The 72,089-nt window shown below is 35.3% G+C and overlaps 2 protein-coding genes across 2 annotated transcripts; both read right to left on the bottom strand.

Annotated features, from left to right (window-relative positions):
• Window positions 1-47,733: 47,733 nt before the first annotated feature.
• LOC145581236 (uncharacterized) lies at window positions 47,734-48,680 on the bottom strand. The gene is made up of 2 exons (XM_081638280.1): window positions 48,188-48,680; window positions 47,734-48,077 (listed from the first exon to the last, which is right to left on the bottom strand). Exons 1-2 carry the CDS (start codon window positions 48,678-48,680, stop codon window positions 47,734-47,736), a joined length of 837 nt encoding a protein of 278 aa, XP_081494406.1.
• Window positions 48,681-49,772: 1,092 nt separating this feature from the next.
• On the bottom strand, window positions 49,773-50,627 carry LOC145581234 (uncharacterized). Its single transcript, XM_081638279.1, has one exon. The coding sequence runs from the start codon at window positions 50,625-50,627 to the stop codon at window positions 49,773-49,775; it is 855 nt and encodes a 284-aa protein (XP_081494405.1).
• Window positions 50,628-72,089: the final 21,462 nt, after the last annotated feature.

Here is a 72,089-nt window from a genome sequence, read left to right as displayed (position 1 = left end):
AACGTCACGGCTTAAGGTAAAGGTGGGGAAAAATTTTGAAAATTTTGGTGGTATTTCCTAAGTGAAGCAAAAGAGCGGCCGTCTCTCAAAAACAAACTTAAAAAGTCACCAAAACATCAAACCAAAAATGCCAAAATATCATTTCCCACAAGCTTATCCAACAAACACTCTAAACACAAACTAAGAACCACTCCCCCAAGCTTGAACGGAGCATTGTCCTCAATGCTCAAGCTAAGGAGAAACGATCACAACTAAAAAAAGGTTTTATTGCTTTTTTTTTTTCAAATCTTTTTTTTAATGCACTTTTCTCATCTTTTCTTTTTTGTGCTTTTTTTTTTTTTTTTTTTTTTTTTTTTGTCTTTTCTTGTAGCATTTTCTAATCAACAAAATACACAAAATCTCCATCTTGTCATACACTTTGAACTTAAACCAACATGTAGTCACTTTCATCATCAAAACCAACATTCAACCAAAATTTGCTTCACAAAACTAAGGGTGAAGGTCGTAAGGCTTGTAATGAGGCTAGTAACAAAGAAAGGAAATAAGCTCAAAGGGGTAGCAAGAGGGTGAATGCAAATGAAAACAAGAATGTAAAAAAATAAAAGGAACATAAAAGAAAATGAAAAGGTGCCTTTTTCCTCCCCTAAAGTGGCTCGATCACGGTCTTGGGAAGTTAGAAGTCAAACCAAAAGTCAAGACATGCATAGCCAAGGATCCATGGGTGCCGCTCAACAAAAATGATGAAGGCTTGAACAAAAGTACCTCACACGGAATGTGTATAACAAATACCAACTTAAGGGCTTCAAATCCACTATAGAAAGCAACACCATCTTACCACATTCAATGAAATTAGGCTTCATGGACCCTAAAGTTCTTAAACCCGGCTACCTTAGCATATGGTATCCTAGAATCAACCAATGACACTCTCAAATCGTGCAAACATATACCACTTAGGAAGGTACACATTCAAGAGCACAAATCCAACCAAGAAATGTCCAAATAAGAACAAACAAAACACATTTTTGCTAAACTTTCCTTGAAGTAAACAAAAATATTTTTGGATTTTCCAAAGGCATTAAAAACATGGAAATGCATATACTTATGAGAATGACATATATGAATCAACATCCCACCAAACATGGAAATGCATATACTTATGAGAATGGCGCCAATTTGACAAGGGAATAAACGTGTTGTCAAGTTTCCTATCCCTAGATCAAATACAATTTATGCAACCTAAACAAACCTAATACGAGTATAAGGCAAGCATAGGGGTTGAACCACAGGGAACGATTAAAACACTACCAAATTTTATCGACAACTAAGCTAGTCCGGAATAAGAGATAAGTAAACTAAAGTCTAAATATGCTAAAACAAGAAATAGAACACTAAGGGAAACGATTTAGGAATAGCATCCACTCAAGCATAGAAAAGGCATAGAAGTTGAATTAATCATGAAATAAACATGCTTGAATATTGAAGTAAGATCCAATCTAGCCACTTATCGGGGTCAATTGGATTCTCCTAACATAGCCTCTATGTTGTCACATTAGAACCATATACTAGGAGGTGCAATCAAATAACAATTGATACAAATGAATCTTGCTAGGTCCGCTATCGCATCATCAAGCAATAATTCACCCTCAATCAACTAACAACATGCATTTTGCAAGTAAATTGAAGAACATCAAGCATATAAAGACTTTAATCACAAACAAATCAACTCCAAACCCTAAAACATGCTCAACATCCAACTACACCACAACCATCCACTTAATGGGGAAATTACTCACTAATCATGCTAACAACAAGATTAATTAACAAATAACCAAGCATCAACATGATTAACAAGCAATAGTAACAACTAAAACCAATAATCAAAAGAAAGCAAATAAAGTAGAGGAGATAAAGTAAGAAATTCTCATTGATTGAAGGTGAAAGTCTACAAGCAAGATGATCAATCTTCCTCTTTAAGATCCAAGCTCAATAATGGTGAAACTCTCACATTCTCTCTCTAAACTACTCTAATTCTAAGCTAAACCTAGAGAGAGAAGCTCTCCTAAAACTAGAGAAAGATATCTAAAACTATCTAATTGATGCCCGTACAAAACAAGCCTCATAAATTTATAACGTCGTGAAATAAGTTGAACAGGGGCTCGTTGTGCGCCCGCACACAAAACTGTGCGCCGGCGCACTGTAGCTGCACGCTCGCGCCTTTGTGGGTTGTGTGGATTGTGCTTGGGTTGCGCGCCCGCGCACAGGTCGCGCAAAACTCTCTTCCTCGGTTCTGCAATTCTCCTTCTTTTGTGCGGGTTCTCATAGTGCTGCGCTCCAGCGTACATGGTGCGCACCCTCGCACCTTGCTTTCTTCGAGTCTTTTCTCGTGCTTCCTTGGCTTCTTCTTTGCAATCCTTAAATTCAAATACCTAAGGACAAGCACCAAGGAAAGCAATAAGGTAAAGGCAACGATGCAAACACGTAATAAAGACAAGCATTCAAGCACATACACGATTTTATCCAAAACACATCGAGACATGTATGCACGTATTATTTGAACAAAACAACTATAAAACAACCTAAGACAAGGTAAAACAAATCAAAAACACTACCTTAAGAGTAACATAAAATGTCACTCATCACCTTGCCTATACATGTATACATAACCCTATGATGTCTGAAATCAAACAAACTTTTCTTTAGTACGCATGATAAGGATGTGTTATTGTTGATTGTATCAAATAATGAAAGTTGAAGCAGCATCATAGGACGTGCAAGCGGGCAGCGGAGGAGGTGTGGTGAGATTGGAAATAACAAAGTTAAACGATGATTAAGGCCAAAATAAGTTAGAGCTATGTACTTGTACAACAGATATGTTGTTATTGCGGAACGAACCATTTTGTGTTTAACTCTACTGTGTATTTCAATGGTTTTGTAAAATGTATTATGAGGTTTTTACACTTGTTCTGTGACAGTTAAAATGCGGATTAATGATAACTACAAGTGGAAATTAACGTAAGTATTAAGTTAACCAGTGGCAAGTGTTTGGTTATATGGCTGGATTAGAAACAATGATATTGTTATAATGGTAAAATTTGTGTTCGAAAGAAATGGCTAATTAGCAGTATATGGTCTTTGTTTAAAAATTATACTCATCCTTTTATAGGCTATCTTCAATATTGAGCCAACATTGAGAATAACCCACATAGTTGTAGGCGTCATTTGAAGTGCGCCTACATTAAGCATGTTGTGAATATGCTTGGCACTCATAGGAAGTGGGAATTGACGTATACGATTAGGGACAAATAAAGTAGGGAGCCGCCAACAAGTTTTTAAGGAACTTGTAAACCGTTCACGGATCATAAAAGACAACCACGAATAAAGGGATAACGATAGGCAACAGCGATTGACCCGTGAAGGTTACACCCCATTCATAATCCATGAGATTACTAACTCCATATGGTTCAGAATCACGAAAGGAGGATCGGGGATGATGATACGAAGTGAGTCATGGAGTTACATTCACCCGTATTGGCCTCTACTCGATTCTTATAGTGAAAAGTATTCCCTGCGATCTCAAAGACATGCAAACAAAGATTCAATTCGCTCCAAACTATAATTATGCTAAATTGGTTGAATATTAATGCAACATATAATTCTAAAATTTTTGTGATCACTTAATTAAACAACAAGATTAAAAAGGAACCTAAGCCGGTCGTCCAAATTATCTTATTAGGCGTGATTTTCAATTACATATTCCCTTTAAACATGCAATATAGTGATCAATAAATATATAACATTAATATTGGAAGCAATTCAACAATAATTTGTTAGTCAAATAAAAAATAATAAACTTAATCATGATATTAGCAATAAGAATAAAAATAAGAGTAATTAAGTGATTAATTACTCACTTTTCCGCGTTTCCTTGAATTGCTACATCATGAATAAACTGTTAGTAACTTCAATAAATAATAGATTAGATTGAAACAATTAAATTAAAAAGTAGAGTTGATTTGGTCCAAACTCTCAGTTAATTCAACCTTTCATGCCTTGGTTTAAGGACGGAACCTCGGGTGTTGTATGGACTCCTTGGAGTGCTTAAGGAAGGAATGATGTAGATAGGAATATAAATTTAAGGCTTAGAGTATGAGAGACAGAGAAGAGAATGATTTTTGGTGTAGAAGAGAGGAAGAGAGAATGATTTGGTGCCCCGAACTATAGAAAGGAGGCTAGTATTTATAGAGGAAATGAGTAGGGGATCACACGAAACCCTAAAAAAGATTAAAAAAAATCTAATTTGGGGCGCCGTGACATGGTCAGTGTCTGCCGCGACACGGCAATGGGTGCCGTGACACGGTATAGATTACCGTGTCGCCGTGCGTAGTTTTGCCCTAAACTGATAAAATGCGTGAAAATTTTACGCGAAGAGTACGCAAAAAATCCCGTGTCACGTTATGTGTACCGTGACATGGCAAAAGACACTGCAACGCGACACAGTCCACCGTGGCGCGGCACGTGGCGCCGTGTCACGGTGTATAGCCTACCCAAAATTGCATCCAGATTTATAAACGCGTGAGAAAACGCGGAAAATACACAAAAAAGCATCGTGACATGGTGTAGAGTACCGTGTCACGGCAATATGCACCGTGCCACGTCAGCTTTTGCCGCGACGCAGCATTTTAGCTGCTGCGCGGTAATTCCAGTTTTTTACGCGTTTTTAAAACTATGATAACTTTTGATCCATAACTTGGAATAATGCATATAATATATAGTTGGAAATATTATCAAGTCTACTTTCCAACCCAATTGGAATCAGGTCAAAATCATTTGTAAATTTTAAGATATGACCGTTTTAGTGAAAGGATGTCAGTTTTGGACCGAGTTTAGTATTTTGCTCATATCTTCTTCGTTTTAAATCGGAATTGGAGTTATGATATATCGTTGGAAAGCTTATTTCAAGGTCTATCCAACTAAATAATAATTGGATTAAATTTATAGGGCCAAAAAATCAGTTTCTCTCGGTTTTGTGATGTGGACACGAAAAAAGGAAAACAAGTTATGGTGTGGGGAAAAGGCTAAGAATTAGATTGGTTTATGAAATATATTGAATAGAAATATGGATTAAACACTCCAAATATTAGGTACTCAACCCAACCAATAATGGCGGAGAAAGGTTGTTCATCATCGGGTTTGATTTCGGGGAGACATTTTTAGGTTTCTACAATAGTGAGGTGGATTATGTTAATAAATGTGCGGCCTTTCAAGAAGCAGCATGGGTAATGTTTAAATATGGGCCATGGGTTATCTTCTATATTGCGCCAATATTAAGAATGACCCACATAGAGGTGGGTTTATATAAGGGCCATGGGTTATCTTCTATATTGCGCCAATATTAAGAATGACCCACATAGAGGTGGGTTTATATAATAAATGGTCGGCCATTCAAGAAGTGACATGAGTAATGTTTAAAAAAAGGGCCATATTGAAAAAGGTCTCACAAGCCACTATATAGAATAACAAGAGTGTAGTGTAAACGGGCCATAACTTAGATGTATTTTGTGAAGTGCAGTGTAAACATAATATGAATCTTAATAGTAAACAATATGGTACAATTGAAATAGTGGAGTTTTGTGTTATTTTACACTACTACAAAAAGAGAAATACAGAACGCCTAAAACAAGTTATATAGAGGCGTTCTTCTGAGGGGGTGCCGTATAAAAAGGCGTTCTATATCTAGCAAAATACAGAACGCCTATCACAAATAGGCATTTCTTATTTTAGGTACAAAGTAAATTAAAAACAAGGAAAAGTGAACGGTCATTTTAGGATAGGTACTCTATATTCATATAAATAGAGAACGCCTATCTTAGATGGCAGTTCTCTTTTCCCTCTAATTTTTGTAAAAAAAAAGTATTATTATTATTACTAAATAATCCGTAAAAGACTAGTATACAAGTATATATTGCTACGGAGTAAATTAGTCCGCATTCCGGAGTGAATAAAATACAAGTATATAATATTAGAATCACATTTGATTATTACATCATTTCCAAAAAAAAAAAAAGAAAAGAAAAAAACAGATGTATTTGATTAAAATTAAACAATAGATACTATTAAGCTACTGTACACCAGAAAATCATCATCATCATCATCATCTTTTAATCAGATTTCAATGAGGGGAGCTTCATCCATCAAGTATAGGGATGTCCGTTCGATTTTCGGTTTAGTCCAAATCCAATCCAATCCGAAATATTATTCGGTTTTCAACTTTCCAACTCGATCCGATCTGAATTTCTCTCCCAATCCAATCCAATCCGATCTGAATCAAAATTCGGTTATTTAGATCGATCCGAAAATCCGAATTATAATACATTATTTTTTAGCGCCTAATATGATTATAAAACTAAAGCTTTAATATAAATACAAGTCTTCAAAATCATGATTAAAATATATTGTTCAACATCAAGCCATTAATTAATTAATACAAAGTCCCCCTAATTGTTTTACATAGTAGTAAGTATTTGAGCTAAACTTCAAAAAATAAAGAAATACATATTTATGCAAGCTTAATTTTACAATTCAGTTTTCGGTTTGGATTGGATCCAATTAGGGTCAATTCGATCCAATCCGAAAATCCGAATTTTTAAAAAATTTCAATCCGATCCGATCCGAATTGATAATTCGGTTTGGATTGGATTGGATTTTTAGAGAGAGAAAAAAAAATCTATAGTCGTACAAAGTCAGGTTTGTCAGGTTTGATCAATTTATTTAGACTTTAATTACTTATATTAATTGGTTAATTAATTAAGCAAAGTCCTTTATTCATTAATTAGTTTATTTAGAATTAATCATAAGCCAAACAAACGGTTAGTGTAAATATGCATAAGCAAGAGATGCACAAGTAGTCAAGTAAGCACAATATGATGCAATGAGTTTCCAACCTAACCATGGCTCTAGTTCTCTAAATTTCAATGATAAGGGTTAGTCAAATAGGGTCCATGGTTATGAGTCCAGATGCATCGCGTGGAAGCCTTACCTTTGGAAAGGTTGGTGCGTATGGATGGGACCCCGCAAGTTAAACTTGCTTCAATGGTTTGGTGAATTCACAAACTCGGATGTACCCGTCGTTGCAATGAGCGTTCGATTGGGTAGATGGAGCGTGAATTCCCAGAGGGTTATAGCCATATGTAAAACACATATGGGTTCAGAAAAGTGAGAAAAACTCAATCAGGAAGTAAAATCGAGCAAACAGTACTAGAACTAGTCAAAACAAGAAGGTAGATTTGTAGCTCGGTATTGGAAGAACTTAGCGTGAGACAACAGGGCCTGTTGCGAGACGATGACCCTGTTGCCACGCGACATTGCTGTCGCACAACGACAACAGTGCCATCGCACTGCGACGGTCATTGTTTTCTCAGGGCCAGTTCCTACAAGCCTCAGCAGCTTTCTGTTCTTAGAATTTTTCAGTTTTTCGTAGCATTATTTCGATTCTAGTTGTGAAAGATATTTCCCAAATTTCCTACGTGTAAAAATCCTATGTTTTTGACGCATTACGGATGGTCTATCCAATGCGGACCTTTTTTATGCTTATGCCAATAATGTCAATCAAAATTACGCACATGACTACTTAGAACGTTTCGAGTCTCAACGACTCATTCTAAATTATTGCAAAAATAAGTTTTAGGAATTAAAATAGAAATCTTCTCCTGCGGAGTCGCCAAAAAACTGTAGGGAATATTTCAAGCATCCCACACTTGAGCCTCACTTTGATCATACAATTAAGTATGGTGGCGTCCAAAGGGAAGGAAGCTAGAGTAAAAAAGTCGCCAACAAGTTTTAGGAACTTGTAAGCCGTTCACAGGGTGAAGGTTAGACCCCTCCACGATCCATGAGATCGCTAACTCCATAGTGGTTTGGAACCATGACTCGATATTCGGGGATGAAGGTACAAATCCAACCTAAAAGAGATTGAACCTGCCCTAATAATAGGCCTCTACTTTACTCTTCTGACCATCATACAATCAATAGAATAATCCTAAACCTGTTTAATCTATGTTCGTTGAATATTAATGCACAACAAATCTATTATTGGCAATCACTTGAATTAAAATCATATTAGCCTAAACAAGATTATTAATTATCTTATTAAGCATGATTACAAGTAAAAATTCCCTTTAATCCTGCAGAAAAGGAGTGATCAAACAATAACAACAATATATAATATCAAGCAACATAATAACAACAAATCATCATCATAATATTCAATAAAGCATAATAATATTAGCAAGATCCTAAGCGTGATACTAACAAGATTAATAACAAATCCTAACATGTCACTAAACAATAAAGATCAAAGCTTTAGCCCTAACATGATACTAACATGACAGAATAAATAGGAAGCAACCTAAGCATGATACTAGAAACATGCATGATATTAGGAATTAATATAATCTAAGCATGCTTTCTATATCAAAAGAATAATTAAGTAATTAAATTACTTACTTCGATGCCTCATATCTCTTTCTTTCATGTCTAGGGCGAAGGCAACTTCGAACTTGGCTAGGTGTGTCTAGAACTCGTTAATGCGGTATTGTGTTTGTAAAAAGGCTAGGCTTAGAAAGAGGGAGAAAGAATAAGCTATTGCTTAAGAGAGAAGAAGAGAATAGAATTAGATGATTGTTGATAATTGTTGACGATTTAAAACGAGGAATATTGCTCTTATTTATAAGAAAAATAGTCTGGAAACGATTAGAAAAAGATCGAATCTAATCTGGAATAAAACTACTTCTGTCGCGGCGCGATAGGGTCCAGCGCGGCGCGACAGCTCCATCGCGGCGCGATGGTTCTGTTGTTTCGCGATGGTTCACGCGTTTTTTAATATCCGTACAGAGTCCTTAATCTAATTTAATTAGACTAATTAACGTCCGTACTTATCTTTTAAAATCAGATTTAATTCTTTTAAAAACCCTTGTTTTATTCCAAATAAAATTCTTTATTTTTCCAAAAGATATAATTATTAATCCTAATTCCACTAGAATTCAAAATAGATTATTTTAGAAGACTAAAATAAATCCTAATAATTTTAGGAATATTAATTAATGGGCCCTCCACTAGATCATTGGGTTGTATATAAAACTTGTTTCGGGTCCAACTTAGTATTTTGGCCATAACTTCCTCATTATTCATCGGAACTGGGCTTATAATATATCGTTGGAAAGCTCTTTTTGAGCCCAATCTAACTACACTATTATTGGACCCTTATCATGGACCTAAATAAATTGGACTGGAAATTTTCATAAATAGAGTATATTTTCGAAAATAGAAAGGAAGTATTTGTATTAAAACAACCGCATCACAAGTATTTTCATAATAGAGGATGAAATTTTTTTGGAGACAGAAATGGTAATGTAATGATGGTGGAAATTTCTTGTCGTTGTACGAAATTCCTAAACCAAGCACAATTTAAAAAACCTAACCTAACTATGGTGAAAATTCGGTACTCGGTTTGGATTTTGACCCAAACTGAATTCATTTAGTTTCGAATTTTCCAAACCAAAATCGAACTGAATTAGATCTGAAACCAAACCAATCCAAACCGAAATTTAAAAATCTAATTTGGTTCCTAACCAAAAATCGATTTTTTTAGGTTTTTTTTCCACATTATTGAAAAAGTTAATTAAAAAAAATATAAATAATAGATCTACAAAAATATAGTAAAAAAAAGAAGTAACGCAACTATGATAATTAATAAATTATCTGGATTACAGCACTAAAATCTAATAGAATACTATAATTTAGGTGACAGATCATGATAAGCTTGTTCTTCCCAATTGACCTTAGTCCACATATTGATATATATTCCCAATTTTCTCTTCATTTTTAAGCTGCTACTATAATTCCTTAAAAAAATTTCCTTCAAATTTGGGTATAGATTTCGAAATATTGCAACACCAAAACAAAAAATTCGTATGAATTTGGTTGCAATATGAAAAAGGAAAGATGATGTGAGAGAGGAAAAAGGTCAGATTGAACTTAAAAAAAATTAAATTTGAGAGTGTGTAAAGACTAGAGGAAAAATGAAAGAGAGAGTGAGAAGAAAGGCATGAAGGAAGGACGAGAGGAGAGAGACCGAGAAAGAAGGAAGGTTGAGAGGAGAGAGAAAAGGGGTGATGAGAGAGAAGGGGCGGTTTAAGGGTATGTAGGATTTAGAGTTTTTATTTATTTTCTATTTATTTATATGGAAGATTAAGGCTAGTGAGCTATAAATTGGGCCTAACTTGTAATTAAACTAGGTTACATTATTTCAAGCATATTTCGGTTTGGGTTCGGTTTTTGGTTTTGAGAAGCCCAAAACCGAAATCCAAATTCTTAATCCAAACCGCACCAAAATTTTTAAAAAATCTAAACCGAATTGATAATTCGATTTGGTTCGGTTTTCAATTTTAATCCATATTACTTTCACCCGTAAACTTAACCTAGAATGAGTCTAGGCCAAGCATAAGGTTGTACCACAGGGAATAGTTAACACCACAAATTGTTACCAACTACTAAGCTAGTCCGGGATAGAAATTGGGAAAACTAACACTAATAATAGCTAAGATTAAATAAACGGGGGTGATTTTATCAAGACAAACACCAAGAAAAATGGTTCAAGGGTAGTCTTTCACTTACGCATGCATAAGACATACATCGAAAATTGTTCAGGAGTGAACTAAACTAGCATGATCATTGATTCTAAGGCACAATCCACTAACCTATCGATAGCAATTAAAGTCTCTAAACATATCATTCATGCTATCACATTAAACCTAAATATCTAGAGGTAACAACAAATACCAATCGATTAAATGAGATACATGCACTAGGTTCACTATTATATTCCTAGCTTGCCTCACCCCACAAAAAAGGCTTCTTATGAGTAATATATGATATGGTAGAACGAACATGCATAGGTAGTAAAGGATTAATCACAAGTAAACCCAAATCCTAAACCTAAAACTTGATCAAGATCAAACTAAACCATCACCACCCCTTTAGTTGAGGAACTACTCAGAAATCATACTAGAAACCAAGCCTATCAAACAATGAAACAAGGGCTAACATGATTATTAATAATTAAATTAAAGATATAAAAGCAAGTTAATAATTGATAATCAAATAAGATGAAGAAAAGAGATAGAAACTACAAATGGAGCTTCATTAAACTTCAAAAATGTTGGGTACAAATCTTCAAAAAAACATAAAACTAAGTGTTTCTCTCTCTAGAATTTACGATATTAACCTCTAGCTAAAACCTAATTAATTCCCGATAAAACCTACTTAATTCCCAAAAGAGGAAGGTTAGAGTTAGTTATTTATAACCAAGGGCCAAAATTAAGAGAATCGTCTGTTGTGCATGCCCCTGTAGAAAAACTGAGCACCCGCGTTAAACTGGGTACAAATACAAACCAGATTTGTGTGCCCGTGCAAGAAGATGGCTAGGGCTGTCAAAAGCTGATACGATACGACAACCGATACGAACCCGACACAAAATAAACGGATTTGGGTCAAGAATTCTCAACCCATTTAGCTAATTGGATCGACATGAACCCGACACGAAATTAAATAGGTTAGGTTCAATTTTCAAGCTGTCTAGCTTCCACAGTTGTCATTTTAAAGGTTGGGACACTTCTTATGTATGTTTTTTGTTGTTAAAACCACTAGCTTTAAACTTTTGTAGTTGCTTAAACTAACTTTAAACTCTTGTATCTTTAATGATGTATGTCTTTTTAAGTTGAATATTAATTAGTTTATTATATATTCTTATATGGGTAAAAGGTTACTCGGTAACCCGTTTAATAAATGGGTTAGGTTTGGGTCAAGGGTTTTCAACCCGTTTACTAAACGGGTTAGGTTTGGGTCAAGGGTTTTTCAACTCGTTTAACATTGAACCGAACACGAACCCGACACGACACGAACTGTTTGACAGCCCTAAAGATGTCGCACCCCCGTTGAGGTAGGTCCTGCCTCAAATGCTTCATTTCTTGGATCAGCATTACGTGCATGCGCATATTCTTCAGTTGCGCGCTCTCTCCATGGGCGCTCTGCAGTCCTCTAATCCAATCCAAGCAACTCCTAAGCTCCATCTTTGTAGAAATCATCAAAATTTATTTACCTATACAACATAAGTAAGAAGTAGACAAAGGTAAAAACGGACTAAAAAGGGGAAAAACTAAGAAAAGAGTGAATATAAAGTAATGAGAGAGAAAGCCTATAAGAGATTAAGAAAGAACAAACAAGCGACAATTATGGTAAAAGACCATTTGAAAGAACTCCAACTTGTGCCATAAATGCCAGTCATCAGATAAAGATGGTGATGTATGTATAATTATTTTATTTATTTATTTTTATTTTTATTTTTATTTTTTACAAAAAAATTACCTTATTTGGTAGGTGGGTGGATAAGGGTGTCGGGGTATTGTAGGCGTCGTTTGAAGTGCGCCTACGTTAAGCATGTGTGAATATGCTTGGCACTCTTAGAAGTTGCGAATTGACATATACGATTAGGGACAAGGAAAGCAGGAACCCGCCAACAAGTTTATAAGGAACTTGTAAATCGTTCACGGATCATTTAAGGCAACCACGATTAGGGACAACGATAGGCAACAACGATTGACCCGTGAAAGTTACACCCCATTCATAATCCATGAGATTACTCACTCCATATGGTTCAGAACCACGAAAGGAGGATCGGGGATTATGGTACGAAATGAGTCATGAAGTCACATTCGCCCGTATTGGCCTCTACTTGATTCTTATTATGAAAAGTAATTCCTGCGATCTCAAAGGCATGCAAACAAATATTCAATTTGCTCCAAACTATTATTAGACTAAATTAGTTGAATATTAATGCAACATATAATTCTAAAACACTGTGATCACTTCGATTAAATAACAAGATTACAAAGGAACCTAAACCGGTTGTCCAAATTATCTTATTAGTCCTGATTTTCAATTACATAATACCTTTAAACATGCAATATAGTGATCAATAATAACAATAGCATAAACATTAATATTGGAAGCAATTTAACCATAATAATGTTAGTCAAATCAAATATAAATAAACCTAATCATGATACTAGCAATATTAAATAAAATAAGTAATTAAATTAATTATTAATTACTCACATTTCGTGCGCTCCTTTAAATTGCTACATCATGAATAAATTGTTAGTAACTTCAATAAAAATATAAATCAAATTGAAACAATTAAATAAAAAGTAGAGTTGATTTAGTCCAAACACTCAGTTAATTATACCTTTCACGCCTTAGTTTAAGGATGGAACCTCGGGTCAAGTATGGACTCCTTGTAGTGCTTAAGGGATGTATGATGGAAGAATAGGGAGGCTAGTGTTTAGGCTAAAGAGGGAGAAGAGAATGATTTTTGGTGCCCCGAAACTGCAGAAATCAGGTTTGTATTTATAGAGGAGATGAACAGGGGGATGCACGGAACCTTAGAAGAGATAAAGCCGCGAAAAAACCCTAATTAAGCGTTATGACACGGTGTGTGTACCGTGACGCAACAGTAAACACCGTGTCATGGCACTGTCTACCGTGACACGGTAAACAGAACCGTTTCGCGGCAAAAATTTTTACCTAAAATGCGACTAAGTTCAGAAAAATGCGTGAGGTTTTGTACGCGGAAAGCACACAGGAATTTTCTGTGTCACGGTATGTGTGCCGTGACATGATACAGGATACCGCGAAGTGGCGCAGTCTACCGTGGCACGGTATTACATACCGTGTCGCGGTGCACGGTTTTCCTAGATGCGTCCAAATTCATAAGCGCGTGAGAAAACGCGGAAAAGACACGAAAAAAAACACCGTGACACGGTGAAGAATACCGTGTCATGGTACAAAGCACCGTGCCACGTCAGCTTATACCGTTGCGCGGTGTTTTAAACTGTCGTGCGGTAATTCCAGTTTTTTACGCATTTTTAAAAGTAAGATAACTTTTGATCCTTAACTCAGAATAAGGCATATAATATATCATTGGAAGCTTATCAAGTCTAATTTCCAACCCAATAGAAATCAGGTCAAAATCATTTGTAGATTTTCTGATATGGCAGTTTTAGTGAGAGGGTGTCGGTTTTGGGTTGAGTTTAGTATTTTGCTCATATCTTCTTCGTTTTAAATCGGATTTGGGCTTATGATATATAGTTGAAAATCTTATTTCAAGGCCTATCCAATCAAATCATATTTGGATCAAAATTATAAGGCCAAAAAATCAGTTTCTCTCAGTTTTATGATGTGGACATGAAAAGTGGAAAGTAAGTTATGGTTTAGTAAAATGGGCTAAGAATTGGGTTGATTTTTAAAATGTATTGGATTAAATATGGATTTAAGCGCTCCAAGATTAAATACTCAACCCGACCAATAATGATGGTGAAAGGTTGTTCATCATCGGGTTTGGTTTCGAGGAGACGTTTTTAGGTGTCTACAAGTATTAACCTACACTTAGGTGTAGGCATATATAATTAGGAGTGTTTGGCCAGTTATAGTGAAAAGGTTTAAAAGAAAAATCCCTAAGTTACAGGGTTGAGGTTTTACTTTTAGTTGGGTCCTTGAAGGTTTTCTCGTAAAATTCGCTTTGCATTGTACTTTGCTAAAAATTAAGCGATAAAATATACATACTACAATTCACCCCCTCTTGTACTATACCATATGAATAACATTAGTTCTATAAATAAAATTACTCTAGATAATTATATTGTTAGGGGCCGTTTGGTTCACATGGGGTAATCGGAATGGAATGAACAAAGGGAAAGGAGAAGAATGGAATGAAAATACCTAAAACTTGTCATGTTGTTTGTTTTAAAAACAAAGGGAAACAATCCCACTAGTCCCACCACCACACCACCACCACACAACCACCTAAGTCATTAGATTTTCACCTTTTTTAGCCACCAAACCACTCACCGCACCTCCCCCACCGTTCGCCGCCCTTCACCAGCCCTCCCTTGTCCCTCGTCGACCCAGCGGAGGTCATCCTTCCCCCGAAAACCACCTTAGCCCAGAAAAACCCTAGAATCTAAAATCACTCTTCACTCCCCGTGAAACCCGTCGGCCGGCCCCCCCTCATCACCCCTCTAGCGCCTAGGGTTTCGATGGTGGGGGAGGGCCTGTCGGCCGTTTAACAGTGAAGAAGATGGGTTTTTTTAGGTTTTTCGATGGTGGGTTTCGATTGTGAGGAAGATCGACGAGGGGAGGGGAGGTGCGGCGAGGGGTGGGGAGAGTTTATCGGTGGGCGGCGATGGTCGGGGAAGGAGCAGCAAAGGTCGGGAAGGGGTGGCGAAGGTCGGGGAAGGGGCGGCGAATGTCGGTGGAGCCGTGGAGGTGCGACTGGGTGGTGGAGGTAAGGTAAAAGGCTGGTGGCTAGTGTGGGTGTGGTGGTGGAGGGGTGGCTAAGGAAAGGGAATGGAAAAGTCTAGGGGGGTGGGGAATGAAGTTGGAAGGATTTGGAGTAATGGAAAGGGTAAAGGGAATGAAATAAATTGCTTAACAAACAACAACAAAGGGAATCGGGGCAGTTGATTCCCATTCTCTTTGATGAATACCCCCAACCAAACGGCTCCTTAGTGTAATAATTATCCTTAATGCATTTGTATGAATGAATGATATTAATTTTTTATTTATCGTTTTTTTTCTTTTTCTTTTTAGTGTTTAGAGAGCCACAAGGGTATGTGATAAGAATCGATCCCAGACCCTGAAATTGAAAAAGACGCTCTAACCACAAAAGGATCATCAAAAGGCCGCTTTGCCAATTCTTAGCCCAATTGACTTGTAACTAAATATATTGGGTCATGGTCACAATACATATTATCGACCCAAAACTTAAAATGACCTAATTTAAAATGACTTTATTTCGAGATAGCCTGACCATTTTGTAAAAATAGCTAGGACCAACCATTTTGCCAGGTTTCTTGGCCAGATGGAGATTTTGATTGTACCAATTCAGCTGCATACCCCATATCCAAAAAAAAAAAAAAAAAAAAAAAAAATTGTAATAAATAAATAATCATACAATAAAATAAAACCATCTATATAGCATATGAAAGCTAAGATCAATCCAAAGAAAATGATGAAAAGTTCTTGAATCTTCACTATCTAGGTTTGGACGTATAGTAAATAAGCCAAGGCAATGTGTCCGAAATTCAGAAAATGGTATAGTAGTAGTTGCATGTTAACGACGTTCACATAATTAATATAAAGTTTCTCCAAGAAGTTGAGTTACTTCAACAGCAAACAGCTGCCAAATGGTCCATATTTTCATCTAAGATGTTGACAATAGATCAAAGCATAGCTTAAGGCTTATTCTTCAATGTATCATATCTTCAGAATCTTGTAGTATAGTACGATTGTGCTAGGTCGCTATATATATGTAATCACATGATATGGTACGTACTTATTACTGATGATACTTCTATCAAAGAATAGTATAAGTATATATAAGATATAACTATATAAGCATATGTTCGATTGTTCGAATGGCTAATAGGCTGGTCGAAGTCGATGAAGGGGACTAGGGAGACGGGGTGAAATCATTGAAATGGATGGTCCGTTCTCTATATGCATGAAGCTAAGGAAGCATATGGGATTTGCCGGCCCAGATTGTTAAAACTTTGTTCATATTTAGCTTAGGTTAGTTTCATAAATATACAGACAGAAATAAAGCTGACAAACATAAATTATAAAGATAATGGAGGTTGATGACTTAATTAAACTCATACATGGAGTAAGGAGTAATTCATTTAGTTTCATCATGGAAGTTTTTAGGTAATCTTAGGCGATAGACTTCTTTCCATAATCTCATTCAATCATTAATAGTAAATTCTATACTTATATACTATGTCCGTTTTTTTTTAGTTGACAAGTTTTGACTTTAGCACTATTCATACACCTCCCTTTGACCGTATTTTGTGCTTTATACGTAATGAAAAATATAGCCATGTGCGATCTTATTAGATTCGTCACGTTATATATTTTCAAAATATCAACTTTTCATAATTTTTGCTTATCGATAATTATAGATATTAATGTATAAATAAGTGCATTGACAAAAGTGACTAAAGAAACGTGTCAACTAAAAAGTAACGGAGGAAGTATTAATAAGCGTTGTTGGGATCCAATGAGAATTTTCTTAACATCATAAGAACGAGAAGGCTAAAATTTGCATAAGTTTTTTTTTTTACAAAAAATGTGCATATTTTTTTCATTGAATGTGCAAAACTGATTTTCGAACTAATAAAAATCTTGAATTTTTCTGGAAAATAAAAAAATGTGCAACTTATGTTTAAAATTTATGCACATCAAATTTGGTTTTCTTATTTATTTATTTTTTTTTTATTTTTTTGCATATTTAGTTCAAAAAGTATGCATATTCGATATAAAAGTTATGCACCAAAATTTCTTCTCATCTTTCTCATTTGACCCCAAATCTTAGAAAGCGTTCCTAAAAAATTCCAATGTGTCACGTATATCTTATTCTTACTCTAGAAAAATGCCACATCATCTTTCAGTATGTTTGTTAACCAAAAATGCATTCAATGAGGTTGAACACAAGACCTCATAGAATGAAGACCAACTTATTACCATTTAAATTAGAAACTAATTATGTTCAATCTATGCACATAAATATACAAATACATATTAAAAATAAAAAGCAAAAATTATTCAAAACTATTTATTATTTTCATTATCAATATCAATATCAATCAATATATATAATACTAAAACAAACACCAGCAATGACACATCTCATTTCTTGGTATTGTTTTTTCCCTTCAAAATCCCCTCCCCTTTTTTTTTCCTTTTTTTTTTTTTTATTTTTTTTAATTTTTTAGCCAATGACATTAATTCCCTACTATAAGTTATATACCAAATCATATAATTTAATTGTGATTACATTAATTCATATACTTTCCATTTCTATAACTAAAATTTTCCATGCTATGTAATTTTAGACTACATATCTAATGTAATTATATATATATATATATATTCCAAATTTTTACTATACAAACTAACGCAAAATTAAATTAACTTATATTAAAAAAATATACATCTAAAGTTTAAAAATATTTTCCAAGGAAAATTTATGCTTAATTTATTATAATAATAATTAAAGATTTTTGTGATACGACAGGTAAAACATGTAATTCGTATTAGATTGTAGCTATTGAAGCAAAAGGTATGATAATAAAGTTTTAGTTTTTTTCTTTACGGGAGATTGGAAAATGAATGAGTCAACTTCTCTTACATATTTATGTGGAGCGATATTTATTTATTTATTTTCAATTAATAAAATGACTTTATAAAAAAAATACAAATAACTTAAAATATTATTCAAATTACGTTCTTTTATTTTTGTATCTACCATTAGTAAATGAGCCTTTTATTACTAATTGAATTATATATATTTTTTTCTTACTGGATTAATAATAATTTGATTTTATAAACTGTGCATCGCACTGGGCGTTAGTATTATTATAATTTACTGACAATAAAAAATTCTTTCAAGCTCTTTAATATCGATAATAATAAAATACTTAAAGTAACACCTGGAGCAACGTTCGGGCCGAACACTAGTTTTAACATTAAAATTCGCCTTTATTATCGATTTTAATATCTAAGGTTTATAAAAAAAAAACCACATTAACTATACAATTTTAATACCTAAGGTTTATAATTTTTACCTATTGGTAATTAAAGATATTAACGACTAAAACCATGCATCGGCAAGCGTGAAAAGAGAAGTGTTACAACTATATAAAAACAGAGGAAGTAATTATTATCTATGTGATGCGTAATTGTAGGCGTCGTTTGAAGTGCGCCTACGTTAAGCATGTGTGAATATGCTTGACACTCATAGGAAGTGGGAATTAACATAATACGCTTAGGGACAAGGAAAGTAAGGAGCTGCCAACATGTTTTTAAGGAACTTGTAAACCGTTCAAGGATCATTAAAGGCAACCACGATAAAGGGACAAAGAAAGGCAACAATGATTGACCCGTGAAGGTTAAACCCTATTCATAATCCATGAGATTACTAACTCTATATGGTTCGGAACCATTAAAGGAGGATCGGGGATGATGGTACGAAATGAGTCATGGAGTCACATTCGCCCGTATTGGCCTCTTCTCGGTTTTTATAGTGAAAAGCATTCCTGTAATCTCAAAGGCATACAAATAAATTATTCAATTCGCTCCAAACTATTATTATGCTAAATTGGTTTAATATTAATGCAACACATAATTTTAAAATATCGTGATCACTTGATTAAACAACAAGATTAAAAAGGAACCTAAATTGGTTGTCCAAATTATCTTATTAGGTGTGATTTTCAATTACATATTCCTTTTAAACATGCAATATGGTGATCAACAATAACAATAAAATTCAACATTAATATTGGAAGCAATTCAACAATAAATTGTCAGTCAAATCAAATAATAATAAATCTAATCATGATAATAGAAATATTAAAATAAAATAAGTAATTAAATTAATTACTCACATTCCGCGCGCTCCTTTAAATTGCTACATCACGAATAAACTATTAGTAACTTCAATAAATATATAATTTAAATTGAAACAATTAAATTAGATAAAAAGTAGAGTTGATTTGGTCCAAACTCTCAGTTAATTGTACCTTTCACGCCTTGGTTTAAGGACGAAACCTCAGGTGCTGTATGGACTCCTTGGAGTGCTTAAGGAAGGAATGATGTAGTTAGGAATATAGGTTTAAGGCTTAGAATATGAGAGAGAGAGAGAGAGAGAAGAGAATGATTTTTGGTGTAGAAGAGAGAATGATTTTTGGTGTAGAGGGAGAGAGAATGATTTTTGGTCAACCTTGTTGATGATTGAAAAAGGGGTGATATGACTTCTATTTATAAAGAAAAAAGAAGGGTCGAAGAATTAAGATAAAATCCGAATTTGAATAGTATTAAAACTCTTGCGATAGGCATCAGTTTTTACAGTTTTTGTTTTTATCATATCTTTTGATCCAAAAACCAGAATAAGATAAATAATATGTCGTTGGAAAGCTCTTCAAGTCTAATTTCTAATTCAATTAGAATCAGATTAAAATAGTTTATAAAATAAAATATATGGCCGAAATAGTGGGACGGTGTCAGTTTTGGATAGAGTTTCGTATTTCTTTTATATCTTTTTCGTTATAACTCGGAATGAATATTATAATATATCATTAAAAGATAATTTCAAGATCTATCCAAACATCTAAGATTTAGATAAAAACTATGAGTCACGAAAATCATATCTGACTATTTTCGAACGTCTTTCAATTCGAATAGAATTAGGACTTTCAAAAAGAGGAGTTTTATTCAATTTCAAACTCTTTAATCATATCTTTTCATAAAGGATAATGAAGATCTTGTAGAAACTTATAGAAGCTTCCAATTAATCCTAATTGGTTTAGAAATGGGATTAAATCCTTTGGACCCTCCACATGATCATTGGGTCGTATAGGTAAGGGAGATTCGGTTTAGGCTTATTTTAGTATTTTGGCCATAACTTATTCATTATAGCTCATATTTGGGCCTATAATATATTGTTGGAAAGCTATTTTCAATCCCCATCCAACTATTCAATCATTGGCCCCAGATTATAGACTAAAATAAACTAGTCTAAATGTTTTAATAAAAAGGACACGAAATGAATGATTGTAAGGGACACGAAATGAATTATTTTGGGTTTAAAGGCACGAAAAGAGGAAAATAAGTTATGGTTTGGGGAAATGGGCTAGGAATTGGGTTGGTTTATGAAATTTATTGGGATTGAATATGGATTTAAGCACTCCAAGATTAAATACTCAACCCGTAATAAAGAAATTTTTAGGTATATATATATTTTTTTTTATTTTTGCTAGATTCCTTAAACTCACGTGTGAACGAATTATAAGGTTCATCACATCTTACGATTTTTAATTCTGCTCCATGTTGTCCTTCTCTATAACATAACAATAAAATAATAATGATATTGTGTTTTGACATGGTTTTTAATTTTTAATTTTTTTACTATAAAAAAGGAAAGAGTTTTAACCATTAGAATACTAGATTAGTATGTTCATATTTAGGAAGTAGTGTTCATGTTCATGTATACGTAAGAAAATTCAATAATACGAAAAAATGTTCAATTTTATAAAAAAAATTATATCTTTTTTAATGTCCTCTCTTTATTTAAATCTATCGTTCCTACTTTGACTTTTTTTATATGTAAGACAATCACCATGAAATAGAAATAAAAATTAGAGAAATAAATAGAGTATTGTCAAAGACTCATAATATTTGGGAAAAATTGAAAGAATAATCCCACCTTTATCACTTCTGCTCAAAACAATCCCACCTTTGAATAATCTGGAAATAATCCAACCTTTAATACACATCTGCTTAAAATGGTCCTATTTACCTACAACCTGTTTAACAAGTTTGTAGGGAATATTTCAAGCATTACGATAACCCCAAACTTGAACCCCACTGTGATCATACACTAAAGTACGGTGGCGTTCCAAAGGGAAGGAAAAGAGAGCAAAAGAGTCGCCAACAAGTTTTAGGAACTTGTAAACCCAAAAGACAATCCAAAAGGACCATCAACTACTCCATAAGGTCTTGAACCAAACAGGGTCCGGGGATGAGGGTACGAATCCAATCTACAAAAGAAAGGACCCGCCCTATAAAATAGGCCTCTACTTTGTTCTGCTCGTATTCATGTGCGCTTTTCGAATAACATACAAACATTATATTGAACCTACCCTGTTTATCTATGTTGGTTGAATATTAATGCACAAACAAATCTATTATTGGCGATCACTTGAGTTAAAATCACATTAGCCTAAACCAAATTATTAACTATCTTATTAAGCGTGATTTCAAGTACGAATTCTCTTTAACAATCATAAAAGGTGTGATCAAGCAATAACAATAAAATATAAAATAAATATCAAGCAACATAACAATAAATCAAAAATAATAATGATGACAATAGCATGATAAGGCATAATAAAGCTTAAAAATAATAGCAAGATCCTAGGCATGATACTAACAAGATTAATAACAAACCCTAGCATGTCACTAAACAATAAAGATCAAAGCTTTAAACCTAACATGGTACTAACATGATATTAGAAAGGATAAAGGCACCCTAAACATGATTCTAGAAAGCATAAAAACATCCTAACATGATACTAGGAATCATAAAACAATAATAAGCATGCTTTCTACATTGAAAGAGAGTAATAAGATTACATACTTTGAAGCCTCGTACCTCTTTCTAATAACAAAATACACAAGTTAGTAAACTTCAATGAAAATAATAAACATTAATTAAATAACTAAAGAATTAAATTAAATAAAGTTTAGACTAGTTTTGGACCAAACCCTCAGAAATTATCAACCTTTCACGTCTAGGGCGAAGGCAACTTCGAACTTGGCTAGGTGACTCTAAGTCTTGTGAATGCGGAATATTGTGTTTGTAAAAAGGTAGTTTAGAAATAGAGAGAAAAATAAGAATTAAGGAAGAGTTAATGAGAATTGATTGTTTGTGAATTGAGAAAATTAAAGAATAATTAAATGTGAATTGATGATTCTGAAAACAGGGAGTCGGACGCTATTTATAATGAAAATAGTCCGGAAAAATCATAGAATTTGATAAGGAATAAAACTCCACGCTGTCGCCAGGAATTAACTTTGTCGCGAGGCGACAGGGTCTATCGCGCGGCGACAGAGTCTGTCGAGTGGCGACAGACTTGTCGTTTGGCGACAACCTGTATTAGCGCGTTTTTTCTTCACGCGGAATCCGATCTTTAATCAACTTGATCTACGGAATCCGTACAGAAGATAAAATATATATTTTTAAGATAATAAAACGATATTTTATTCCAAATAAAAATCTATTAAAAATAATTAATTATTAAATCTAATAATATTAGAATTAAAAGGAACCTTCTAGAAAATTCTAGAAAACTATAATTAATCCTAATAATTTTAGGAATAATAATTAACATTGGGCCCTCCTCTAGATCATTGGGCCGTATTTAAAATAATTAACCAGACCCAGTTTAGTATTTTGGCCATAACTTTCTCAATATTCATCGGAATCGGGCTTATAATATATCGTTGGAAAGATATCTTCGAGCCCCATCCATCTACACTATTATTGGACCTTAATTATGGACCAAACTAAACTGGTTCGGCTATTTTCAAATAAATAAAGTCATTTTCAAAAACAGAGAGAAAAGAATTTAATTAAAACTAAACCGCAACACTCGACTTCCAAACCACTTTCACCTCATTCGATAATAACACAACGTGAAAGGAATTCATCACTGGGTTTGGTTTTGGGGAGACACAATTTGGTGTCTACAGAAGCCCCCACTTTGACTGAGTTTGAAGAAACTTATGTTTCGAAAAACGAAAGTCAAAGTATCGATAGGGACGGAGAATGATTCAAAACGTTCTGCGATTCCAAATCATTCTTATAACGCCGATACCTGTAAAACAATCATTAGTTAAACAGATAAAAGAGTTAAGAAACGCGTATCTTGCACCGTCGAGCACACGTCTCTGAAAGTAACCGTTTTGCTGTTGCTTCATTTGTTGTTTATGACAACACCCACAGTGCCTCGTGAACGCCATCGTTGAAGATAACCATATGTCGTCGTCTTCAGTATCCTTGGTGACAATCCTCCACAGTATTTCGGGAACATCGTCGAAAATAACTGTATGTCGTCATCTTCTAGGTTGTGGCCGTATGTCGCCACGGCAGTGCATCGCCGCTGTAGACAATCTCTTCTTTACCTTGAGGGACCGTCGAAGTTGACCTTGCTTCGCCATCTCCACTATTTGTGACACTACCTCGCCATGGCCGTGCTTCGCCACTAGACAACTCCTCTCTATGTTGGGACATCGCCAAAGAATCATTTTACCTATTGACCCTTAACATATTGTTATTATTGCTTTTGTATATTTGTGCCAGTACTTTGGTGCTTTGTCTTTGTAAGCCATTACTTTGGTGCATCTATTGAACCATTATTTCGGTATATCTGTTGAACCAATATTTCGGTGCCTTATTATGAGCCAATACTTAGGCACTTTAAGCTAAGTGAGACAATCTTTCATCAAGTCGATCACTTAGTGCATTTTGCGATCAAGCTGACTGAATCATGTCAATTTGCTTAAAGGGGCTAACTGGCGTACCAAGGAACCTAAATCACTAAAATAGGCCCACAAAACCATAAGGAGGGGCTCTGTAATACCATTATTATCTTCATATTTTCCTCGTAATTGTTACTGACTTAGTTGCTTTGATAGTTTTCTCGCGAGGTGGTGACGGCTATGGCTAGGTGCATAGACGCCTTTCGCAGCCAGCTTGTGAGGTTGCGGAACCGGGCTACCTGTCATAGCAACGATGCTAAGGAGGTATTGCTTTTTACTTTCATCATTTTTGACTTTATTTTTTCATATGCTCTTGCTAACTTTGATTTACTTTTCCAGGGACAGCCTATTCCTTCTCCACGCACTCGGTCGAGACCCGAGCCTAGGAGAGAGACTACTAGGTCCGACTCGAGGCGTCGCTGGACTACTTCAGGTGGCCGGGGTGGTCGTTCTGAGGCCGCAGCGGTAGAGGACTCGGCGTCGTCACCTTAGGAGGTTCCGACCGGGCCGACCGTTCGAGGTGGGATGGGTGGTGGGACGTTTGAGTTTGGCTCGTCGTCGCAGCAGCCTTTGCAGCCTCAGCCTCTTTCCGTCGGATTTCAGGGTGAGGTTAGGTGGCCTGGCCCTGAGTTGCAGTTCGCGCCACCTGGTGGTTCAGGGGACGATGATGGACATACTCCACGGAGTAGGACATTTTTCGATACATTCGGCATCCCTCGCGACTTGCGACCTCCGGCGCCATAGTTGTACCTGCGTTTATTTATTTTTGACTTTTGTAGGACTTTGTCTATTTTATTCATATGACTCATGTATTAGACACTTGTATATATATGCACTTTATTATTTATTAACATTTTATTTGCCTGATTTATTATTTTGTAACAAATGTGTTGTGCATGTAAGTGTGTGAGAAATTGTAATTTTTGCGCAAAATTTCCGTCATTTTTAATATTAGTGGAGGGTACCGACTCTCTCCTCCAAAAAAGAAAAGAAAAAAAGAAAAATGAAGGAAGAAAATATGATAAGCCTAAAATTAATTAAGCTTAATATGATATAATAATAATAATAATAATAATAATAATAATAATAATAATAGTGATAATAATAATAATAATGATAATAAGGGTGTATGAATAGGAATAGAACAGTAAGTCAAGTCAAAGTCGAAATCAAGTACGTAAAAACACGGTTTCCTACGCGTAATAGGTGTCACTGCAAAGAGATAAACCGGTGTCGTGTAATTCATCCTGTCGCCACGCGACAGCCTTTGTCGCCACGCGACAATTTTGTCGCCTGGCGACAGACGCGCTTTCCTGTTTCCTACATGATTTGAAGTCTGTCATTAAAAAAAGTTATAAATAGCCCCCGAATTATCCGTTAACTAGAAATCATGCCTTTAGCTAAAAGAACTTTTTGTGGATACATGGATGAATGGTGTCGTCAGTTAACTGCTAAAGATAAAAAGCATTAGATATTTGTCATATGGGGGGTATGTTTGGAATCAAGGGGATGAGTCTTGACATTGATTTTATTTATTCTGCCATAGACTATTGGGATATTGATACTCATTGTTTTAGATTTTTCCATGATGAGATATGTCCTTTACCGGAAGAATTTGGAGCCATTATAGGTTATTATTCCACAGGTCTTGCGGTAATGCCTAGAATCAATGAATATTATTATAAGGATTTTGAACGCTTTTTTGATTTGAGGGGTACGGCTTTAAAATATATAGTGCATGGGAATATAGTTGATTTGACAGAATTTGCACATTATTTTTATGATAATCCTAATCCTGATTTCCGTGTCTATAAGAGAAGGGCTTTTCTTTATTGCTTGTTTAACCAATTGCTCTTAGTTAGTGGTAAGGATAATGAAGGCCAATCAATGATTATATCTGTTATAGAACAAGTTGAATCTGGGAGAAATCCAATGCCGCTAATTGTTGGAGAGACTATGCTATGGTTGGATGCATTAAGAAAGAATCCAAGAGCACCTTTTCGAGGTTCTCCAATTTTATTACAGGTATAAAATAATGCTATTTTTAATTTACCAAGAATTAAAGAATATTATTTTTCACTGTAATACTAATACATATTTTACAGATATGGCTCATGGAGAGGTTAAAGCTTATTAATCCTCCTGACGATATACACACATATGTTCCAAATTGCATAGTCTGGCAAAAGAAACGATTTTTGAAAATAGGTCGCCATGAGTGGAGCAAGGTGTTTGCTGCCGGTGACTTTACCATAAACTGGATTGTTCCTTGGTGGAAGATTGAGGCAATGGTTGGTTGCAGTAACCAAGCATATTGTCGTCTCCCGAGCTTGTCAAGATTAACCTTTTATTTTCCTTGTAGAGTTATGAGACAATATGGTCTTGCACAAACTATCCCTATAGGAGATCTCCGCCGTCCTTATGAATTTCCCGTGTCACAAGAGATTGAGCGTTTTGACGGATACTGGAGCGGCAGGCCCTTATGGGAAGTGATTACCCACAAGGAACCACCTTGTTTGTCAAATAAAGTGAAACAATGGCTTGATGGAAGATTCCAAAAAATCTCAAGTCAAAATTGAGAAGACCAATGTGAAGGATCGTCTAGGCGACAAAAAGGTCCCTGCTAAAGAACGTCTAGGGGAAAGGATTGAATTCAAAACTCCTATTATGCCAGGAAAGAAAAGTTCTAAGAAAAATCAAGGAAAAAGAAAAGTTGACTCTACAAAGAAGGAAGCTTGGGTAGAGAAGAAACATGGAGTTCTAGCGGAGGGAGAAACTATCTATACTAAAATAGAGTGTAGATCTTCTAATGGTTGTCTCCTAGCAAAGGTTATGGATCAAGAGGAGGAAAATGAAGACACAAATTGGAAAAGAATCAAGAAAGAGAAAAAAGACTAGAGCATTGCTTTTCCTTTGACTTATTAGACAAAGTTAATTTGTTTTAGTTAATTTTTTAGCTTTTATTTTATCAATAATGTACTTTCTTTATTAATTAATAAAATTTCAGCTTTTATTTTAATTAACTTTCAATTAAAGCAATGAAAACAATTACAATATTTATTTTTCGGAGAATTAATTCGAGTACGGAAGTCGAATAAATTTCCAGAATATGTGAAACTGGTCTAGACACTCGCAGAAAGCTGGCGCTGCTATCTGATTTACTGTCGCTGACCATTTGGCTCTGTCGCCTGGCGACAAAATTGTCGTCTGGCGACAGAGGCTATCGTCTGGCGCCAGTTTTGAAATTTTGCAGACATGCGTTTTTTACTTCGGGGATACAGAATTTGAAGAGATTAAAGTGGCCGCACCCTGTCTGGGTTGCCTACGTATCCTTTGCTTAAGGAATCAGGCCAAACGTAGCTCTCTTGAGTATTTCACTCAAGTACTTATGGGTAGTATTTCTTAAGTTGGTCAAGGTTTGTCATGTTTGAAAATTCATTGCCATCCATATCAGTTAATTTAGCCGCGCCTCCTGACAGGATTGTTTTGACAATATATGGTCCGGACCAATTAGGCCTGAATTTGCCTCTTGGATCTAAAACATTTTTTCTTAATGCTTTTAATACCAAGTCCCCAACCTTGATATTTCTAGTCTTGACCTTTGTATTGAAATGTCTAGCCATGCGGGTTTGATAACATTGATTATGATGTAGAGCTTCTAGTCGCTTTTCATCGAGTAGGATTAGCTCTTCATATCGTGCTCTAGTCCATTCGACTTCATCGAGTTTACTTTCTAACGCAATGCGTAGAGAAGGTATTTCTAACTCTACAGGTTGTACGGCATCCATTCCATATACTAAGTTGAATGACGTATTTCCTGTTGATGTTCGGATTGACGTGCGATAGCCCCACAATGCGAAGTGAAGTTTGTCAGGCCAGTCCTTATAATTTTCAGTCATTTTTTCAATGATCGTTTTCAAAATTTTTATAAGCGGCCTTAACTGCTCCATTTGCTTGAGGTCTATACGGGGAAGAATGGTGATGTTGAATACCATACTTTTGTAGCAATTCTTCACATTCGGCTTGAAAGTGAGTTCCATTGTCACTTATCATTTCATGTGGGACTCCGTATCAACAAATTATGTTTCTTTCGATAAAGAGTGCTACATGTTTGGCGGTGAGTTTGGCATATGATTGTGCTTCCACCCATTTTGTGAAGTAATCTATTGCAACCAAGATGTATTCATGACCTCCTGTTCCGGGAGGTGTAATCTTTCCAATTATGTCTATTCCCCATGTAGAGAAAGGCCATGGTGAAGTGTAGGTGTAGAGAAGAGAAGGTGGGATATGTTGCAAATTTGCGTAAATTTGACATTTTGGGCATCTTTTTACATATTGATGACAATCTCTATTCATGGTGGTCCAGTAATATCCTTCTCGCATTATCTTTTGGACTAGCATTTTGCCATTAACATGTGTTCCACATATACCTTCATGGATTACTCTCATAGCTCTTTGGGCATCTTTTTTGTCTACACATAATAGAGCTCGACCCTTAGGTACCCTTTTGTGTAGTTCATTTCCTATGAGTACAAACTGGGAAGCTAAAAGTCTTAATGCTCTTTTCGCTCTTTTGTCAGCATGAGGAGGATATTCTCCTTTGGTGACATAATTTAATATATCTGTGAACCATGGTTCTTCTTCAGGTTCCTCTTCTTGAATCACTTCATCATCCTCTATAGCTTGAATATATGCTGGTTTATGCCTTTTTTCTATGGTTAAAGGCATTTGCTCAATTTCCTTAGGTATTCTGACCATTGAGGCTAGTCTTGCCAAGGCATCGGCGAATTGGTTTTCCTCTCTAGGTAGGTAAGTGTATTCCACTTTTTCCAATTGATCGGTGAGAGTTTCCAAATACGTTTGGTAAGGATCTAAGCTTTCACTCCTAACCTTCCATCTTTTGGAGATTTGATTAATAATTAGGAAGGAATCTCCAAATATCCGGAGTTTCTTTACGCCTAAGGCTAAAGCGGTTTCGAGGCCTACCACACATGCTTCATATTCGGCTGCGTTATTGGTGACGTCGAAATCCAATTTAATGGATATAGGGACATGTTCTTCTTTAGGTGATACTAACAAGACTTCTACGCCGCATCCCTTTTGGTTTGAGGCTCCATTAAAATATAGAGTCCATGTATCATCCTCTGTCATCATTAAACTTTCATCTGGGAATTCATTCTCTTCTAAGGGTGCCGAATCTTCTATTGGGAAATCTGCTAGAAAATCCGAGACCACTGATCCTTTAATCGCCTTTTGAGGCATAAACCTTATATCGAACTGGGCCAAATTTACTATCCATCTTGAGATACGCCCGTTAAGTGTAGATCTTTCGAATAGGTATTTAAGAGGGTCCATTCGTGAGACTACGTAAACGGTATGCACGAGCATGTAATGTCTTAATTTAGTTGTGGCCCACACCAGTGCGAGGCACAGCTTTTCTAATGGTGTGTAGCGTGTTTCATACTCGAGCATCTTCTTACTTAGGTAATAAATAGCATTTTCTTTGCTTTCTACCTCTTGTGCAAGCATAGCTCCCATTGTTTCCTTTGTGACGGTTAAGTATAGTCTTAAGGGTATTCCGGGGAGTGCTGGAGCTAATACAGGAGGATTCGAGAGATAGGCTTTGATCTTTTCAAAGGCTTTTTGACACTCATCGTCCCATATGATTGGTACATTTTTCTTAAGCTTCTTGAATATTGGTTCGCATATCGTGGTTAACTTGGATATGAACCTACTTATGTATTGCAACCGGCCAATAAATCCCCGAATTTGCTTTTTGGTTTTGGGCGGTGGCATGGACATGATTGCTTTAATTTTGGTGGGATCTATCTCTATTCCTCTAGAGCTTATGACATATCCCAAGAGTTTCCCTGAGGTAACTCCAAAAGCACATTTGGAGGGGTTTAATCTCATGTTGTATTTTCTTAGTCTTTCAAAGAACTTTTTTAAGGCTATTGGGTGTCCTTGGCGGTCTTTTGATTTTACAATCATGTCATCCACATAGACCTCCACTTCTTTATGCATCATATCATGGAGTAGGGCAGTTGCTGCTCGTTGGTAAGTAGCACCCGCGTTTTTTAACCCGAATGGCATTACCGTGTAGCAATAAGTACCCCAAGGTGTTATGAATGTTGTCTTTTCCATATCTTCTTCAGCCATGAGGATTTGATTGTATCTTGCATACCCATCCATAAATGAGAGAAGTGCATGATTTGCTGTGTTATCTACCAAAATATCGATGTGTGGTAAAGGGAAGTCGTCCTTTGGACTTGCCTTATTTAAATCTCGATAGTCGACACACATTCGAACTCTACCATCTTTTTTCGGAACCGGGACAACATTGGCGACCCATTCGGGGTATTTGGATACCCTGATAAAACCTGCAGTTATTTGTTTTTGTACTTCTTCTTTTATTTTAAGAGCCACGTCGGGTTTCATTCGACGTAACTTTTGTTTTACAGGTTTCATCCCTGGAATTAATGGTATTGTGTGTTGAGCTATTTCTCAATTAATGCCCGGCATATCTTCGTATGACCAAGCAAATACATCGATAAATTCTTTAAGTAGATTAATTAAATCGGTTCTTTCTTCTTTGTTTAGTGTTAGTCCGATTTTAACTTCTCTTTTAATGGTTGGATCTTTTGAGATATCAACCGTTTCTGTATCCTCAATTATTGGAGTCTTATTTTCAAGTGTTTCCACTGCTTTAATTATTTCTTTATCATTTTCATCATTAGTTAAGCAATGCTCGTCATCTTTAGAAGAACAAGAAGAATACGGGGAAGAAGACATATTATTGTAGACACCCATTTGTGTCTCCCCAAAACCAAACCCAGTGATGAATACCTTTCACGTCGAACCATAATCGAATGAGGTGAAAGTGTGAAAAGTCAAGTGTTGCGGTTAGTTTTTATTAAAATATTTCTTTCTGTTTTCGAAAACCCACTCTATTCTATGAAAACGTCCATTCCAGTTTAGTTTGGTCCATGATAAGGGTCCAATAATGGTGTAGTTGGATGGGTCTTGAAAAAACCTTTCCAACGATATATTATAAGCCCAATTCCGATGAATAATGAGGAAGTAATGGCCAAAATACTAAACTGGGCCCAAACCGGATTTTACCTACGACCCAATGATCATGAGGAGGGTCCAAAGGTTTAATCCTATTACTAAACTAATTAGGATTGATTAGAATCTTCTATAAGTTTCTAAAATATCTTAATTATCCTTTTTTGAAAAGATAAGATCATAGAGTTTTGATTTACATATAAACTTTCCTTTTTTAAAACTTTCCTAATTCTATTCGGATTTAAAGATGTTCAAAGATAGTCAGATATTATTTTCGTGCCTCATATTTTTTATCCAAATTTTATATGGTTGGATAGATCTATAATATTAATTCCGAGCTATAACGAAAAAGATATGAAAGAAATACGAAACTCTATCCAAAACTGACACCCTTTCACTATTTCGGCCATATCTTTTTATCTACAAAAGATTTTAATCTGATTCTAATTGCATTAGAAAGTAGACTTCAAGAGCTTTCCAACGACATATTATATGACTTATTTGGACTTCTAGATCAAAAGATATGATAAAAACAAAATCCAAAAAAACTGTCTCTGTCGCCAAACGACAGGCTTGTCGCCTCGCGACAGACTCTGTCGCCTGGCGACAGGATAAATTTCTGGCGACAAGGTCGGTTTGTTAGCGACAGAGTGGAGTTTTATTCTTTATCAAATTCTATGATTTTCCGGACTTTTTCCTTATAAATAGGGTCCTCGACCTCCGTTATTATTCATGATCTCTCACCATCAATTCTCTCTATTCTCCCTCTAAGCAATAAAGCTTATTCTTTCTCTCTCTTTCTAAACTACCTTTTTTCAAAATACAATATTCCGCATTCACAAGACTTAGAGTCTCTTAGCCACGTTCGAAGTTGCCTTCGCCCTAGACGTGAAAGGTTGATAATTTCTGAGGGTTTGGTCCAAAACTAGTCTAAACTTTATTTAATTTGATTATAATTTAATTATTTAATTAATGTTTATTATTTTCATTGAAGTTTACTAACTTGTGTATTTTGTTATTAGAAAGAGGTACGAGGCTTCAAAGTATGTAATCTTATTACTCTCTTTCAATGTAGAAAGCATGCTTATTATTGTTTAATATTCCTAGTATCATGTTAGGATGCTTCTAATGCTTTCTAGTATCATGTTAGGATGTTATTTTATGCTTTCTAGTATCATGTCAGGATTTTTTATGTTTTCTAGTATCATGTTTAGGATGCCTTTACTCTTTCTAATATCATGTTAGTACCATGTTAGGTTTAAAGCTTTGATCTTTATTGTTTAGTGACATGCTAGGGTTTGTTATTAATCTTGTTAGTGTCATGCCTAAGATCTTGCTATTATTATTAAGCTTTATTATGCCTTATCATGTTACTATTATTATTATTGCTTTATTATTATGTTGCTTGTTTTATTTATTGTTATTGCTTGATCACACCTTTTATGCTTGTTAAAGGGAATTTGTACTTGAAATCACGCTTAATAAGATAATTAATAATTTGGTTTAGGCTAATGTGATTTTAACTCAAGTGATCGCCAATAATAGTTTATTTGTGCATTAATATTCAACCAACATAGATAAACAGGGTAGGTTTAATATAATGTTTGTATGTTATTCGAAAAGCGCACATGAATACGAGCAGAACAAAGTAGAGGCCTATTTTATAGGGCGGGTCCTTTCTTTTGTAGATTGGATTCGTACCCTCATCCCCGGACCCTGTTTGGTTCAAGACCTTATGGAGTAGTTGATGGTCCTTTTGGATTGTCTTTTGGGTTTACAAGTTCCTAAAACTTGTTGGCGACTCTTTTTGCTCTTTTTCTTTCCCTTTGGAACGCCACCGTACTTTAGTGTATGATCACAGTGGGGTTCAAGTTTGGGATCATAATGCTTGAAATATTCCCTACAATTATTAAATTCAGAAATCATTACATCAAATAAAGTAATGTCCGTCGGGACTTGATTGCTAACTATCCTAGGAGTAGAAATAGAAAATGAGGGTGCTAAAGACTTAGAAGACTCGATAGGGGAAGACTCTAACTCAGACTCTGACTCAGACGATTCTTCGAACATTGGTCCTTGTCCTGTAGTCATTGAAATCTTCTTTCCATTTGTAGTGGTTACCTTCACCGTCTTGCGCCATCCACGCTCTTGATCTTTTATTGGAGTGATAAATTCGGAGGGGTCAAAACTTTCACTTTGGAGAACCGCTTGGATAAGTGAAGAATCATCCTCCGTGTATCTTGATTCATTCTTTTCTCTTCCAAAGAGGAGTCCCATGACATTAAATTCGAAACAAGGAGGTGCTTTCTCCTTATAAATTGGAGCTGGGATCTCGTCTAGGAAGCAACAATCCAAAAAGATTTCGAACCCAGTTTGTCTTATACCATTTACAACGAAGGGTTCGGGAAATTCATGACAAGGATAGTCCTCTCCTTCTCTTATAAATTGTCCATTTAAAGTGAGAGGATATTGGTCCATGGGTATCTCCCTTTTTTGTGTGCGGGCATTTCTTCGTGCTCTTGATTTTTCCTGGGCCCGCTTAAAGTCTTCGCGAGTTGGTTCAAAACCAAGTCCGAAAGTATCCAATTTAGGGAGGCCAGGTACGCCCATGTGTTTAGCTATTCCTTTCTTCTTTCCTAGAGTCATTCCAGGAAAATGTCCTTGCTTTCTTAGGATAGCATTCGTTGTCATGTTTGAATGGAGGTCGTAATGAAGAGGGGTCCTTTCATCTTCCTCTATTAAGGAGACCTCTTCGCTAAAGCCCCACAAAGCTTCATCATTTTCATCATGTTCCACATTAATTAGTGGATTTTCTACTGTTTTGATTCTCATAGATGAAGCATCAATGGTAATTGGAATGCCTCCAACTATGGCCTTTACTTGTTGATGAAGAGATGAAGGGACGACCTTTAAATCATGAAGCCAAGGGCGTCCCAATAGCAAGTTAAAAGATGCCTTGATATCTACTACTTGAAATGTAGTGGCATGCTCAATTGCACCCGCCGTTATATTCATGGTAATTGTCCCTAGTGCTTGACGACGTGAGTTATCATAAGCTCTTATGCCTTGAGTTGATGGGGATAAATCCTCATCTCTTATTCCCAACATTCTTGCGGTTCTAAGTGGGCACACATTGATTGCTGAACCGTTATCCACAAGAGTCATGGGGACGTTCATTCTTTTGCATATGACTGTGAGGTTTAGAGCTTTATTGTGTTTGTCACCTTCCGGTGGTAGATCTTTATCCGAAAAAGTGACTAAATTGATTGGACTTGGAAGGTCACTCGTGAGGAAGTTAGCAAGTCCCTCAGGAGTAGTGTCCGAATCTATGCCTACTTTAGCCAACGCATCCATGACTGCAACTCTATGTTATCGAGATATGGCTAAAAGTTTCCATACATTCATTTCCACTTTAGTCTTTTTTAACTGTTTGACAACATCGTTGTCTTCTATAATAGGCACGGGAATTTGCTGAATAGAAGGTATAGGTTGTGTTGAAATGGGAGGTTGTATTCTCCCGGACCTAGTGAGGACGTCTATGGGCGAATCCTCCTCGTCCCAAATGTCACTTACTGGGTATATTGTTGATAGAGGAGTCTCCTCAATATCTTTAAGGTAAACATCCTCATCATCACTGTCCCATACTCCATTAATCACGGTATCCTGTGGAAGTTGAACTAGCTTCTTCTCATCAATCAAACGTTGGACCAAGTCCTTAAACTTGAAGCATTGCTCTATTGTATGTCCCCCTGATTGATGATATGAACAATAATATTTGTTTATTCTTTTCAGTGATTCAAATGGTCTTGGTTCGAGAGGTTGAACTTTTCCATTCTCGAAGAGCATTTTGAACATGTTTGTGTATGACGTCCCAATTGGAGTATATTTTCTATTATTCTTTTTGGGAGTGTCAATTACTTGGAGAGAAAAAGGTTTCTTTTGTTTAGGTGGGGGTCTACTTTTAAGTAACTCATTTTTCTCTTTTATAGCCTCAAAGGTTTGTGAGATCAACTTTTTCAATTCTGTCAATATTAATGTCAACGACACTACTTCTTGCTTGGTTGCAGGTTCCTGGCCATGGAATTCGAGAGCATCTTCGAAGATTTCTTCTTCAATGGTCTCGATAGGCTCTATGAGGCTAGATGGATCCTCTTGGTTTTCTTCGTCGGAAATAGCTAAGGAATCCGACAGCGGTGCGGTATTGATACTTGGTTTCTTACTTGCAGGAGGCAATGGGAGCTTGTTACTATCGATCAAGTCTTGAATGGCTTCCTTTAGTCTCCAACAATTTTCTGTAGGATGACCCCTACCTTGGTGATATTTGCAATGTGCATTTGGGTTCCAGCTAGCCGTTCTCCTTTCGACAGGTGGGTCCCCAAATGGTCCAATAGGAGTTATAAGACCTTTTGCAAGTAAGCGATCAAATGCGGTGTCATAACTCATACCAATAGGAGTATAGTTCTTCCTAAATGGTGTCTTTTGTCCTTGATTATTATTCATTGCCAAAACTTCATTTAGAGGAAAAGTGCTAACATTATTTGAGTGGGTAGATTTGGATGAAGAAGGATTGTCGTTCTTCTTATTTTTCCAGCCACCACTTGAGTTGTTATTAGCAACTTTTTGTTTAGCAAGGTCATCTTCAATATTAATTCCAATATCATATACAGCTTTGAAAGTGTTTAAGTTGCTTTGGTACTTAAGGTGCTTAGAGTATTTTTCTTAGAGGTTCTTAATGAACATCCTAACGGATTCTTTTTCACTAGGCACTTCAACCATTTTTGCAGTAGTTTCCCTCCATTTATTAAAGAAGGAGGTGAAACCCTCATTTTCTTTTTGTTTTAGCATTTCTAATTCTCTATGATCGGTTCCAACTTGTATATTGCATTTATACCTTTTAATGAAAGCGCTCACAATGGATTCCCAACTAGAGGTTTTTTCTTTATCAAGTGAAAAGTACCACTGTTGACATACAGCTTCTAAGGATAATGAAAATACAGAATGAAATGCTTTTCTATCTATCCCCTTAATACTCATTACAGTTTCAAAAGCTCTTAAATGAAAATAAGGATTGTCCATAGCCTTGAACTTAGGGATGTCATTGGGATTGAACTTTTGTGGGAGAAGGTCCTTATCCACCGAGACCCCTTGGGAGCTAATCTCTTGAAATCTAAAGTCGTTGGACAGTTTGCCCAAGCTTTCCTGGATTAGGTCCATTTGTTTTTGTTTTTCAGGATTACTTATTTGCAGCGATAGGTTTTGCAACATTTCAGCCAAGTTGGCTACCTGTCCCTTGACTTCATTAAGTTCTTCTTGACTAGCCATTGCCTTCTTAGCTTTCCTTTTCCTACCGATTGGTTTGTCAAAAAGTAAGACTTGAACAAAAGTGTTGTCCTTGATTAAACGCCCTTCCTTTCTTGACCACGCGCTGTAATTTAAACCATATTTGTTTTAATACTCGACTCTAATTGACTTGACTTTATGTTCAAAAGATTTAAAAGAAAAAGTGAAAAAATGGGGTATATATTTTAAGGGAATTTAAAAAATTGGAGGATTAATATCCGACTTACCCCCCCAAAAAAAATGATGGAAAACACGCATTCAAAGACTCTCTAGACATGGTCATAACGTGACAAACATGTTATGTGTGTGCTTTATGTGTATGTGAGTGACATGCTTTGACTACTTGTGTATGACCATGGGACTTTAAGTGCCTAAACTCAATTAAAGACTTAAACATGGTTTGTACCATTAACAAACTGATTAATCTGATTAGTAGACTGTTAATTAGACTCGTCGTGATGACTCGAGCAAGAAAACTGGACTGTCGCTAAAACGACAGAACTGTCGCCACTGTTTAGAGCCTATCGCAAGACGACAAAATTGTCGCCAGGCGACAGACACTAAACTGCAGCGCCACAGTCCAAATTCCTGCGCCATTACTGGAACATGAATCTGGACTGTTTCCAGTAATTTTACTCTAAATGGACATACCTAAAGTCGTACTAAGTCGAATTGATTAATTTAATAGCCTTTAATTAATTCAAAATTAATTAATTAATTAGACAAAGTCCTTTTAGTCATTAGTCAATTTATTTAGTCTTTAACACAAGTCAAACAAACGGTTAACACATATATAATAAATACAAGCAAGGGTGCACAAGTAGTTCACATAGTCACAAGATGAGTTTGCCACCTAACCATGGCTCTAGTTCTCTAAAGTTCGAGGATATGGGTTAAGTCAAAAAGGTCCATGGTTAAGAATCCATATGCATTGCACACAAGCCTACCGGGAGGGTTGGAGCGAATGGACAGGATTCCGCGAGTTCGTGATGAAATCGAACTCGACGCCATGGTTTGGTGGATTCACAAACATTACACGTACCCAAATCTGAACTTTGCACATGATAGTGGAATATTCCATTGGGCAGGTGAAGCAGGAACCCCCAGAGGGTTATTTCCATATGTAGAACACATATGGGTTCAGAAAAGTGAAAAAATGACTCAATCAATAAGCAAAATCGAGCCAACAACACTAGAAATGGTCAAAGCAAGAAGGCAGACCCCTGGTTCGGTATTAGAAGAACTTGGCGCCAGACTACAGGGACTGTCGCCGCAAAAAAGCTTATGTCGCCAAGCGACAGAACTGTCGCCAGGCGACAAAACTTTTTACGGGCGACAAGCCCTGTTTTCTAGACGCTAGTTCCTACATGCCTTGGCAAGTTTCTGTGTTCTTCGAATTTTCCAGATTTCGCATCATCTTTTCGATTCTAGTCATGAAAGATATTTCTCAAATTTCCTACGTGTAAAATTCCTATGGATTGACTCATGGGGTGCTCCCATGAGGACCTTTTAATGCATATGACAATAATGTTAATCAAATCACGCACATGAAATACTTAGAATTTTTCGAGTCTCATCCGCTCATTCTAAATAATTGCCAAAATTAAATAAATTTAAGGAATATAAATAGAAATCCTCCCCAGTGGAGTCGCCAAAAACTGTAGGGAATATTTCAAGCATTACGATAACCCCAAACTTGAACCCCACTGTGATCATACACTAAAGTACGGTGGCGTTCCAAAGGGAAGGAAAAGAGAGCAAAAGAGTCGCCAACAAGTTTTAGGAACTTGCAAACCCAAAAGACAATCCAAAAGGACCATCAACTACTCCATAAGGTCTTGAACCAAACAGGGTCCGGGGATGAGGGTACGAATCCAATCTACAAAAGAAAGGACCCGCCCTATAAAATAGGCCTCTACTTTGTTATGCTCGTATTCATGTGCGCTTTTCGAATAACATACAAACATTATATTGAACCTACCCTATTTATCTATGTTGGTTGAATATTAATGCACAAACAAATCTATTATTGGCGATCACTTGAGTTAAAATCACATTAGCCTAAACCAAATTATTAACTATCTTATTAAGCGTGATTTCAAGTACGAATTCCCTTTAACAATCATAAAAGGTGTGATCAAGCAATAACAATAAAATATAAAATAAATATCAAGCAACATAACAATAAATCAAAAATAATAATGATGACAATAGCATGATAAGGCATAATAAAGCTTAAAAATAATAGCAAGATCCTAGGCATGATACTAACAAGATTAATAACAAACCCTAGCATGTCACTAAACAATAAAGATCAAAGCTTTAAACCTAACATGGTACTAACATGATATTAGAAAGGATAAAGGCACCCTAAACATGATTCTAGAAAGCATAAAAACATCCTAACATGATACTAGGAATCATAAAACAATAATAAGCATGCTTTCTACATTGAAAGAGAGTAATAAGATTACATACTTTGAAGCCTCGTACCTCTTTCTAATAACAAAATACACAAGTTAGTAAACTTCAATGAAAATAATAAACATTAATTAAATAACTAAAGAATTAAATTAAATAAAGTTTAGACTAGTTTTGGACCAAACCCTCAAAAATTATCAACCTTTCACGTCTAGGGCGAAGGCAACTTCGAACTTGGCTAGGTGACTCTAAGTCTTGTGAATGCGGAATATTGTGTTTGTAAAAAGGTAGTTTAGAAATAGAGAGAAAAATAAGAATTAAGGAAGAGTTAATGAGAATTGATTGTTTGTGAATTGAGAAAATTAAAGAATAATTGAATGTGAATTGATGATTCTGAAAACAGGGAGTCGGACGCTATTTATAATGAAAATAGTCCGGAAAAATCATAGAATTTGATAAGGAATAAAACTCCACGCTGTCGCCAGGAATTAACTCTGTCGCGACGCGACAATGTCTGTCGCGAGGCGACAGGGTCTGTCGCGTGGCGACAGACTTGTCGTTTGGCGACAGACTTGTCGTTTGGCGACAACCTGTATTAGCGCGTTTTTTCTTCACGCGGAATCCGATCTTTAATCAACTTGATCTACGGAATCCGTACAGAAGATAAAATATATATTTTTAAGATAATAAAACGATATTTTATTCCAAATAAAAATCTATTAAAAATAATTAATTATTAAATCTAATAATATTAGAAATAAAAGGAACCTTCTAGAAACTTCTAGAAAACTATAATTAATCCTAATAATTTTAGGAATAATAATTAACATTGGGCCCTCCTCTAGATCATTGGGCCGTATTTAAAATAATTAACCAGGCCCAGTTTAGTATTTTGGCCATAACTTCCTCAATATTCATCGGAATCGGGCTTATAATATATCGTTGGAAAGATCTCTTCGAGCCCCATCCATCTAAACTATTATTGGACCTTAATTATGGACCAAACTAAACTGGTTCGGCTATTTTCAAATAAATAAAGTCATTTTCAAAAACAGAGAGAAAAGAATTTAATTAAAACTAAACCGCAACACTCGACTTCCAAACCACTTTCACCTCATTCGATAATAACACAACGTGAAAGGCATTCATCACTGGGTTTGGTTTTGGGGAGACACAATTTGGTGTCTACAAAGTTATTTTTTTTTCTTTTTTGAAACCTCTCCTCCCTCCTTTCATGGCAACCATTATCATGATTCACGACCACCACATAAACCCCCACCACTCCTTCTCACCTGATTTCAACATCCCACCTGACCATTATGACCCACTCACCATGACAACTCGGTCTGTTCTCGTGCTCATTATTCACTCAATACTCTCTCTCTTTATGATATCGTTAATTTTATAAATTCTAGAAAATCACTAAGTAAGATTAAATTTTGATGAACACTTATTTGGTCATTTCAATTGGGTTTGAGATTCGATTTGGGTTTCAATTGTTTTGAAAAAAAACAAAATTTTATTTTGGATGGCAAAAACAAAAGGGGTTTTAGAAAAAGATAAAATTAGGGTAATAAACTGAAAAAGGGGTTAGATTTATTTATTAAAACAATATGAGAAGATCACATTAATAATCTTAATTATAAATTTATAATGATAGTTGTTTATGCTAATTTTCGTCAAGTGGGATTAAATAACAAGATATAGGTTACGAATCAACTACGTAAAATCCAAAGAAGAAATGGTACGAAAATAAAAGAATGATACAAGGAATTGGTGACGCGGAAAACCCAAAGAAGGTAAAAATCGCGGGTAGAATGAGGATCTACCAAACTTTCACTATGAAGAATTTGAATTCAGGGGGTTACAATGTATGCTCAATATGTATTTAGTAGCTAGGTTTCGGTGCATCTCTTGTCGATGAATCTTGATCCTTTTATAGATAGTAATAAGGGCAAAACTTAGCGGTTGTGAAGTGATAAGACGCTCCCCATGATTCTCTGAACCATATTTTAAATACTCTCCCCCAACTCAGCCCACTGACGGCTGTATCTAGCCGAGGAAAGACTTAGTCTTCCATACCCAGCACGTCCTAGAAAATAGGGAAGTAGTTCTTATGTCTTTCTTTCGTCGAAGTTGGCTTCTCTTTGTCAGGGTTCGCTCTTCGTCGAAGCTTGGTTTTTGTCGCTGACTTTAGCTGACTTTCATTGACTTTGACTTATCAAAATTTACCCATAAAAATTTTCCCCTAATTGCTAAACATGGACAGCTATGTACATTTTTGGCAATTATAAAATAAAAAATAACTGAAAAAGAAAAACTTTAAAAAATAAAAATTCAAAAAATTTACTCAAGGGCAGGTTTGTCATTCTGCCTGGAGCACTATCTTGAGAAGTTATTTTAACTCCCCACTTCTCTTTAACCGTCATCTTTCCTTCTTTTATTACTGCCACACATTTCCCGCTTCCCCAAAATTACTACACTCTTCTTTCTTTTTTTCTCTCTCTTCTTTCTCTCTCTTGTGGAGAAAACTTCTCCGGCGATTTTAAGGCGGTGTGCGGTGGTGATCTTGAACTTCCTTTAGCTTCAATTAATAGGTAATTACTTTAATTCTTTGCTTTATTAGTTAATTTGGGCGAATGTCGAGTAAAACACCCAAAATTAGATCTAGGTTTTCACTTTGAGTTGTTGAAAAAAGAGGAACGGTTGTTTCACATAAGAAAATGATGACTAAAGCTGAGTCGTCAATGGCGCCTGACGTGATGGCTAGCTTTTTAAAGATGATGGGGTTTCCTGAAACTGCTTTCGTCCACATTTCGGGCAAGGGCCAGAAAGTGGAGAAGTGCCCCAAGGGCTTCGTTGTGTTTTTCAAGTACCCGTTCTTGGAAATAGGGGCTAAATTCCATTTAGACCTTTGACCAGGTCTTTCTTCGAAGTACTGGGGTTAAGCCCTAGGCAAATGATGCCCTCTGGTTGGAGAATTTTTTTTGTAATGGAGGGAATTACTAAGAATTGGGACGATCCCTTTACTTTGGCGAATCCCTTTAAAGATGAGGGAAGATGGTTTTGTGAGTTTGCATAAGAAAGGGGATCGATTGGTCTTGAACACTGATTGTAATGACAGGGGTTGGGTGAAGTGGCTTGTTTTTGTCAAGAAGACATCACTAGGTGTCAAGGGAAATTGGTTAAAAGAAGGGTGGCTGACGGATGGTAAGCGTCTTTTCCTGGTGTTTGCATTTAAAGGCTAAGGTTGTCTTAATTGTTTGATCTTTTCTTTAATGGTGTAGGTTTGAATTTAGAGTTTCTTGAACCGACAGAGGCATCTTCGTCAAAGGTGAAGCGAATTCTTGACGTGAGACCCTCAGAGAGGACTTTTGAGAGGATGTGGCAGAATCTTGATGAATCGTCGGGAAAAAAACACAGAGGAACAGCCAGTACTTCTTAGAGGATCGAAGATTCCAAAGAAACTATGTCAACACGTAAGTTTTGGGTTACTTTCGTTGGTCTTTTTATCATTGTCATAGTCGATTATGCTCATTTGTTGTTCGATGTGTTCGAGTGTTTTTTTAGAATCTGCGGCACAGGGTCTTCATCGAGGACGAAGCATTTCTAAGGTAGAGCAAGATGCGAGGATGAGGAGGAAACGAGAATTACCAGCTCAGGAGGCGTTGCCGTTTTCGGTGGCCGACAAGACGAAGCAGCTTCACGCTTCGTCGCCGTAGAAAGTGAGAAATGCACCTGCGATGATACTTGTGTCGTCTTCCCCTCCGTCGAAGTGACAGAAGGTGGATGATGCCTCGGTGCGTCCTGATGTGGAGATGCGCTTCCCATCTGACTATCTTCATCTTGGCAAGAGAGATAGTCCACCTATTATTCCTAACCTCCATCAACTACTGTTCCCTGGTTCTCATGAACACTTAGCTGGGACTTCTACCTTGGACATTGCGTCGGAGGCTGATTCTTTTCATCTCTACGTAAGTCTTTGTCTTTTATTTACTTGGTTATCCTACATGAATTGGTATGTAACCTTTGTCGGTGTTGGATTGGCAGTGCCTGCAGAACTCGCTGGTTTTGAGAAAAACGGTGATAGGGGTAGCTAAGGAGATGAAGAGGCTAGACTAAGTTGCAAAAAATCAGGAAGCCAAGAAAAAGACTGCGACGAGGCAGCTCATTACTGTGAAGAAGGAGTTAGACAAGGTAAAGCTAAAGGCGGAGGGCTTGGAGAGCAAGTTAGAAAAACAGGAAAAAAAGGTGGATGAGCAATCCAAACAGCTATGGGATCAAGCTAAATAGTTGAAGGAGCAGGCTCAGCAGTTGGAGGACTGTAGGCGTCACTCGAAGCGCGCCTACGTAAGCATGTGTGAATATGCTTGGAACTCTTAGGGAGTGAGAATTGACACATACAATTAGGGACAACGATTAAGGACAAGGAAAGTAGGGAGTCGCCAACAAGTTCTTAAGGAACTTGTAAACCGTTCACGGATCATAAAAGGCAACCACGATAAAAGGACAACGAAAGGCAACAACGATTGACCCGTGAAGGTTAAACCCTATTCATAATCCATGAAATTACTAACTCCATATGGTTCGGAACCACGAAAGGAGGATCGGGATGATGGCACGAAGTGAGTCATGTAGTCACATTCGCCCGTATTGGCCTCTACTTGATTTTTACAGTGAAAAGTGATTCATGCGATCTCAAATGTATACAAACAAAGATTCAATTCGCTCCAAACTATTATTATTCTAAATTGGTTGAATATTAATGCAACATATAATTCTAAAATATTGTGATCATTTCAATTAATAACAAGATTGACAAGGAACCTAAACCGGTCGTCCAAATTATCTTATTAGGCGTGATTTTCGATTACATATTCCCTTTAACATGCAATATGGTGATCATAATAATAATAGAATAAACATTAATATTGGAAGCAATTTAACCACAATATCATTAGTCAAATCAAATAATATAATAATAAACCTAATCATGATACTAGCAATATTAAAATAAAATAAGTATTTAAATTAATTAATTACTCATATTTCGCGCGCTCCTTTAAATTGCTACATCATGAATAAATTTTTAGTAACTTCAATAAAAATATAAATTAAATTGAAATTAAATTAAATTAAAAGTAGAGTTGATTTGGTCCAAATCCTCAGTTAATTATACCTTTCACGCTTAAGATTAAGGATTGAACCTCGGGTCAAGTATGGACTCCTTGGAATGCTTAAGGGATGTATGGTGGAAGAATAGGGAAGTCTAGAATTTAGGTTTAAGAAAGGGAGAGAGAGAAGAGAGAAGGTTTTGATGTATAAGAGAGGAAGAGAGAATTATTTAGTGCCCCAAGACCAGAGAAATCAGGTTCGTAATTATAGAAAAAATGCGTAGGGAGAAGCACGAAACCCTAGAAGTAAAGCGCCGCAAAGAAAAAACCATAGAAAAACACCATGTCACGGTGCAAAAAATCGTGACATGGTACAGAGTGCCGTGACACGTCACCACACACCGTGGCGCGGCATTTCTGCCGTGACGCGGTAAATCTAGTTTTTACGCGTTTTTAAAACTATGATAGCTTTTGATCCGTAAATCGAAATAAAGCATACAATATATCTTTAGAAAGTTTATAAAGTCTAATTTAAACCCAATTTGAATCAGGTAAAAATATTTTTTATATTTTAATATATGGTCGTTTTAGTGAAAGGGTGTCTGTTTTGGGCCGAGTTTATTGTTTTCTCATATCTTTTTCGTTTGAAATCGGAATTGGGCTTATGATATATTGTTGGAAAGCTCATTAAAAGGCCTATCCAACCAAATAATAACTGGATCAAAATTGTAGGGCTAAAAATCAGTTTAACTCGATTTTGTGATGTGGACACGAAAATTGGAAACTAAGTTATGGTTTAGCAAAATGGGCTAGGAATTGGGATTGTTTATGAAATGTACTGGGATTGAATATGGATTTAAGCACTCTAAGATTAAATGCTCAACCTGACCAATACTGTCGGTGAAAGGTTGTTCATCTTTGGGTTTGGTTTCGGGGAAACATTTTTAGGTGTCTATAAGGACAAAGTTAAGGTTATTTGAAACGAGGATGAGGCTTTGTTGAAGGTGCAACAGGAGCTATCGTCAGTCCAAAAGGAGTTAAAAGAGGCTTTGGACGAGGGTACGGAATAGGAGATCAAGCTTAGGGCTAAACTGATGAAAGAATACCTTAAAGGAAAGACTTCAGAGTGGCGGCCTCAAGAGGAAATCAATTGTTTCTTGGCCAACGGTGGAACTCTGGCTGAACTTGGAGAGGACGCTGCAATTTTCTCGACTGCAGACTCGAAATCGCTCCTGTCGGACGTTATTCCTCCATCCGTCGTCAATGTTGAGGTACCATCGATTGTCGACGAAGATTCTCCTGCTTGCTGATAGTGTTGAGATGCCACCGTCGACTGACGAAGGTGTCGATGAGAATGCTCGTGCAGACGAAGTTATAAAGGATGTCATCGATGGTCTGGCTGCCAACGATGCTGCGGAAGGAGGTGATGCTGATGCTTGAAGGCCATCTCTTATGATGGTTTTACTTTTACTTATGTACTTTTGCGTTATGTTTTCCGTTTGTTGATCAATTTCTTTTGTTCTTGATTTTTCTTGTGTTTTGTTCCACATGAAGGCAAGTGGTTCTTTTGAACATCGCTGTGACTTTGTCGTATCTTTTGCTATGGTGCTTTGTTTTTTGTTCTTGTCTCTTCGTTGTATGTCTTTATTCTACATCTGCTATGTGTGTGAACCACACAATTTTGCAAAAAATGACTAAGTTAAAGTTATAATAAAAGGGAAGATGTAAAACTTTAACGAAAATAATCAAGTTTCCTTATTTATTTCGATATGCACTTACAAAATGCAATAGACAAAAAGATGTAAAACTTAGCAAAAAATAATTTCTTATGACTATTTATTCACTGGTCTTTTCTAATAATACAATGTATTCGCTGAAGACTGCGTACTCTTGTGTTTAGGCCTTTCATTGTTGCCAATGCCCTTGCATCCCAGCGTCGACGCTGAACACTAAAGACTAGGTTCGCAATTCGGGTGTCGGGTGTTTTGCGTCAGACGCTAAGGTCAAATTTTCCCAGGCTTTGTTTTTCTTCGATGTTCTCGTTTGAACGGCGGCTTCCTCATCTTTTCAAAGGATTTCAATGTAGCTGACATCTATTGTTTTTTTCGTTGTTTACTAATGTTGTAGGTCATGACCAAAGTTTCTTGTTTTCGTCGTTGTATATTTCGTCGATCGGTGTTCAGCAAGACCAACATGGTTAGAGTACCATTGACCGTTGGCACGGATAACGGTTCTCTGATGCTTAAGTCAGTACCTGTAGTAGAAATAAGAAATCGAATTGAAATAAATTAAATGTAAGATCGGAGGTTTTACCTTTTTGTCGACCGACACTGCTTTGATACTTCAAAAATAGTAATTTTTGAGATGAGTTGCAGTCTAAATTCTGGGAATGGTTTCACCTTGCTGCTCTCACAGTGGATAGGCACCGTGGTCGATGACTTGGGTGATCTCGTATTGGTCTTCCCATGAGGGAGCCACCTTACCGTCGGCGGGGTTCTTTGTGTTCTGGAATGCTTTCCTTTGCACCCAGTCACCTAATTAGAACGTCTTTTCCATGACATTTTTGTTGAAGCTTCTTGCGACTATTTGTTGCTGTGCTTCCATTATGATTAGGGCTGTTTCTCGCAATTCCTCAACTACACATCCAAGCTATCCTCCATTTCATCCTGGTTCCAATCCTCTATCATTAGTCCAAACCAAGACGTCGAAAAATCAACTTCCACTAGGAGGACTGCTTCGCAACCGTAGACAAGGGAGAAGGGTGTTTATCCCGTGACAAACCTTGGCGTCATTCGATTAGCCCATATGACGGCTAGGAGCTCATCTGCCCATCTGCCTTTCGCTGCTTTTAGTCTCTTCTAAATGACGCTCATGACAACTTTGTTTCTAGATTTTTCTTGTCCATTAGCTTGGGGATACCTTGGTGTCGACGTTCTCAATTCTATTCGGAATTTCCTGCAAAAATCACGAGTTTTGTCGCTAATAAACTATGACCCGTTGTCATAGACTATCACTGATGGAATACTAACGTGAAAATAATGTTTGTCCATAAGAATGAAATTACTTCTTTGTCTGTCACCTGTTTCAAGGCAATTGCCTCGATCCATTTGGAAAAGTAATAATTTAATGCTAGCATGTAGACTCTTTGTCTTGGAGCGGCAGGTAATTTTTCGATGATGTCCATTCCCCATCTCATGAAAGGCCATGGAGTTAAGGTCTGATGTAGGGATTCCGAAGGCTTGTGAATTGTGTTGGCGAACTGTTGACAACTATCACACTTGGCTGCATACTGGATGGCGTCCTCATGAAGTGTCGACCAGAATTACCCTTGTCTTTTTGCGATCCTTGCTAGTCCTCTTCCCCCCAACATGACTTCGGCATAAGCCGTCATGCAAGTGACTAAGGACGGACTGTTGTTCATGAATTTGGATGCATCTTTGAGACAACCCTGACGTTGATTTGTGGAATAGTACTCTGTCGATGAGATGATATCTGGAGACTTTGCATTTGAGTTTCCGGGCTTCCATTTTATCGCTGGGAAGGGTATCATTGGTGAGGTAATTTATGAGTGGTTGGTCTAGTCGTCGTCAGTATAGACATTGTAGACGGGGAGGATTGCTCTTGTGGATACAGATGGATTTTGTAAGTGGACTAGGAGGATCATTGTAATGGTGGTCTTTTTGAGGGCAGAGGCTAAGTTCTCAAGTGCGTCGACTTGGGAATTTTGGTCTCGTGGAATCTGTTGAATTATAACTGGGTTAAAGTGTTTGGCTATTTCGAGGTAGGCTATCATCTTGGAGTCTTTTGCTGCGAAATCCCTTGTCATTTGGCTGACGATGAGGAGGGAATCACTGTATACATCTAGGGTTGTTGCCCCCAAGTCTTTGGCTACGATCATCCCTGCAATCAAATCTTCGTATTCTGCTTCATTATTTGTTGCTTTTAATCATATGATATAGACCGCACTATCATGTCCCCTTGTGGCGACTTTAGCATCGTTCCTAGGCCAGCTCCTTGTTAATTGGAAGAACCGTCGACGAACAGGATCCATTTTCTTTCTTTGTCGACGCTGTTTATTTCCTCAACCTCTTTATCAGCTACAGCCTCTAGATCGGGGTTGAAGTCAACCACAAAATCAGCTAAAGCTTGTGACTTGATTGCTTTCCTAGGTTGATATTTTATGTCCAGCGTACTCAGCGTGATGCTCCATTTTCCTAATTGTCCTGTTAGTTCTGGCTTTCTCAAAACAGACTTGATAGGATAATTAGTCATCACCACTACGTGGTGGGTTTCAAAATAATGTGTCTGCTTTTTTACGGCAGTAATTAAGGCAAGAACAAGTTTCTCAAGAGATGAATACCTTACCTCATCCGGGAGTAGAGTTTTACTTACATAATAAACTGGTAGCTGCCCAGCATCGTCGTCTTCCCTGGTCAGAACAGCGCTAACATCGACGGCACTAACGGCAATGTACAACTGCAAAGGTTCAATAGCTTTTGGCTTCGATGGGTGGGGTGGCGTCATTAAATATTTCTTTAGATGTTGCAATGCTTTTTCATGATTTTCGGTCCATTCAAAGCCTTTATTTTTTCTCAACACATTATAAAAAAGATGGCATTTTTCCGACGATCGAGAAATAAAGAGATTTAACGCTGCCACACGTCCTGTCAATTTATGGGTTTCTTTAACGTTTCGAGGGGATTGAATATTTATTCAGGCCCTAACTTGGTCGGGATTAGCTTCAATTCCCCTTTGTGTTACCACATATCCAAGAAATTTACCAGCAGATACTCCAAAAGAACATTTAGTGGGGTTAAGTTTCATACCGTATTTTCGCAAAACCTCAAATGTTTGGCGAAGGTGCTCGACGTGGTCTTCTGATTTGTTGGATTTAACTAGCATGTCGTTGATGTACACCTCCATCGTGTCGCCTAATTTGTCTTAGAACATTTTGTTGACGAGCCTTTGATATGTTAAACTTGCATTTTTTAGTCCTAATGGCATAACTTTATAACAATATATACCTTTGTTGGTCATGAAGGGTGTTTTTTATTGGTCATCGGGATGCATGAGAATTTGGTTGTATTAGGAATAGGCATCCATAAACGTCAAGAGATCATGACCTACTATTGCATCTACCATGGCATCGATATGCGGTAACAAAAACGAATCTTTGGGGCATGCTTTGTTCAGATCAGTCAAGTCGATGCACATTCTCCACTTGCCGTTCTTTTTGCTGACGTTGACGACATTTGCGAGACAACCTGGATATTTGAATTCTTTAATTTTCCCTGTGTCGATCAGCTACTGCACTTCGTCATTGATGATTTTATTCCGCTCTAGGGCGAACTTTCGACGTTTCTGCTTTACGGGCTTATGATTCGGATCGACATTTTACTTGTACAAGATGATGCTTAGATCTATACCCATCATATCTTCATGCGACTAGGCAAACCAGTCTTTATTCTCTTGGAGAAAGGCTAGGATTGTATTTTTTAGTTCAGGTGTTAGGTTGGCTCCGACACAGATGGTTTGATTTGGCTTTTCAGGGTCTAGGGGTATTTCGTTGATTTCTAGGTCGTTGGAATTGTATGGTGTCGGGTTTTACTATAATTGCTATGCTGACCTCATGAATGGCTTTAAGGTTATTTTATAGCAATATTTGGCTTCACGGGGTTCTCCTTTGATCTCTTGGATTCCACATGGGGTTGGAAATTTGAGGGATTGATGGTAAGTGGAAGGGATAGCTTTTAATTTGTGGATCCATGGTCTGCCCATGATGGCATTGTAAGCCGAAAGGAAATCTACAACGTTGAAATTGGTTAGGGGGTTTTGGCCGCCAGCAAAGGTAGGTAAGGTTATATCTTCGAGAGTTAACATAGTCTCACTACTAAAACCGACCAAAGTTTTCGATCTTCTGACGACGTCGCTATCTTTCAGCTCCATTTCTTCCATGGTCTTCCGGAACAGAACATTTGCGGAGCTTCCTCCATCGAGCAGAACCCTTCGAAGCAGACAATTCCCAACCATCAAAGAAATCACCAGGGAATCTTCATGCTCTTTATTAATGTTGTTGATGTCGTCATCGTCGAAAATTACGGCCATAACTTCTAGCTTCTTTTTCAGAGGATCTCTTTCTTCTTCTAGAACGGCGAGATCACTTGTCGACGAATTCACAATTTTTTTAGCTACAGAATAGGTTAGTCCACAAATATCTAAACAACCAAAAATAACATTAATTAATACCGTAGGTACAGGTGGCTTGGGAGGCCTGCTTGTCGACTCAGTTTTGGTGTCGTTGGTCGCATTGCCCTTCTTCTTTCCCAGCAAATGCTTGAGGTTACCTCTCTTCAACTGGAAGGCTACTTCTTTCCGCAGGGCATAACAGTCCTCCATCTTGTGCCCATGGTCACTGTGGAATTCGCACCATTTGCTCATGTCTTTCTCGGAATCTGGCTTGTTGCTCTTCATCGGCCAACAGACTTTGTTTCCTAGGGGCTCCAATGCGTTTACCACCACTATAATGTTAACGTCAAACCCGTACTCTGATATTTCCGGATATTAGGATGCTTCGACGAGATTTTCTTCCTGCACACTATTAACAAACTGTGATCTACCTGACATTTCGTTTAGCTGATGTCGCCACGATCTATGCTGATTGCTCGGAGCTCGTCGATCAGTTGAGCTTGTGGGGCTATGGCTGGAGCTGCGGTTGGCGATATCTTCGTCGAAACGCGTTTGAGCCACGGCTTTCGTCCGGACCTCTTCAAATGTTGAGCAGAGATATTTAACCATGTCCTTGTAGAGATTTGAATCAATATGCAATCCTCGAAGGAAGGCTTCGATGGTACTCTAATTTCGACATTCTTGATTGATACTTTCTCTTTGTTGAATCTGGTCCAATAAGTCCTGACACTTTCCTTTAGCCCTTGGAGGATTCGGTACAAATCACTTGTTTACTTATTGAACTGCCTGCTGCTTTCAAAATGGGAATAAAACTTGTTATTTAACATAGAAAAGCTAGTGATACTACCTGGTTCAAGATTGCCGAGCCATTTAAGGGCGGGACCAGTCAGCGTTGCGCCGAAGGATTTGCACATGCATGCTTTCTAGCACTCGAACGGGATCGAAGCCTACCACATTCGCTGCTTATAGTACTAAACATGCTGCTCTAGACAAGTTGTGTCGTCGTAAAGTGAGGTGAACGTTGGCAGCGACAATCTTCTGGGAATGCGGGCTCTGGATAACTCATTGCTAAACGGGGTTGCCGCAAATCCATTAAGAGCTTCTCTTTGAATAGAGATCGGAACACCTGGCATTTTCTTCATCATGGTTAGCACTTTGGATTTCTTCTTTTCTAGAACGACCAGCCTCTGGAGCAGGAGTTCAATCTGATTTGGCTCTCGATTATTGGTCTGTTGCTCTCCCCCCAGAGTCCGAAAACTTCCTTGCTGCTCGCTGATTAGGATTTCATTGCCAGCATCCATTTCTTCGTCGTTGGTCTCTATTTTGGTATCATGCGGGGACTCCAGCACCTCTAATGGCTGCATGCGAGGCACAATTCCCAACTGTCTTGGGCGTCGTTGACGGTTGCTCTGGGCGGATTCCGGTTGCTGACGAAGGTTCGTTGCATCAGATACCGATGCTTCTTTTTCCTTGTTGAGACGCTCGTTTGATATCTGGGATGCTAGAAGATCGGCCTTAGCTTTTTCATAAGCCTCTCTCATCTGCTCAGGGATTATTTTTGGTTAGGATTTTTGGGATTTTACCTAGTTGTATCCCCAAAGAAGACACCAAATTGTTTATGCTAATTTTCGTCAAGTGGGATTGAATAACAAAATCTAGGTTACGAATCAACCAAATAAAATCTAAAGAAGAAATAGTAAGGAAATAAAAGAATGACATAAGGAATTAGTGACGCGGAAAACCCAAAGAAGGTAAAATCCGCAGGTAGAATGAGGGTCTAGTAAACTTTCACTATGAAGAATATGAATTCAGGGGGTTACAATGTATGCTCAATATGTATTTAGTAACTAGGTTTCGGTGTGTCTCTTGTCGATGGAGCTTGATCCTTTTATAGATAGTAATTAGGGCATAACTTAACCGTTATGAAGTGATAAGATGCTCCCCATGATTCTCGGAACCATATTTCAAATACTCTCCCTCAACTCAGCCCACTAACGGTTGTATCTAGCTGAAGAAAGACTTAGTCTTCCATACACAACACGTCCTAGAAAATAGGGAAGTAGTTCTTATGTCTTTCGTCCGTCGAAGCTAGCTTCTCTTCGTCGGGGTTCGCTCTTCGTCGAAGCTTGGTCTTCATCGCTAACTTTAGCTGACTTTCATTGACTTTGAGTAATCAAAATTTACCCATAACAATAGTAATGATGATTATTGTGTTTCTAATTAAAGTAATTCGTATTCTTCATCTGTGTTGAGCTGCGAAATGCGGTTTATGGTTGAAATGGTGTGATGGAGTTGCGTGGGGTGTGGATTGCGTGGGGACTAGGGCGTAGTGGTGTGATGGTTGATGGTCGTGGCTGGAAGCTGAGGGTGCGATGAACGGTGGTCGTGGCTAGGAGCTTAGGGTGGTGGTGGAGCGTGGGGTGTAGGTCTTCCTACGATGGGCGGTGAGCCTAGCGGGGAAAAGGGGATGAGAACTTGGGGAAGGGGAAGGGAAAACTCCCTGTTCTGCCACGAGGAATGCGGTGTCTCCATTAGAGGAGGGGGCTAGTACAGGCAGATGATTAGGAAAGGGTTTTTGGTGGGCCCCTCTAGGGAATATTTTAAGCATCCCACACTTGAGCCCCACTGTGATCATACACTTAAGCATGGTGGCGCCCAAAGGGAAGGAAGCTAGAGTAAAAGAGTCGCCAACAAGTTTTAGGAACTTGTAAACCGTTCACAGGGTGGAGGTTACACCCCTTAACGATCCAGGAGATCGTTAACTCCAATAGGTCTGGAACCATGACTGTAAGTTCGGGGATGAAGGTACAAATCCAACCTAAAAGAGATTAAACTTGCCCTAAATAAGCCTTTACTTTATTCTTCTCATATTCATGTGCGCTTTCTGACTAACATACAATCATTAGGTTAACCCTAAACCTGTTTAATCTATGTTGGTTGAATTTAATGCACAAGCAAAACTATTATTGGCGATCACTTGAATTATAATCATATTAACCTAAACAAGATTATTAATTATCTTATTAAGCGTGATTACAAGTACAAATTCCTTTTAATCCTGCAAGAGAGGCGTGATCAAGCAATAACAACAATAATATCAAGCAACATAATAATAACAATCATCATCATCATATTAATAATAATAATCTCAATCTCAAAGCAATAATAATATTAGCAAGATCCTAGGCATGATACTAACAAGATTAATAACAAATCCTAGCATGTCACTAAATAATAAAAATCAAATCTTTATCCCTAGCATGATACTAACATGATATTAAGAAAGAATAGGAAGCATCATATAAACATGCATGATATTAGAAATCAACAAAAGCATTCTAACATGATACTAGGATTCAATAATAATCAAAGCATGATTTCTATATCAAAATAACAACAATTAAATTACTTACTTGGATGCCTCGTATCTCTTTCTAATAACAAAATACACGTGTTAGTAACTTCATGGAAAATAGAGAATAGAGACCAAACCCTCAGAAATATTAACCTTTCACGTCTAGGACGAAGGTAACTTCGAACTTGGCTAGGTGTGTCTAGAACTTGTGTATGTGGAATTTTGTATGAGAGAAGGTTTAGAAAAAGAGAGAGAAAGCTTCTAGCTTTAGAGAGAGAATAGAGAGAGATGATGGTTGTGAATTGATGATTGTTGATGAGTATTCATTGATGATTGAAAACGGGGAGATACGACCCCTATTTATAGAAAATAGTCCGGAAACAAATCAAGTCCTATTCGGAATAAAGCTGGCATCTGTCGCCAGGCGACAGATGTTATTACCTGGAGACAGACTCTGTCGTCTGGCGACACACTCTGTCGTTTGACGCTAATTAAAAGATAAAACGCTCTTTGTACGGAATCTTCTTCTTAATATGATTAAGCAGCAAATTCCGTGTTTATCAAATTAAAATCAGATTTATCATAAAACACTTATTTTATTCCAAATAAAACTCTTTTAAAATATAATTATCAATCCTAATACTATTAGAATTTAAAAGAACCTTCTAAATATTCTAGAAGATTAAAATCAATCCTAATAACTTTAGGAATAATAATTAATAAGCCCTCCTCTAGATCAATTGGCCGCATATAAAAATCATTTCGGGCCCAATTTAATTTAAGTCATAACTTCCTCATTATTCATCGGAACTGGGCTTATAATATATCGTTGGAAAGCTCTTTTCGAGCCCGACCCAACTACACTATTATTGGACCCTTATCATGACCAAACTAAATTGGACTGGCTACTTTCATAAATAGAGTAAGAAAAGAAATGTTTTCAAAAACAGAAAGAGAGATATTTTAATAAAAACATCCACATCACTAGACTTTTCACACTTTCACCTCGTTTGATCATCAAATGGCGTGAAAGGTATTCATCACTGGGTTTGGTTTTGAGGAGACACATTTGGGTATCTATAGCCCCAGTAAGGCTGATTCAGGTTGGGGAAGAAAGAAGAGGAGACAATTTTTTTTTTTTTACTTTTTTTTTTTTTACTTTTTAAAAATATTATAAAAACCTTACGACGAATTAGAAGGTGACATGTAGCAAGTCACCTTCTAAAACTGGTCACCAAGATAATAAACCAGTCATGGGACTATTTTGAGCAGATAGGGGGTAAAGGTGGGATTATTTCCAGATTATTTAAAGGTGGGATTATTTTACGCAGAGGTGACAACGGTGGGATTATTCTTTTCAGTTTTTCCTAATCTTTGTTACACCAATATAACGATTAGGCTATTTTACCGTTGATCAAATGTTCACGGATAAATTTATACCCTACCCTAAACTATAAAATTTCTCTAAAATTACTACACTAAAAAAAGTAAAGTAAAAATTTGTCTAAAAATTGGAGAAAGTGTAGTGTTAATCTTAGACGCCATGTGAAATTGTTGTTATGAATAAAAAAGTTACCCACGCATTTGCATGTAAAATCATGACTACCACATCATGAAAATGAAATTTCCATACAAAGAGGCCATCAAAAAAGATACGGAATACAAATCGAAAGCTCTTTCAATTTAACATTATCATATGTATTTTTTTCATATATAAAATCTCTTAGTAAACACTCAACATCATACCATAGTTGATAGTTCCTAATTTGGTCCACAAATAAAGACAATCATAAAACACACACAAAAAAGGTTAATGATATAAAGGCATAAAAGTAGTGACATATAGAGCATAAGGATGAAGTGTGGTAATAATAACAAGATGTAGAAGCTAGGGCCAAGACAAAGAGTTTTGAGAAGCCAAATTATAGTCACACTCAAGACACCTATTGACTATATTTGTGTGAAAGAAAAGATGATGAAGAACAAGTAGATTGAGACTCTTCTATCTATGCTTTATTTCACAACATATGAAATAATCCTAACAAAGAGAATGCACCTTTATTTTTTTAGTTTAAGAATTCAAATATGACAAAACTGTACTTCATATTATTTACCATTATCAAGGGAATGAAAGGTTTATTTATTTATTTTTTTTATTTATATTTAGTTAGGCCTAAATATATAAGATGGTGACCCTTTTGAGTTGAAATAATGGACAATTTTGTAAAAACGTGTTCCTAATAAATGATATGCGGCATTTATTTGAAGGAATTATGACTTCGTCAAGTGCAATTATTAGATATATCAAGGATCACTATTACGAATATAATTAGTTCATTCTTTTTGGGTCGTCATTTTCTGATGCTAGGTATGAAAAATGATTTTGGGCTAGTTAAATAGTCCAACGCCTAATACAATGGATCCCATGAGGTCACACACAAGGGATTGGGTTAAAATGGGCCTCATGAGATTATGATAAACCATGAAAGGTGTTGGGCTAGAGTAGTTTGATTAAAGCACAATTTTTTAGGTAGTCTTGCGACCAGTCATAGCTGGCTGGTCCCGCACTATAAAAATGAACATTTTCTAGAAACAAAATGAACATTCTCTAGAAATAAAATGAACATTTATTAATTGAAAATTGCATGATCAAAGTGAGTGAAAAATGGAAGGCAACGATGTGCAGCAACATTAAGGCCAACAAGGATAAACAATTAGAAACAAGCCCGGTTCACAAAATCAAAAATTAGGACAAACAAACAAAAGGGAATTCACAGATTGATCAAAGGAAAGAGAAACTTACCGAATAAATTAGGTACCATCATTCAGAGAGTGAGAAACGACATGCGTAGAAATGGGAGAAGAGAAGGAAGGACGAGAAGCATGAATAGCTTCACTGCCACCAACAAGAAGATTAGAATTGCCGACTTCACTGAAAATTTGTCGGTCGTAAGTGTGAATTGAATTAGTTGAGAATTGTAAATCTGAAGAAAATAGTATTGTTATTGTTAGTAGTAGTATGAAATTTGGGAGTTTAAGGAGAGAGAAAGAAAGGGGTTGTTTAAGATCATGGATCCCGATTTCCATTTCGATTTCCATCCCAATTTCCATGGTGAAAGGTTAATTAATTAATGAATAATTATAAATAAAGAGACTATGAAACCAAAAAAAAAAAAAATTGTACATCTAATGTTATATAATTGAACATCCTTTATTATAATAACGACCATTTTATACTACTGAACAAATACAAAAATTTGTACTCCATTAATTAACAAAGAAAAAGAATATTTATTTTATAAGAATGAACATCATATGGCCTAAAAATGAACATTTATTTTATACAAATAAACATCATATTGCATGAAAATGAACATTTAATTATTGAGAAATACAAAATTATTGTAAAATATGTTAGTTAGAAAATGTTCATTATTGTTATGGTAAATGTTCATTTTTGAACGAGGGACCAACCAAATCTAGCTGGTCTCGAGACCAGCTAACAACAAATGTGATTAGAGTTAGGAATTTATGCTTGACATGGACTCTTATTTCTAGATATGATCTATAAATATCCATGCCTAGGGTTGAAAGAAGTCACAATTAACAATCAGTAAATTGTGAAACAAGGCAACCAATTCCTAAACCCTTATCTCTTTCTCTCTCCTCACACACGACTCTCTCTCCTCCTTCATCAACCGTACGGCCGGCCCCCTCCTTGGTGGCTTGTGGTGTTTGTCTTGGTATTGTAGTTCGCGGTTAGTTCGTTCCTCTCCTCTCCATATAATGTTGATTGAAGGGTTCATTCACGACTAACTAGCATTAGTAGAGGTTTAGTATGTGCCCGTGGACCAAGTAGAGGAATCACACTTGGGGTTCTTATTCTCCTACTATTCTTGCTCGATTACACGTGAATTTACGATTCAAAGGTACAATTATATGTTCTTTATATGTTTTGCAATGATCTTGGTTATTAGATGCTTATGAATATGATTCATGCAATTCCGCAAATTAGAGTATCTAAAGTCCTACACTATTACCCTATACATTAGAAGCATGCATGTTCCGTCACCTGATCTTTAGCCAATAACTTGTGCAGCGTAGAAAATGTGACTTCTCAATATATATATGCTTAAACAAAGGCTTGAACTTGATCCAAGAATTGGAAAATTGTAAGGCCCTATTCACTTCACCTTAAAAAAAAAAATATTAAGTAAATATAATTTCAATTCAATAAAAATAAGTTATGTTCAGTACAATTAATTTCATTGCAGTAAAAATAATTTTAGTTTAGCAAAAATAAGTTCAATTTAGTAAAATTCAGTTTTCTTAATGAAGAATTATAATAGAAAATCAGTAAAAATAATTTCAGTTCAGCAAAAATAATTTAAGTTCAGTAAAATTAATTTAAGTTCAGTAAAAATAATTTAAGTTCAGCAAATATAATTTTGTTTCAGTAAAAATAATTTCAGTTTAGCAAAAATAAGGTAAAGTGAACGGGACCTAAGTCTTACCATCTTAGATACGAAGTATATATATTTATTATGCTTTTTAACCCAATAGGAAAACAGTTTGGTTGGATCAAATAAGTTTTAAATTAAACTAATTTTGTTCACTATAAATAACTTAGCAACTTTAGTTTTTAAATTCAATTAAAACAATCATTAGTTTTTAAAAAAAAATATTTGGATCACAATATACGAAGATAATATTAAATATGGTCGTCCAAAAATAAACAAATAACACACAAATGTCGAATAAAAAATAACCAAAAAGATGCACCAAATAAGTTGATATTCTTAAATAAATTTCAAGGAAATTTTTTCAACAACTATCAATTAAAGCACGTGTTTTGAAAACAACTACCTATTAAATTCTTTTTTTAAAAGAACGAACTATCACAAAGTTGTAAAAAGTTTAAGTTGCACTATCACTCTTAACAATTTTGGCTAGAATCTCCGGCATTTAAGTATCACTTTTTACCTTTATGAAGGGTAATTTAGTTAATTTAGATGGTTATTTTATGAGGTAAAGGTAAAAAGTGAAACATACATGCTGAATATTCTTGTTGGAATTATTAGAGTGGTAGTGCTAATTGAACTTTTTACAACTTTGTGGTAGTTCTTTTAAAAAAAAAAAATTAATAGGTAGTTGTTTCCAAAACACACGCTTTAATTGGTAGTTCTTGACAAAATTTCCAAATTTCAATGATATTATTAAGAAAATTTTCCAAAAAAAATAAAAATATAATTAAAAAGTTAATTTAACTTGCATATTTAGCTAAACAATAATATTCACCGAAGTATCGTTTGGATGCACAATAGCTAGTTATTAGAAGCTGGTTGTATTAGTTGCTAGGTTGCATTAGATGTCTTGACTAGCTGATTGTATATATGTATTAGTTGTTTCACTTGTTTGTTTGTACAAAATTGTTTAGTACACTTAGTTAATAATTTGTAGCTATTTTTTTAGTTAAGCATGAAATGACTAAAAAGGACATTAGTATGATGGGTGCAAAAAATTTTGTTATTTAACTAAATTATTTTAATTAACTCTTTGAAAAATATCTATTCTCAAATTTTTACAAATGATGGAGAATCGGAATGAAACTCACCACGCAACACCAACACAATATGATGTTGTTGCCTCTAAAACTTCCTCATTGTGCAGCCTTTAGCTCTCTCTCGTCATTAATACTTGCTATATTTCTTTTTTTAGTTACAAAAGTAATTTGACTTATGCACTATTCATATTCTATACTTTGAATACCTTTGATGACTTACAGCTATAAAAAAATATAGTCATTGGGGGATCTTGTTAGATTTGTCTCAACTTCTATTTAGATAATGTGAAATTATTATAATTTTTTTTGCTAGTGATGACTAAAAATTAACAATTGAAATAATGCGTTGAAAAGCTAGCATGAAGTGAGAAGAGTTGCAAATATAAATTAAGAAATTAAGGAAGTACATGAATTAGTTATTTGGGGTCACACCAATTCAAAATCATATCAAGAGAAGTCAAAAGAAAAGGAGTGGAGGAAATAATAGATTATAAGTGATATTTGGACTTAGTATAACCACCTAATTCCTCTCATTTTGATCCCTTTATATTCTCATTTTGCATTTTCTAGCTTAATTTTCTTAGTTTTGGTAGGTCTATTTGTAAATATTAGAATTTTTTCTTACTTTTCTAGGATTTTATACTTTTCATTTGTGCTTGATATCGTAATTTTTGACTTTAGAGGTCTTCATCCTATACTCAAAGCCTATTTAGAAGAGTTTTAAAGGAGTTTTCACAAAGGTCAACTTTAAATGGCTAGATCATTTTTATAATCAACATGTTATATTGGTTAGAATTAGATATAATATCATCTCAAGAGTTTTTCAACAATTATTCACACGTCTTTTTTTGACAAGTAGTAATGCAGAAGTTATGACTATTTGAATACTCTGTTGAAGTGCGGACAACTTGTTTTTTAGAGAAGTCGCACCTGTTGGCGTGGCAGCGTCATTACTTTGGAGAGGCCGCTTTTCAAAACTACACAACGTTCTTTCCGACACTTGTTTTAAGCTAGCGCAACCACTCCTGTCACTTGGAGAGGCCACACCTTCTTTTTGTCACAAACATTTAAAAAAATCGGATGTACAATAAAATATTGTACATCCGTTACAAAGTTACATTAAAATGATCAAAAGTTACCCATTAATGAATGAAAGTTACCCAGCTATCCTGATATACTACCTCCGTTAACAGTTATTTGCAACATTTACCAAAAAAGGGTGCTAACTATTATTTGCAACATACAAACTTATTTCTTTCTTATTTTAGTAACTTTTTTCTGTTAAAATGACGAAAATACCCTCATTTAAAAATTATTAGCACATAATACTACACATAATTACAAAATATTATAACCTTAATCTAAATTTTTTTTTCTCTCTCCTCCCTCATCTCATAGTTCATCTTTCTCTCTTCTCCTTCATCTCTCATTTCATCTTCTTAATCTCTCATCTCTCTTCAAATTTTAATCCATCCTAATAGTGGGTTTCAGATCTGGTTATTCTTGGGTGGTTTGCTTGATTTGTGGTTGGATTTGGTGGCTTGTGGGTGGATTTGCAGGTTTGTGGGGGTGGTTCGTGGGTGAATTTCGGTGGTTGTTGGGTGGATTTCGTGGTTGTTGGGTCGATTTCGTGGTTCTTGGGTGGATTTCGGTGGTTGTTGGGTGATTTTCGTAGTTCGTGGTTCATGGATTTCAGTGGTTCTTAGGTAGATTTTGTGGTTCGTGGGTGGTTTTCGGTGGTTGTTGGGTAGATTTTGGTGGTTCTTGGGTGGTTTTCGTGGTTCTTGGATGGATTTCTTGGTTTGTGGATTTCGGTGGTTCTTAGGTAGATTTCGTGGTTCGTGGGTGGATTTCAGTGGTTCTTGGGTGGTTTTCGTGGTTCTTGGGTGAATTTTGGTGGATATTGGGTGAATAATAATAATAATAATAATAAATAAATAAATAAATAAATAAATATATAAATAAATAAATTAATTAAAAAACTCATATAATAACTCAATTTTGGCTTGACAACGATGATTTCAATTTTGAATAGCCTTTAATAAAATCTATCGATTGTACATCTACAACAGTAGCAGCTTGGGGCAACACCTGGACCACATACTAGTCAATACTATATACTAAAGTAATCACCATAATTACCCCAAAAATACACGTGTCTCATCTACATTAAAAATTTATCGCCAAAAGTTTTTTTTTTCTTTTTTTTTCCCTTCAAAATTATTAAGATAATTTATCTTTTAAAAAAAACTATAGCTTAAACAAACCAAAAAAAAAAAGAACAGTACAATAACAACTAATTTAAATTAAAAACTTTTTTACTTTGCTTTATAAATCCCTACCTTATAAAAAGTGCAAGAAAACTCTTATGAATAGTGTGCTTCCAATTCTATCCTTCAAAATGTTTGTTTACACAATTATCCTCAATTACTCTTATGAAAAGTATGTTTTCAATTTTATCCTTCACAATATTTAGTTACACATTTACTCGCAATAACTACTTTTAATTTAAAAAAAAAAAAAATGTGTTCAAGCAATTGATACTCCAAAGCGGCAAAGCATTACAAGATCGATGAGATGATAATGTTTAGTGTTCTAAATTTAGCAGTAGACGAAGAGATGAGAGAAAATTACTGAGTACAATAAAGATAATAAAGGTAATAGTTAAGTTGCAATAAAGATGTTGACCGCTAAAAACTTTTGGTATGCAGAATGGAGGTTATACTACTTTAATCGTGCAACATATTGTGTTATCAATCTATCATAGGATTTTTATAGTAATAAACCTATATAATTTGCAATAATATCGTTATAAAAATACAATGAATCAACCCGATAATCCGTTCAAAAAAATAAATTAACCCTAATAATAGTGTTGAAGAGTACACAATAACCTATATCACACTATCAAGTAACCCTATAATGTGGTTCTCAAAAAAAAAAAAAAAAAAAAAAAAATTAACCCTATAACTTTAACTGAAACTGAGTAATCCCTATAAAACTGACAAATTAACCCCTACAACACTAATTAACGAAGTAACCCTGGTCACACGGTGTGACAAGCCACATATAAGAGTTTGTGTTTAGTATAATAGAGAGTTTAAATTAATTCTAATAATACATGTGATATTAATCATTTCATGTTTAATTGATTCGTCTTAGTACGTACTTTAAATATATCAAACATTTGCATTTCTAGAACTCAATATCTTTTACAATTCTCTCACTAATTCTAATGTGTATGTTGTTAAATTTTAGAACATTGCACAGATACACTACATGTCCACATTCGACACATTAATCGTCTATATACAAATATTTATAATAAAATAGTATGCAAACCAGCGTAAAGCATAAGGACTAATTACCATGACTATTCTTGAAATGCTAGCCATATCGCCCGCATTGAGTAAAGATTAAAAACAACGAATAACATAGAGTCATAATAAATTAGTGGTTTTTTACCCTTTAAATTTCTATATAAATTAAATTGAAATTTATTATTTCAAATAGAAAATTATTAAACTAAAATACCTTATTTATATATTAAGATTAGAAAATATTCTATATTCCCTTGAATGAATTCATTAATCTATAAAAATAAATTGTTCATTTCCTATGAAAAAGGAATTCCAACTCAATTTTAAATTTATAATTTGTCGGCAAACTACAAAACAGAGATTTTATATTAATGTATCTCATCTATAATAATTTGATTACATAAATAGATATTTAATTGTATACAAAACCTATATACAAATACAAACTTAAGTAATTTATAAAAATATTTATTTCAATGAATATACGAGTGTTGCTCGGTCAAATAACTAGTTATAAACTAAAAGAAAGACTAGAAGTAACACATGTCATATCCTAATTAAAAATCCTCATATTTTTTTGTTCTAATTTTCTTAAACAATATTCTATCACCTAACATATTTCTTCCATTTAAGTTAACATATATTCCCATAATTTTTTCATATCATCTAACCTATAATATTAGATATTCATATTTTTCAAAAATAATGGTCTTAAATAAGGTAATTTCTCCCTGGTTCCTTTTTACTTGACATGTTTTTTTTTTTTTTATTTATCACGCTTTCTAGTGCAGATCTTTAATCATCGATCAGTTTAATTCTTTATGAGTAAAATTTATAAAGTGATGAATAGTGTAAAAGTCAAAGCAGGTCAAATAAAAAAGAACGGAAGAAGTAGATATAACATATAAAAATAATGTTATTACCAAGGTATTTATGTTTATTCGTATCCTTTCCTTATTTCTTTGGTCATACTCATTTTATTTTAATTTTAGATTGATAAGGCAACAACTATTTGACCCATGAAGTTTTACCCCATTCATAATCCATAAAATTACTAACTCCATAGTGGTAGTGGCATATATTAAATGCAACCCAAAAGACATACAAGCAAATTTCAATTTGCTCCAAACTAATTAATTTAAGTTAGTTGAATATTTAATGCACACATAAACTAATTATTGTGATCACTTGAATTTAGCAACAAGATTACTAGGAACCTAAATCGGTTGTCCAATAAATTATCTTATTAAGCGTGATTTTTAATTACATATTCCCAATTAAACATGCAATATACGTGATCAACACAAAAAGAATAATCATATATACATAATAAATATTAAAAGCAACTTGATAATTTAAAAAACGTCCTAAACATGATACTAATTAATCAATCAATCAATAACATAATACTAAAACATACACCAAGAATGACACATGTCACTTCTTGGTGCTGTTTTTTTCCCTCCATTTTTTTTTATTCACTTCCTTAAAAAAAATATTAACTTCTTTACATAATTGTGATACACTTCCTTAAAAAATTTAACATATTTTCCATATCTTTTGTTATATAAAATATTATTCTATATTTTTTAATTTTTTTAGGGTGTTCCACCTGATTCACCCTTTAAGCTAATCTGGATTTGGAACTCAATTATGGGTATAAATTAATCAATAACATAATACTAAAACTAACACTAAGAATGACAAATGTCACTTCTTGGTGCTGTTTTTTCCCTCCATTTTTTTACCCACTTCCTTAAAAAATTTTTAACTACTTTAATAATTGTGATGCACTTCCTTAACAAAATTCTCATATTTTCCATACATTTTATCATATAAAATATTATACTATATCTTTTAACTTTTTTTGGGGTGTTCCATCTGATTCACCCTTTAAGCTAATCTGGATTCGAGATTCAATTATGGGTATAAATTAAGATTCAACCTTTTTTTTTAATTTCATTTAAAAATATGATTTATAATTTTTGTAGCTTTTGAATTAACAATATAATTCATTATAAAATTTTGTAAAAACCGTGCGTGCAGTGGCATGGGACTTAATCTAGTTATTAATAAAATCATAGGCATGATACTAACAAGATTAATATAACGCCTAAATATGATACTAATAATTAAAAATAACGATCCTAAACATGATGCTAGTTTTCAAAGCAATAAAAATAAGTAAATAAAACAAAGAGATTTGAATACTCATTCCGATCGTGCAATTTTGAATACTACATCATGAATAATTAGTTAGTAACTTCAATAAAATATATAAATTGAAATAAACTAAATTAAATTCAAGAAAATAAATTATATGACGATAAAAGGTTTTTCTCATGTAGGGAATATTTCAAGCATCCTACACTTAAGCCCCACTGTGATCATACACTTAAGCATGGTGGTGTCCAAAGGAAAGGAAGCTAAAGTAAAATAGTCGCCAACAAGTTTTAGAACTTTGTAAACCGTTCACAGGGTGAAGGTTACACCCCTTCACGATCCTAGAGATCGCTAACTCCATAGTGGTCCTGAACCATGATTGGATATTCGGGGATGATGGTACAAATCTAACCTAAAAGAGATTGAACCTTCCCTAAATAGGCCTCTATTTGTTGTTCTCATATTCATGTGCGCTTTTCAATCAACATACAATCATTATATTTACCCTAAACTTGTTTAATCTATGTTGGTTGATTATTAATGCACAAATAAATCTATTATTGGCGATCACTTGAATTAAAATCATATTAGCCTAAATCAAATTATTAATTATCTTATTAAGCATGATTTCAAATACAAATTCCCTTTAAACCTGCAAGAGAGGGCGTGACCAAGAAATAAAAATAATTTCAAGCAACAATCATCATCATCATCATAATAATATTCTCATCAAATCATAATAATATTAGCAAGATCATAGACATGATACTAACATGATTAATAACAAATCCTAGCAAATGCATGTCACTACAAATTAAAAATCAAAGCTTTATTCCTAACATGATACTAGAAAGATACATATAAAAAAATTAGTTAATTCCTTAAACATGATACTAGAAAGCAATAAAAGCATCCTAATATTATACTAGGAATTAATAAAATAATCTAAACATGATTTCTATATCAAAAGAATAATTAAGAAGTAATCTAATTACTTACTTTGATGCCTCGTACCTCTTTCTATCAAAACAATACACACGTTAGTAACTTTAATAAAAATATTAAATCAAATAATTAATTTAAATAATTGAAAGGGAATTGGGACCAAACCCTCATAAATTATCAACCTTTTACGTCGAGGTCTAAGGCAACTTCGAGATTGGCTAGGTGTGTCTAAGTCTCGTGATGGAAGTATAGTGTATTTTGAAAAGGGCGCAGAAAGGCTTAGAAAGGGAGAAAGAAATAAAGAACAAGCTTCTAGGTTAGAGAGAGAGAAGAATAGATGATGATTGTTGACGATTGAAAACGAGGTAATATTGATATGTCTATTTTATATAGTGATTAACCCCCGTCCATTGGTCGTATTTAGGAGTATTTTTTGCTCTTTAGAGCCACTTTTATTGCTAATGTGTGCTTTCTAGTGTTTTCGTATTTTTGGTAGCATTTTGTAGGAAATTGCACATTTGGCGCATTTTCCCGAGATTATTTGGAGCAACTACGAGCATTGGAGAAGTACAACCATCTCTTGTAGCCCAGGGCCGGTTAGAGTCATCAAACCAGTGATTAAGAACTCGACATGTGAGAAGGCGAGGCTTTGGACCGAGTATTCAAGTCCCGAAGAGGAAATCCGAATTGGGCTTAAGATCAAGCCCAATCGAAGTGCCAAAGCTTGCCTAAGTGGCCTTGCCCGGTCAGGCACCTCGCCCTGAGGCGCGCCCGACTGGGCGGGGCGGAAGAGTTAAAGCAGCAGCCTCTCGCCCTGTTGCACAGTGGATGAAAAAGGCGGGCCCGGCCAGGCGGTGCCTCGCCCGACCGGGCGCGTGTCTTGAAGATTGAATTTGGCGATTTTCTTACTTGGATTTTAATTAGGATTTTAATTAGGATTTTTATGTTTTGTATAAATACGTTTTAGTTGCTTTTGATAGAATTACCTCTCTTTCATTAGTTTAATCTTCTCTTAAGCTTAAACTTCTCTCTTGTTTCTCTCTCTACAACTCTTGGTTTAATTCAATTCATTATTTCTGTTAACTTTGGTAACAATTTCTTCCCTTTTATTTCAGTAATTTATTTGCTTTTGTTCATCATGTTTTGCTTAATTCCTTTGATTAGTTTTGATTTAATTATGAGTGAGTAGACTATTTTCTAGGGTTGTGGGGATCCATAAATAATATGAAAGGGTAATTTATTATTGTTGATTGTCAATGCTTGATTAATTTCTTATTGATTGATTTAATGCTATGCAATTAGATTAGGCCTGGTTTAATTATATGAGTTTAGCAATATTGATTCGAGATTCGACAGATGAGAATTGATGTTTAGGCTTAGTTTCAATAGGCAGGTTAATTTATAAATAGTTAAGTCAAGATTTGACAGATGCGATTTAATACCGGTAGATTAATTCTGTGATTGTAATACGTAGCGAAAGCCCTTTATGATCTGATTAATTCATGCATTGATGATTGATTATTGTGTTTTACCCTGTAATATTATTTATTGGTGAACCTATACCCTAGGTTTTTATTAATTGATTTCTCCCTACTTTCATCTCCCTTAGTTTAATTTATCATATCTATAATTTAGTTACTTAATAATTTAGATTATATTAATTAATTAGGAATAGGAAGACTTGTTTCCCTGTGGTTCGACCCTACTTCCCTATCTACTTTAGTTAGAGGACTTAGGTAATTCTTTTGATTATGAGATACGACTTTATCCTGTCAAATATCGACCCTATTTATAGAGAAAAACGAACGTAAACGATAGAAAAGAGTTAGAATTTCAATCGGAGTAAACCGAGCTGTCGCGACGCAACAGGGCTTGTCGCGACGCGACAGCTTTGTCGTTCAGCGACAGGCCTGTCGTTGAACGACAGGCTTGTCGCAGTGCTATGGTGTTGTATGATAAATTTCTGTACGGAGTCCGTTTTCTAATATAATTGGGATTAATAAGAGTCAGTACTTATCTTTAAAAATCAGATTTAATCTTTTTAAAACACTTGTTTATTCCAAATAAAATCATTTATCTTTTTAAAATCAAAGAAAAATATAATTAATAATCCTAATTCCATTAGAATTTAAAATAACCTTCAAGATCACTCTAGAAGATTAAAATAAATCCTAATGACTTTAGGAATAATAATCAATGGACCCTCCACTTGATTATTGGGCCGTACATAAAATCCGATTTGGGCTCAGTTTAGTATTTTGGCCATAACTTCCTCGTATAACTCGGAATTGGGCTTATAATATATCGTTGGAAAACACTTTTAAAGCCCCATCCAACTACACAATTATTGGACCTATATCATGGACCAAACTAAACTAGTCTGGACGTTTTTCATAAATAGGATATGAAAAGAAATATTTTCGAAAACAAAAAGAATTATTCTGTTTAAAAGAAAGGGATTCACGAGACTCTTTCACATTTCACCTCGTTCGATAATCAATGACGTGAAAAGTACTCATCACTGGGTTTGGTTTTTGGGGAAATAAAATCAGGTGTCTACAACTCATTTTCGGGTAACGATCTGGGAGATATTTTTAGGTGTCTACATTAGTGAATTTGTAATATGTAAAAAATCAATTATTCTATTGCCTATGATAAATCATATGTTCTTATCAAAGTGCGTTAATTAATTAGGTATGATGAGTACTAAATTGGATGTCCATGTTATAGTAGAGCTTAGGTATAAAATTCAAGTTATTGTTTGTAGGGGTGAAAGTTCGGTATTCGGTTTGGATTTTGACCCAAACCGAATCCAAACCAAACTAATTCGGTTTTGATTTTTCCAAACCGAACTATATCTGAAACCGAACCAATCCAAACCAAAATTTTAAAACCTAATTCGGTTCCAAACCGAAAACCGAGTTTTAGAGTGTATTTTTTCAGATTGTTGAAAAATTATTAAATAAAAAAGCCAAATTTATAATAATAGATCTACAAAAAAAATAGTAAAAAAAGAAGTAATACACCATCACAACTATAATACGGAGTAATTAATAAATTATATTGATTATAACACTAAAATTTACAACTACAGAGTATGTAAAAGATAATCAAGAAAAAAAATACAAGTATAACCCAAAAAAACTGGGTATGAATTCCGAAAACTTCTTTTACTCAAATTTGGGTATGAATCAATTCCAAAATAATGAACCATAGAAAAGTTATTCACAACAGCAGTAACAACAACTTCATATAAATTCGATCGAAATATGAGACTATGAGAGGGAGAGATGATATGAGAAGAGATTAATCAATGATGATTATGATGGTAATTCCATTATTTTTCACTCAAAAATTAAAGTTAAGAGGAAAAGATGAGGAGAGATGAAGGAGAGAGAAGGAGGTGTGAAAGAGGGAGATGAAGGAGAGAGAAAGTAAGGAGGAAAGAGGCGTGAAAGAGTAAAATAGAAGATCTTTAGGGTTTTCTATACTTATATATGAAAAGCTATGGGCTTATTACTAATGGGCCAATTTTTCATTATTTCGGTTTGTGATTTCGATTTTCGATTTTTGCAAACCCAAAATCGAAACCGAACCGAAATCCAATTTTTTTATTTTTTCAAATCGAACCGAACGGAATAAGAAAAAAATCCGATCCATATTGCTAATTCTGTTTGGTTCGGTGTTCGGTTTTTATCCATATCACTTTCACCCCTAATTGTTTGTACATTATAAAGATTATATATAATTCTCTATGTTTTATTTGCATGTGAATTATTGTAGAACTAACTAGAATGTTGTAATTTTCTTCGAAAAAATCTTTAAAGATTGGAATTAAGAGGGATTATTGAATGGGTACCTATAGACACCTGGCTAATTGTTTCTCCCCAAATCTAATCCATTCCTTACCCAAATATCCATTCAAACTCTTTTCCTAATTAACCTTAATTTACAAACTATAGCAAAAATTTCTCTTTTCGTGAGCACAGTCCAAAATCGATTATTAAGTCCCATAACTTTGACCCAAATCTTATATGGGTGAATAGATCCTAAAATAAGTTTTCCAATGATATATTATAAGTCCAATTCTAATTTAAAACGAATAAGATTTTACCAAAACACTAAAACTCGCCTTAAAACTGACACTCTTCCACTAAAACGGTCATATATCAATATTTAAACAATATTTTGACCTAATTTTGATTGGGTTCAAATGCAGACTTAAATATCTTTCGAATGATATATTATATGCCTTATTCCGAGTTACGAATCAAAAGTTATGGAAGATTTAAAAACGTGTAAAATCTACCAAAGTACCATGCGCGGTACAAAGCAATGTGGAACGGTACAATGCACTTTGGTATGGTACAAACTACAAAGCATCGTGGCACGGCACAATGGAACCGTGTCATGTAACACAAACTCATGATGGCCCCTCTTTTTCTGCTTTCTAGCCTATAAATACGACCCTAATTTTAGGTTTTTAGATAGATCATACAAAACATCGAGAATAAAATAAAGATAGCATAATATACAATCCTAAATACAATAATTCAACCCTTTGATCATTCTTATACCTATTCAATACATCATTTTCAAGCAATTCAAAGTCCCTTTGTAATACTTGAAGTTCTAAATTTATGAGGGTTTAGACAAATCTAATTTTATTTTATTTAAATTTAATTCTTTCAAACAATTTATTTATGATAGAGCAATTTAAAAGAGCGCGTACAATGTAAGTAATTAATTTATTTAATATTTAATTTGCTAGTATCATGATATGATTTTTTATTTTCACGCTTATGATTTAATTTATGCTAATTAATATTATAATGTGGCTTCTAATATTTTGTAATATCATTTTATTTATTTTTTCGTCACCCTTTTGCATGTGTTTAATTAGGAATATGTCGTTGAAAATCACGCCTGATAAGATAATTTGGACAACTGAATTAGGTTCCTGATTAATCTTGAAGACTTTAATAAGTGATCATGATACTTAAATTTTTATCTGCATTAATATTATTCAACCAACTTAGTAATATAAGTATGGAGCAAATTGAATATTGTTTGTATGTATTTTGAATCACAAAGAGTATTTATCACAATAAGAATCGAGTAGAGGCCAATACGAGTGAAGTTGATTTCCAAGACTCAACTTTGTACCATCATCCCTGATCTTTCATTCGTGGTTCATAACCATATGGAGTTAGTAGTCTCATGGGTTATGAATGGGGTGTAACCTTCATGGATCAACTCGCTGTCGCATTTCGGTTTGTCTATTTTCATTGTGGCCTTTAATGATCCATGAACAATTTACAATTTCATTAAAAACTTTTTGGTGACTCTCTACATTTTGTACTTAATTGTATAATATCAAATCTCACTTTATATGATTTCCAAGCATAACCACATCATACTTAAGTTGACACGCTTCATTCGATGCCTACAATTTAGTGACTCCACTAGGGAGGATTGTGGTTATTTGTAGATTTGAGTGGTCGGTATTTAATTGAGATGAGTGGATTAGAATTGAAAGATTCTTGAATTGTGTTCTTGCGATTTAATTTTGCATATGTATTTACGTATTAACATTGAAATTAAGTACACCTTATAAGCCGGAAAAATCAGATAACTTCATCGCGGACGAGAATTAGAGGCACTGCTGCTTTCTTGTGTACTCCGCAACGTCATTCTCTACCCAATGTACTTTTAATTTATTGCATATATACATGAAATTCAATTGGTTGGTTACTTGCCTATGTCGATCCAATTATCCATGATTTTGATTCAAGCATTTTTGTAGACACTAAATTGTGTCTCCCCAAAAGCCGAACCCAGTGATAAGTATCTTTCACGTCATTGAATATCGAGCAAGGTGAAATGTTGAAGAATCCAGTGAATTTCCCCTTTTTCTAACCTTTTCTAAAATGTTTTAAGCCAAAATCATTCATTTCGTATCCTATTTATAAAAAACGTCCAATCTAGTTTATTTTAGTCCATAATCTGGGTTCAATGATTGTATAGATGAATGGGGTTTGAAAAGATCTTTCCAACGATATATTATAAGCCCAAATCCAAGTTATAACGAGGAAGTTATGGCCAAAATACTAAACTACGCCTAGCCCATCTTACCTACGGCTCAATGATCATGTGGAGGGTCCAAAGGCTTTAATCACACTCCTAAACAAATTAGGATTAATTAGAAGCTTCTATAAGTTTCTAAAAGATCTTAGTTATCCTTTTTGAAAAGATAAGATTAAAGAATTTAAAATTGAATAAAACCCCTCTTATAGAAAGTCCTAATTCTATTCGAAATGAAAGACGTTCAAAGACAGTCAGATATTATTTTCATGCCTCATAATTATTATCCAAATCTTAAACGGTTGGATAGCTCTTGA

Source organism: Chenopodium album, chromosome 15 (genome assembly GCF_948465745.1).
Source record: "Chenopodium album chromosome 15, dcCheAlbu1.1, whole genome shotgun sequence".
Lineage (NCBI taxonomy): Eukaryota > Viridiplantae > Streptophyta > Magnoliopsida > Caryophyllales > Amaranthaceae > Chenopodium > Chenopodium album.
Note: the sequence above shows the minus strand (reverse complement) of the source record. Positions and strands in the feature narration are given on the sequence as shown.

What these genes read in the sequence shown, in the direction of transcription:
- LOC145581236 (XM_081638280.1), bottom strand. Translation starts at nt 48,680, where the DNA reads ATGACGCCACCCCACCCATCGAAGCCAAAAGCTATTGAACCTTTGCAG. An exon ending in ATGGATCCTGTTCGTCGACG is followed by an intron (nt 48,078 to 48,187) that starts GTTCTTCCAATT and finishes ATAATGAAGCAG; the next exon opens with AATACGAAGATTTGATTGCA.
- LOC145581234 (XM_081638279.1), bottom strand. Translation starts at nt 50,627, where the DNA reads ATGAAGAGCAACAAGCCAGATTCCGAGAAAGACATGAGCAAATGGTGC.